Source organism: Perognathus longimembris, chromosome 18 (genome assembly GCF_023159225.1).
Source record: "Perognathus longimembris pacificus isolate PPM17 chromosome 18, ASM2315922v1, whole genome shotgun sequence".
NCBI lineage: Eukaryota > Metazoa > Chordata > Mammalia > Rodentia > Heteromyidae > Perognathus > Perognathus longimembris.
The window spans coordinates 44,276,342-44,348,430 of NC_063178.1; the positions used below are offsets into that span (position 1 = coordinate 44,276,342).

Here is a 72,089-nt window from a genome sequence, read left to right on the forward strand (position 1 = left end):
GTTTTGTATATTTTGTAATATACAATTTATATATTTTATGCTTTTATATATTTTACATATTATATGTTTACAAATTTCATGTTATATTTTTATATATAGTTTTCAATATATACATTTTATTTTATTTCATTTTATTTTCATTTCATCTTACTTTATTGTTTTTTTTACTTTGTTTCATTTTATGGCCTTTTATTTTATATCATTTCACATTATTTCACTTTATTTCATTTCATCTTATTTTATTTTACATTGTTTCATTTTTCATTTCATTTTATTTAGTTCATTTCATTTTATTTTATTTCACATTATTTTATTTCATTTTATTTATTTCATTTAATTTCATTTATTTCACATTACTTCATTTTGTTTCCTTTTATGTCATTTCACTTTTATTTCATTTAATCTTATTTTATTTCACATTATTTTATTTTTTCATATCATTTTATTTGCCTCATTTCATTTCATTTTATTTAGTTCATTTTTTTCACTTTATTTCATCTTATGTCATTTGACTTCATTTCCTTTTATTTCATCTTATTTTATTTCATTTTACTTCACATTATTTCATTTTTTATTTCATTTTATTTAGTTCATTTCATTTCATTTCATTTTACTTTATTTAATTTCATTTCATCTTATTTCATTTTATTTCACATTATTTCTTTTTTTATTTCATTTTATTTAGTTCATTTTATTTTATTTCATTTTATTTTATCTCACATTATTTCCTTCTATTTCATTTCAGTTTATTTCATTTTATGTCATTTCACTTTATTTCATTTCATTTGTTTCATTGTTTCATTTTTTATTTAATTTTATTTTGTTCATTTAATTTAATTTCTTTCTATTTCACATTATTTCACTTTATTTCTTTTTATTTCATTTCATTTCACATTTCATTTCATGTCATTTTACCTTATTTCATTTCATCTTATTTTATTTCATTTTGTCTCACATTATTTCATTTTTTTCATTTCATTTGGTTTAGTTCATTTCATTTCATTTTATTTTATTTTAATGAAATTAGATAAATGACACAAAATACACTGAAATAAAGGAAATGACATCAACCGAGCTGAAATTATAAATTAGGTAAATAAATGCAATAAGACTTCCCTCCTTCCCTCCCTCCCTTCTATCCTTCCCTCCATCCTTCCCTCCTTCCCTCCATCCTTCCCTCCTTCAACTTCCCTCCCCTCCTCCCGCCCCTCCTCCCGCCCCTCCTCCCTCCACCCTTGCATGCATGTGCTATGGTCACTAAGGAACCTCTTCCCACCTGAAGCCCTTCCTGAAGTTTTCAGCTCTGCATATTAAAGGATGCCCTGCTTCCCAGGGGTCCCCAACTTCCCATACCTCTTCCTGGGCTTCCTCCCCCAACCCCTTGTCCCTCCTCTTCCCCCCCTAATCCTGAAGGAAGGAACTTCTCAAACTCCTATCCAGCCTGCCATTGGCCCAAGGCCTGTGCCCCTCCAAAAGCCTTAAGCTGTGAATATCAAGGAATCCCTGCTTCCCACTTCCTGGGCTTCCTCCCACTTCCTTCCCCTGCTTCCTTCCAGAAGCCTGAAGCTGTGGGAAAAAGCTCATGGACACCCTCCTCCGTGGGGGGAAGAGAACAAAACCAGTAAAGAAGAAGAAGAAGCAGCAGCCAAGGCCTAAGGAGGAAGGTGAGGCCTTGATGGGAACAAAGGAGCCTGGGGTGGGTGTGAGGAGGGGTTGGGGGAGGGAAAAGGTCAAGGGGGCAAAATTCAGGAAGAGACTGGGGTCCTAGAGTCAGTTGATTATCATATAATTATCATAGGGTCAGTCAATTATCATATAATTACTATAGATACCATCACAGCCAGTCAATTATCATATAATTATCATAAAGCCAGTCAAATATAGATACCATCAAATAGCCAGACAATTACCATATAATTATCATATATACAATCACAGAGTTGATGAATTATCACATAATTATCATAGTCAGTCACTTATTATATAATTATCACAGATGCCATCATACAGTCAGTCAATTATCATATAATTATCATAGAGTAAGTCAATTACATATACCATCAAATAGTCAATCAATTACCATATAACTATCATAGATACATCACAGAGTCAATTATATAATTATCATTATACCATCACAGAGACAGTCAATTAACACATAATTATCATAGAGTCCATCAATTATCATATAATTATTATAGAGTCAGTCTACCATATCATTATCATAAACCGTAAAATAGTCAATTGCCTTATAATTATCATAGATACCTTCACAGAGTCAATCATTATACATAGCATCATAGAGTCAGTCAGTTACCGTATAATTATCATAGATATCATCATAGAGTTAAATATCATATAATTATCATCTATACCATCAGAAAGTCAATTCTCATTATTCCGTCATAGAGTCAATTATCATATAATATCCCAGATTTCGTCAATAATAGTCAATTATAAAAATCATCAAAAAGTTAATTATCATATAATTATCAAATAGTCATTTATCATAGATACTGTCATAGAGACAGTCAATTATCACATATACCATCAATTATCATATAATTTTCATATATACCATGATAGGATCAATTATCATATAATTATCATAGATACAATCAAATAGTCAATTATCATATAGTTATCAGAGTCAGTCAATTACACAATTATTATACCACCACAGAAACACTCAATTGTCATATAATTATCATAGGTAACATCACAGAGTTTGTCAATTATCTTTTAATTATCATATATAGAGTCACAGAGTCCTCCATTATCATATAATTATCATAGTCATTCAATTATATATAACCTCATAGAGTCAGTCAATTACCATATAATTATCATCTATGCAATCACAGTCAATTATCACATATACCATCAAATAGTAAATTATCATATAATTATCATAGAATCTGTCAGATATCATAGTCAATTATATAATTATCACATCGTTGGTCAATTATCATATAATTATATAGAGTCACTACATTACCATATCATTATAGATACCGACAAATAGTCAATTATCTTATAATTATCATTGAGTCAGTCGATTACCCAATTATTTCCATTTTTATTATGTATTGCTATTATTTATTTGACTATCATTTATTATGCAATCACAAATGTTATTATTTTATTATATTTATAATTAATTTTATTATTGCCTATTATTTCTATTATTCTCTATTGCTGTTATGTATTGCTGCTTAATTTTATTTGTTGCTGTCGTTTTTTATTATTATTTATTTAATTATGATGTACTAAGGGTGGTTTGTTATTATCACTTATCATTATTTATTGCTACGATTTTTATTATTTTCATCAACTAGTTTTATTTATTTCATCATTAATTATTATTTATTGTTATTCCTATCATTGCTTCTTTTTAGTAATTATTTATGGCTATGGTTTATTATTATCCTTTGTTTTTTTACTATTATTTTATTAATTGTTATTGTACTTATTTTTATTAATTATTTATTATCATCTATATTTATTCTTTATTATTTGTTATTGTTATTTACCACTATTGTGATTTTTCTCTTTTTATGACTGTGTTTTAATATTACTTATTGGTATAATTTTCATTATTTATTTCTTGCTATTTATTTTATTCTTAGATATTATTATTTATTGTCTATTGTTATTATTTAGTGTTATTTATTATTGTTATAATTATTTTACATTTTTATTATTTTTAATTATCATTATTTATTGCTATATGACTTTTTATTAATTACTGTTATTATTCTTTATTTCTAATTATTAATTTCATTCTTAGTTATTACTTATTATCATCTATTGCTATTTATTATTATGTACTGTGACTTATTGCCCTTTTTATTATTTATTTTTATTATTATTTATTGATGTGATTTTCATTGCTGATATATTATTATTTATTTCATATTATTTGTTAACAATTATTTATAGTCTACTGTTATTACTTGTTATTTATTTTTATCATTTATTGCTATGATTATTTGTCTTTATTATTCTTTATTATTTGCTGATTAAATATTACTTAATACTTATTTCTTATTACCATTTCCTTTATTATTAATTATTGTTATATACTTCTATTTTCCTTGTTTTTTTTTAACCAAGGTTATTCGTTGCTATTATTTATTATTTTCATTATTTATTATTATTCTTATCGATGTGATTTTATTGTTGAGTATTTATTTATTATTCATTAACTATTATTTTTATGCTCTCCTATATTATGTATGATTATTTATTATTATCATTTATTGTTTATTATTGCTATTATTTATTGTCTCAATATGTAATTGTTGAATATTTATTATTATTATTTCGCTTATTATTGATTATTGTTGTTTATTGTTATTTATCATCATTTATTGTTATTTATTGGTGAGTATTTACTTTCCTTTTTATTTATTTTTTATTATTTATTGCTATGATTTTTATTGATTCTCAGTATTAATTTCTTATGATTGTGTTAGCTATTTATTATTATCCACTGTTACTTATTATTATCATTGACTGTTATTATAATTTACTTTTATTCTTATTTATTCTTTATTGCTCTAATTTTCATGGCTGATTCTTTGATATGTTTAATCATATGTTTCTTTCTATTCATTTTATTATTATTAGTTATGGTTATGTACTGTTGTCATTTATTATCATTATTATTTATTATCATTATGATTATTATTAATTAGTGGTATCATTTTTTATTACTGACCATGCATTACTTGCTAATATTTTTTTCCTATTGGTTTTTATTATACTCTGAATCATTTTTTATCATACACTGTTTTATCATTTATTATTATTATTCCTCATTGATAGGGATTGCTATTATTTATTGCTATTATTATGGTTATTTATTGCTCTAATTTTTATGGTTGATGATTTCTTATGTATCCTTCTTTGCTTCGTATTATTATTGATTTTGTTATTTATTTTATTATCTGTTGTCATTATTTGTTATTGATTATTTATTATTTGTTATTTATTATTTAGTTATGCAGGACGATGAGGGTGAAATTGATGAGGATGAAGATGAGGATGAGGAGGGTGAGGATAAGATGATGAAGATGATGAAGATGAGGATGAGGATGAGGATGAGGATGAGGAAGATGTAGATGAGAATGAGGATGGTGAGGATGAAGATGAGAGTGAGGATGAAGATGAAGATGGTGAGGATGAAGATGATGAAGATGAAGATGAGGAAGGTGAGGATGAGAAAGGATAAAGAAGAAGAGAATGAGGATGAAGATGAGGATCTGGAGGGTGAGGATGAAGATGATGAAGATGAGGATGAGGATGGTGAGCATGGTGAGGAGGAAGATGAGGATGAGGATGAGGATGATGAGGATAAAGATGATGAAGATGAAGATGATGAAGATGGCGGAAGTGGCCATGGGCGGAAGTAAACGGAATGGACAGAGCTGTTTGTGGTTTTCCTTTTCTCTTCCTCCCCTGCCCTTCCTCCTTCCTCTTCCTGTTCTTGTGCTGTTCCCTCTTCCTCTCCCCCCTATTCGTCTTCCTGGTTCCTCTTGTCCTTTCTCTCCTTTGCCTGTCCTGCCTCTTCCTCTCCTTTTCCTTCCTCCCCATCCCCTTCCTCCTTCCTCTTCCTCTCTTTCCACTTCTATGTCCTCTCCTTCCTATTCGTCCTCTCCCTCTTCGCATCCTGCTTCCTCTTCCTCTGCCTCTACATGTTCTTCCTCTTTTCATTTCTTTTTCTCTTTCCTTCCTTCTTCCTCTTCCTTCTTTTCCTCTTCCCCTTCCCCATGTCCTTCCTCTTTCTTGTCTTGTTCTCCATTTCCTCCTGCTTTCTCTACTTCCTCTTTCTCTTCTTCATATTCCTCTTCCAATTTTCCTTTTGAGTCTCCTCCTCCCTGTTCCTATGCTCTTCCTTCCCTCTCCTATCCTTCTCCTTCTTGTTCCTGTTTCCCTCCTTTTGTCTTCCTCTTCTTGCCAACTACTTGCTCTCATCATTCCTTTTCCTCTTCTCCTTTTCCTCCCACTTCAACCTCATCGCCTCCCTCTTCCTCTCCTTTTCCTGCATTTTCCCCTTCCCATTCTCCTTCCACTCCTGTTTCCTCTTCCTCTAATTCCTCTTTCACTTCCCCTTCCTATTCCCCTTCTTCTTCGGCTTCCCCTTGCTCTAAGACCTCCCTATCTTTTTTCTCTTCCTCTTCAACTTCCCCCACTGCTTCCTCTTCTCCTTTTACTCTCTCTTCCCTTCCTCTTGTGTTTTGGCTTCCCCTCTGACTTCTCCTTCCCCTTCCCTTTGTTGTTCTTGTTCCCCTTCTACTTCTCATTCTGCTTCTTATTCCCCTTTCTCTTCCCCTTCTACTCCTGTTCTTCTTCTTCTACTTCTCATTCCCTTCTACTTCTGCTTCCACGTCTACTTCTACTCTTCCACTTATGATTCTGGTTAACCTCCCCCTTCCCCTTTCTCTTCCCCTTCTACTTCTGATTCCCCTTCCGCTTTCTCTACTGCTTCCTCTTCTCTTCCCGCTTACCCTCTCCTTTCTGTTCACCTTCCACTGTCTTGTCCCCTTCCACTTCACATTCCCCTTTTACTTCCACTTCTACACCTACTTCCTTTTCTTTTTCCAATTACCCTTCCACTTCCCCTTCCTATTCCTCTCTATTTTCAATTTCCCTTTCAATTTTTATTCTGCTTCCTCTTCCTTATTCCCCTTCTCCTTCCTCTTCCCTCCCACTTCCTATTCCCATTCTACTTACACATCCACGCAAACTTCCTCTTCCGCTTCTGCCTATCCCTTTACTTCCAGTTCCCATCTACTTCTGCTTCCTCTTTTGGTAATCCTTCCACTTCCACATTCCCTTCAACTTCCTTTTCTACTTCTACTTCCTGTTACCATTCCACTTTCTATTCCCATTCTACTTCCACTTCCATGTCTACTTTCTCTTCCACTTCTGGTTACCCTTCCCATTCCCACTACCCTTCTTCTTCTGCTTCCCCTTCTCCTTTCTGTTAACTTTCCACTTCCTACTCACCTTCCACTTCCTCTTGCCGCCTCGCACAAGTCAGTTCTGCCCGCTCGTAGCCGTAGCCACGGTGCCCAGTGGCCTCCGCGTCATCCGTGGCCTCTCCGTCCCGGCCTCCAGGATGTGGCGCCGGCGCTCTGCCTGCTGCTGCTGCTGCTGCTGCTGGGCTGCATCCCCACTGGCCAAACAGCCCCCCGGCGGCCGGCGACCCTGCTCCTGCTATGCCCAGGCTGAGCTCCACTGCACCTTCCGCAGCCTCTGCACCATGCCCTGCGCCCTGCCCGCCGACCTGGAGAATGTCAACCTTGGGTGAGCGAGCAAGCGGTGGGGGCAAAGCGGGGTGTGCAAGCAGGTGTGCCCACAGGAGTCGTTGTTGGGCTACTAGAATATGGGCATGCATGCAGAGAACGGGTGTGAGTTTGCAAGGAAGGTGTGGCTGTGCAATGTATGTGAGTGTGCAAGGTGCATGTGAGTGTGCATGACAGGCTTGTATACATGAGATGGAAGTGCAAGCCAGACATGGGCGTGAATGTTCAAATTGGTGTGAGTGTGCAAGGAAAGTATGAATGTGCATTGTACACTGGAGTGTGCAATATAGGCGTGTATCCAGGTGATCATCATGCAAAAATGACGTGTGTGCATATAAAAGTATGAGTATATGTGGTAAGCATGAGTGTGTTTGGACACTGTGAGTGTGCATGATGGTTGTAGGTAAGTGTGTGCAACATAGGTGTCCATACACGAGAGAGATGTGCATGTGTGAGATAGATGTGTATGAGCAAGATATATAGGTGTGCATGTGCAAGATATGTGTGCATGGGGAGATAGGTATGCATATGCAAGATAGATAGGTGTACGTGTGCAAGAGATTGGCGTGCATATGTATGATGGGTGTGCATGCACATGATAGACGTTCATGTGTAAGACAAGTGTGTGCAAGACGTGGGCATGCATGTGTAACATGCCTGTGCCCATCTGAGATATGTGTGCACGTGTGTTATGACGAGTTCATGAAGCATCACGTGATGACGTCGCATATGATCCCATACATTGTATCATGTAACATAAACCTACATGCTCATTACACAACATATCATTTTATATGCACGTGACTATGACGTAGAACATAGTATGTGTCACTATTACATTACATTATATACATTATATAATGTATATAAAATTGTATATATTATACATATATCACTATATATGACATATAATTACATATGCATATAATCATATGTAATACACATTATAAACAATTATATATATAATATAATACAAAATATATAATAACATATCTAATATGTGATGTATAAAAACACAATACAGCAAGTAATTTATAATAACATAATATATAATTTCATATAATACATATTATGTAATACCATAACACATCGTATATAATATATATCATATAATACATAATATATCATACATAATATATAACATAATAACATAGAATATATAACATATAGTATATAGTAACATAAAATACATAATATTTAACCTAATACATAATATATAATACATAGAATATCATATAATATATAGCATACATATATATAACATACATAATATATAATATAATATATAACATAACATATAATATATAATGTATAGTAAAATATAATACTTGACATATGTTGTATAATAATATGTAGTACATAATATATGATATAAAAAACGCAATATATAATATAAAATAACACATTAGATATTGTATAATATGTAATATTATATACTAAAAATATAATATATAACATAATACATAATTATAATACATAATATATAATAACATAATACGTAACATACTATTTTCTAAAATATAACATATATAACACTACACACAAGGTGCAATCATGACGTTGTGTGCAATCACCCTATGACGTGTCATGATACACTATAATGTCACATTAGTGGATTCAGATACAGGGCCGCATGTTGCATGTTCGATAGATGAAAGAATGCGTGATTGTATCACACGCAATCATATCATATATGATAAGGTAGTGGCCACTGTCCTCCTCTTATGGTTCCCACATGGCTGCCATGGAAGCAGTAGCATCATCCCATGTACCTGGCTTCCTTGGCAACAACAGTCCTCCAGGCTCAAGAGCATACTTATCAGTTGGTGCCTACTGAGCCCTGATTGGTCCATTCCTCACTGACGTCACTGGTCCCACTTGTGATTGGTCAATTTGATCCCTGATGTCACCAGGCATTGTGAGGTATCCCCAGTAAGGTATATAAGAAGCTGCTCTCCAATTTTGTCAGTTACAGCACTGGGAGCTTTTCTTGGTGATCTGCTGGAATAACTTCGAACTAACGCTTTGTGTTGGGGTTTGGGAGGGAGCTGTGTTGGTGTGGCTTGGGTTTGGTTATTTCTTTTCATTATTCTGGTGTTTGTATTTACTTGTTTGTTTTTTAGTTTAGCTCATTTTGGTTAAAATTACTTGTGTTATCTTCATTTAGAACATTCAAGATAATTATAAGATTGACTACTTGCCATCCCAGTGGAGAGATGTCAAGATACAACAAAGTTTCCTTTAATTCTTCCTCAGAAGGGGAGGAGGAGATAACTATCATCTTACAGTATCGACTGAAGGACACCATCAGCCATGGTAGCTTTGGATATCTGAAGGTGGTCCATCACTGCCTCACAGACAGAAGGCTGGCTGTGAAAGTTCTCCTGAAGAGAGACCTGAAGAGCCATGGCATAGAAAATGAGGTGGACATTGTCAACAGCATACCTCACCCACACATCATCTGGTTTTTATGGTCATGGAGGATAAAGACTGTCTATCTCACGTCATGGAGTTGGCCACATGGGGACACCTCATGGGGTCGATGTGCAAATCCAGCTGAAGCCACATATTCGAGAATAAAACCAGGAGGCTGTTCAAACAGATCATGAGTGCCGTGCACTACCTTCAATAGAATGGAATTGCACACTGGGACCTCCAGCCCAACAACATTCTGTTGGAAGCCAAACACAATGTCAAGGTCAGTGATTTTAGGCTGAGTGTCAGGATGACCACAGGGCAGTTGATAAAGGGAGCTTGTGGAGCCTTGATATTATGACCCCTAGATATGTTCTTACACAAAATGTATGATGCCTACAAGATACACATTTGAAACTTGGGCATCATTTAGTATGTGATGACAGCGATATTTACTCTTTGAGGGGAGGAAGTTTGCTAACATACAGGTCCTAGTCGTAGAGTCCAAGAATAGCCCTCCACTATACCTAAATTCAAAGGGACATGACCTACTTTCCCACTTCTAACTGTGGACTGCAGTCAAAGGCCCAATGTTGAACAAATACTGGAGCACCCTTGGATGATACGGTATGTGGCCTGGGTCCTGATTAGCCAGTACCCAGCAAGCTGGACCCCATTAGGGTGGCAGTCATGTGTGACATGGGGTAGAATGCAGCTGAGACTCAACAGGCAATACAGCACAGCACATTCAGTGAAGCCATGGGCACCCGCATGGTCATCAGAGAAAACTTAAAACAGAATGTTGACCGTGTGGAGTTGAGAACAATGCCTTGGATGGTACCATCATACCCAACTACTGAAGAACATCGCCCCAGCCTTCTTCCTCCATGAAGGAGACCCAGGTTACCCACACAACGTAATAGTTTCAGCATATCCTCAGAATTTCAGTGGGATGATGATGGCACCCAAACACATGTGAAGAGAGTCTGAATTGCTAGTCTGCCTGCCATTCCCTTCTGCTTCCTGCCTAGCTACAGTTCTAGCAGAATCTGGGACCCATTTTCCTTTGACTGGTTGAGCAGACTAGAGAGTTGTGAGGCAGAGGAGAATGCCTTTCCCTCTGGGTAGCCACAAGTGTAGGCCACAGCCTCCAGCTGGAGAACTAGGCAGGGCTGGAGGAGAGTGGCTGCCAGGATAGGCACCATTCTTCCCAGACTCTGCTGCTGTGTGAAGGCCCCAAAATAATGCCTGAAGTGTAAGATCACAGCTATTCCAAGAAGGGTTGCAGAACTCAGAAACTTTCTCTCATTGGGGTGTGGGAAATAAGAGAGATGTACACATAAATGCTGTGGGAGCAAGTCATGCTGGAAGTTCTCACTGCATTAGGCCAGAACACTCATCAGAAGCCTCAGCCCAGGCCAGCCCAGCCCAGCCAGGTCCTGTGGCAAGTACTTGGGGATCCAGCAGCAGGGATTAGGGGAAAGGACAGCTGAAATGGAGTTGACTTTCTAAACTAAAAGGTAATTTGAAAGGTATTTACAGCTGCCTCTACCTTCTGAGCAAAAGCAGTGGCAAGCATTTTTATTAATGTATGCAACATACCCCCAAATACTTTATACATTGTGCTTAAGGGCAGCAAGATTGGTTGAGCAAATAATGTCCATAATGACAAAATGGTGCTGTGTTTGGTTGTAACTTTTTCTGTTTCTTGAAGCATGGGAATAATCAGAGGGGGGTAATCATGACAGGCAGGCAGGCAGGCAGGCAGAGGAAGTGCAGTCAACATCCTGTCATTATCACCCTTCTCTCAGTAATCTCCGGCTACAATAAAAAGAACTTAGGCACTATCCCAACTTTACATCTGGGAAGACAAACCTTTTTAATAATGTATACAACGTGCCACCAAATCCTTTATATATTGTGCTTAAGGGCAGATATACTGATTGAGCAAATAATATAAATTATGACAATAATAGATATGATTTGTTGTAAATTATTTTTTTATTGTAGCCTGGGATTTCTGAAAGAAGGGTGATCATGACAGGCAGGCAGGCAGGGAGGGAAACATTATGAGGTATAGTCAACATCCTGTAATGATCACCCTTCTCTCAGAAATTCTAGTCTACAATAAACAGATCTTCATGCACTGTCAAAACACATCTGGGAAGGCAAGTGTTTTTAACAATTTTTAGAATATGTCCCCAAATCCTTCATGTATTGTGCTTAAGTGCAACCAGAATGGTTGAGAAAAGAATGTACATAATGATTTAATAGTGTTATGTTTTGTTGTCCATTTTTTCTGTTTATTGTAGCCTGTGATTTCTGAGAGAATGTTTATTATGACAGGCACATAGGCTGGCAGGCATTATGAGGCACAGTCAATATCCTGTGATGATCACTTTCTCTCAGAAATCACAGGCTACAATAAACAAAACTTTGTGCACTTTCTCAAACATCTGGGAAGGGAAGAATTTTTAATACTGTATACAACATGCCCCCAAATCCTTTATATTTTGTGCTTAAGGGCAGCTAGATTGTTTCGGCAATTAGTATCCATAATGACATAATAGTAGGTGTGCTTTGTTGTAATTTTTTTTCTGTTTATTGTTGCCATGGAATTTTGAGACAAGGGTGCTCATGACAGGCTGGCAGTCAGGCAGGCAGGCTGGCAGGCAGGCAGACATTTGAGGGTACAGTCAACATCTTGTCATGGACACCTGTCTCTTAGAAATCCCAGGCTACAATAAACAGGACTTGGTTTACTGTCTCAACATATCTGAGAAGGCAAGCATTTTTAACAATGTATACCACATGCCCCCAAATCCTTTATATACTGTGCTTAAGTGAAGTCAGTTTGGTTGATCAGATCAATGTCAATTATGACAATAATAGCTATGATTTGTTGTAACATTTTCTGTTTATGGTAGACTGGTATTTCTCAGAGAAGGATGATCATGACAGGCAGGTAGGCAGGTAGGCAGACAGCAGGCAGGCATCCGGAGGTACTGTCAACATCCTGTCATGATCACCCTTCTCTGAGAAATCCCAAGCTACAATAAACAGAACTTTGTCCACTGTCTCAACACACCTGGGAACGCAAGCATTTTTAATAATGCATACAATATACCCCCAAATTCTTATACATTAGGCTTATGTGCAGACAGATTGTTTGAGCAAATGTCGATAATGTTATAATAGTAGCTAAATTTTGTTGCAATTTTTTGTTTATGGTTGCCTGGTATTTCTGAGAGAAGGGTGAATATGACTGGCATGCAGGCAGGAAGGTAAGCAGGCAGGAAGGCAGGCAGGCATTTTGAGGTATAGTAAACATCCTTTCATTATCTCCCTGCTGTCAGAAATCCCAGTCTACAATAACAGAACATTGTGCACTGTCTCAACACCTCTGGGAATAAAAGGATTTCAAATAATGTAAACACCAGAGCCCCAAATCTTTTATACATTTGCTTAAGGGCAGCCAGATTGGTGGAGCAAATTATGTCCATAATGACATAATAATAGCTATGTTTTGTTATAAATTCTTCGGTTTATTGTAGCATAGGGTTTCTTACAAAAGAATGATCATCATAGGCAGGCAGGCAGGCAGGTAGACATTAGGCAGAATAATCAACATCCTTCATATACACCCTTCTCTCAGAAATCCCGGGATAAAATAAACAGAACTTCGTGCACTGTCTCAATACATCTGGGAAAGAAAGCATTTTTAGTAATGTATGCAACATACTTGGAAAACCTTTTTACATTGTGCATAAGGGAAGCCAGATTGAGCAAATAATGTCAATATTGACATAATAATAGCTAGGTTTCCTTGAAAATATTTCCTCTTTATTGTAGCTAGGGATTTCTGAGAAAAGGGTGATCATTACAGGCACCCAGGCAGTCAGGCAAGCAGGAAGGAAGACAGGCATTAGGGGGTAGAGTCAACATCCTGTGATGGTCACCCTTCTTTCAAAAATTCCAGGCTACAATAAACAGAACTTTGTGCACTGTCTCTACATATCTTGAAAGGCAAGCCTTTAAACGTTGTACACAACATGCCTCCAAATCCTTTATAAATTGTGCTTAAGGGCAATCACATTGGTTGAGGAAATGTCTATTTTGACATATTTGTAGCGATGTTTTGTTGTAAATTTTCCCTGATTATCGTCCGGAGCCAGACAGGTAAGCAGTCATTATGAGGTACAGTAAACATCCGGTCATTATCACCCTTCTTTCAGAAATTCCAGGCTACAATAAACAAAGCTTCGTGCACTATTTCTACATATCTGGGAAAGCAAGCCTTTTAACTGCTGTATACAATGTGCCCCCAAGTCCTTTATACATTGTGCTTAAGGGCAAGAAGTTTGTTTGAGCAAATAATGTACGTGTTGACATAATAGTAGCTTTGTGTTTTGTAAATTATTTTGGTTTATTTTAACCTAGGATTTCTGATAGAAGGTTGAGCATGTATGGCATGCAGGCAGGCAGGCATGCTGGCAGGATCTCAGGCAGGCAGAATGGCAGAAAGGCATTAGGTGGTACAATCAATATTCTGTCATGATCACCCTTCTCACAGAAATCACTAGCTACAATAAATAGGACTTGGTGAACTGTCTGCACACATCTGGAAGGCAAGCATTTTTAATAATGTATACAGCATGCCCCCAAACTCTTTATACATTTTGCTTAAAGATAGACAAATCGGTTGAGCAAATAAGGTCAATCATGACATAATAGTAGCTATGTAGTTTTGCAAATTTTCTCTGTTGATTGTACCATGGGATTTCTGAGAGTAGGGTGATCATGGCAGGCAGGCAAGCAGGCAGGCATTAGGTGGTACAGTCACCATCCTGTCATGATCACTCTTATCTCAGAAATCTAAGACTACTGTAAACAGAACTTCCTAAACTGTCTCAACACATTTGGTACACCAAGCATTTATAATAATGTATACAGCATGCCCCCAAATCCTTTATACATTTTGCTTAACGGCAGTCAGATTGGTTAAGCAAGTAATGTTCATTATGCCATAATAGTAGCTATGTTTTGTTATAAATGTGTTCTGTTTATTGTAGCCTGGGATTACTGAGAGATGGGTGATCATGGCAGGCAGACAGAAAGGCAGGTAGGCAGGCATTTGGTGGTATAGTGAACATCCTGTCATGATCTAGGAAGGCAATCATTTTTAATAATGTATACAACATGGCCCTAAATCCATTATAACTTGGGCTTAAGGGCAGCCAGTTTGGTTCAGAAAGTAATGTCCACAATGACATAAAATAGCTATGTTTTCTTGTAATTTTTTTCTCTTGTGTGTAGGCTAGGATTTCTTAGAGAAGGATGATCATCACAGGCAGGCAGCCAGTCAGATATTAGGAGGTACAGTCAACCTCCTTCGTAAACACCCTTATGAGAAATCCCAGGTTACAATAAACAGAACTTCGTGCACTGTCTCAGCACACATGTGAAGGAAAATATTTTTAATAATGTATACAACATGCCCCCAAATCCTTCATACTTCGGCTTCAGGGCAGCAAGATTGGTTGAGCAAATATTGTCAATCATAGCATAATAGTAGCTATGATTTTCTATATTTTTCCTTTTTATTATATCTTGGTATTTCTGAGAGAAGTTTTATCATGAAAAGGTTGCAGGAAGGCAGGCAGGCATTAGGAGGTACAGTCAATATCCTGTCATGATCACTCTTCCCTCAGAAATCTCAGGCTATATTAGATGAATGTCATTCACTGTCTCAACGCATCTGGGATGGCAAGAATTTTAAATGATATATGCACCATGCCTCCAAATCCTTTATAAATTGTGCTTAAAGGCATTCAGATTGGTTGAGCACATAATGTCCATTATGACATAATACTCACTATGTTTTGTTGTAAAATTTTTCTGTTTATTGTAGCTTGTAATTTCTGAGAGATGGGTGACTGACAGGCAGATGCAGGCAGGCAGGCAGGCAGGGATGCAAGCAGGCAGGAAGGCATTAGGAGGTACAGTTAACATCCTATAATGAACACCCTTCTTTCAGAAATCCCCGGCTACAATAAACACAACTGGCTGAACTGTCTCAACACATCCGGAAAGACAAGTGTTTATAATAATGTATACAACATGCCCCCAAATTTGTTATACATTGTGCTTAAGGGAAGACAGCTTGGTTGAGTGAATAATGTCCACAATGACACAATAGTAGCTATGTTTTGTTGTAATTTTTTTTAATGTACCTTGGATTTCTGAGAGAAGGATGATCATCACAGGAAGGCAGGCAGGCAGAAAGGCAGGCAGGGAGACAAGCAGGCAGGCAGGCATTAGGAGGAACAGTGAACATTCTGCCATGGTCAACATTCTCTCAAAAATCCCAGGCTACAATAAACAGAAATTCATTCACTGTCTCAAAACATCTGGGAATGCAAGCGTTTTTAATAATGTAAACAACAGTCCCCCAAATATTTTATACATTTCTTAAGGGCAGCCAGATTGGTTCAGCAAATAATGTCAATATTGACATAATAATAGCTAGGTTTTCTTGAAAATATTTTCTTTATTGCAGCCAGGGATTTCTGAGAGAATGGTGATCATTTCAAGTACTCAGGCAGTCAGGTAAGCAGGCAGAAAGTCAGGCACTAGGAGGTACAGTCAAAATCTCGTCATGATCACCCTCCTGTCAGAAATCCCAGGCAACAATAAACAGAACTTTGTGCACTGTCTCTACCTATCTGGGTAGCCAAGCCTCTTAAATGCTGTATACAACATGCCTCCAAATCCTTTATATATTGTGCTTAAGGGCAATCAGATTCATTGAGCAAATAATGTACATTGTGATGTAATATTAGCTGTGTTTCTTGTGAAATTTTTCTGTTATTGAAGCCTGAGATTTCTGAGGGAAGGGTGATCATGACAGTCAGGCAGGCTGGCATGCAGGCATCAGGTAGCACATTCAATAATTTGTCATGATCACCCTTCCCTCAAAATTCCCATGCTAAAATAAACAGAAATTTGTGCACTGTCTCAAAACATCTGGAAAAGCAAGCATTTTTAAGAATGTAAACAGCATGCCCCAAATCCTTGATACAGTTTGCTTAAGAATACAACTCTCAGTTACTGGTACCCAGGATAGGTGTTTTTTAATGTAGTATGGCAAGATCCCCCTCCCTTCAGAACCACAACCTTTGCCTGTCTCTGGACAGCTGGGTGTTTTGAGGGTGCCTTCCTTATGAGCCTGATTCATGAGGGCAAAACACTTAACCAAAACTCCCTGTGCCACGCCCCTCTGTACCATGTCGATCCTCAGGAACACAGATTTGGGGCACCAGAAACCCATATGTCAGCCCACCTGTGATACAGTCGATACAGATAGAAAATGCATAGAAGCAGAGATTCATTTCTCAGGTCAGTATGACTAAACTGGGAAAGTCTCACAATTATTGTTGCATTGTAGATCTTCCTGAGATCATCACATCCTCCTTTATCTCTGGTCCTGGATACCAAAATGAAGCTGAAGGTAGTTTTGAAGGTGGCAATATCTTCTGCAATCTGAGACAAGACCTGCTTGGTACCCATAATCCCTCTCTCAAATCTGCACTCCTGCTTCTGGCTTGGTTTTATTTTCTGGCTGCTTCACTTTGACAATTTTATCCTTTTTGTCCCTCCTTTTTTCTTCTCTTTCAACATGAATCAAGGATTTCATAGTGATTCTTCCCTTTTAGAATGGTAGTCAAAAATTCACTGACCCCATGCACACTTTAAAATTTGGCACGGTTTCATAAGGATGACCCACCAGTGAGGGTTTTACCAGGAAATCAAAAATTGCCAGAATAACCAGGAATAAATAGTTATTGCAGAGATTTGCATATTATGGAAGTAGGGTGTAGATGAGTGCACAGCTCTATGGAAAGGATTCTGTCCTGCCTGGGGTTCCTAACATCACTGTCACACAGTGGGACTTAAAGATGGTTAAAAATTAGATTAAATAAATGAACAAATCATAAATTATCTGGGTAGAAAGGAGACTGTGGATGAGCTATAGCCCAGGAGGGAAAAGTGCAATTTGCAGTCAGCTTCCATCACTTCCAAATTCTAAGAAGAGATGACCTCACAAAGAAGATGGCACCCTGCACAATTACACTGGACACACCTCTGACTTGAATGTAGATTCCAGAATGGCAGACAGCTATTGACTCTATTTCAGGAGGGCCAGGAGACCTACTGTGGGCTACACTGGCCCTGGTGACCTCTCCTTCAGATCCTAGTAGCTTCTGTTTCTGTTCTTCAGTCCAAGTCCCATGGAGCTAGAGGTCATTTTTAACAAGGGAATTCTGGGAAATGTAGTTCTGGTTCAGGAAAGAGGGAAAAGCCTAAAACCACATTAGTGCAGACCTCAATGCCTGCCAAAGTTACTGCTGCTCATAATGTCCACAGTTAAGAAACACTTCTCAGCATCTGATTGTAATCTGGCGGAGAAACATGGCTAATTCTGACGATCTAAAGCTGCAAAAGCCCTTCTAGAAATTTCTGTTCTCTTCCTACCACATTAATCACTAATTCCAGCCATGGAATTTCTCCATCCATATCAGAATAAGGATGAGTGAAAGCAAACTCATGAGCTCAGTCAATAAAATCAAAGGGCATGTTCATCTTGGTTTTCATTCAATACATGAAATTGGAATGTGTGAATAAAAATCAGCTTCTCTTGTAGAGTCAGCTGTGTACCAACCAACAGGAAACTTGGCCACATAAAACTACTAAAAGACAAATAGAAGATTATTAGGGGGAAGGGAGGTGGGTGAACCATGAAATTCATTAAATTCACTAGGGAAAAGCAGCATTTCAGTTGCATATCAAAAAAAATATTCAAGATGGCAAGTAATGACTCACAATTATAACCTTAGGTACACAGGACACTAGGATTTGAGGAATGAGGTTCAAAGCCAGCCTGAGCAGAATAGTTCATGAAACTCTTATTTCCAATTAACCACCAAATGCCAGAAGTAGAGCTGTGTCTCACGTGGTAGAGCACCAGCCTTTAGCAGAAAAATCAAATGGCCAGCACCAAGACCCTGAGTTCAGTATTTTGAAAACAGATAATTGGGTGAAAATGGCCAAAAAATGACATACAATGGCCCCGTTCTCTGAGGCCATTGAGGTCTCTGCATAGAATTCTGATCTAATATATTTTGGGTTGTTTTTTTTTTTTTTTTGGCCAGTCCTGGGCCTTGGACTCAGGGCCTGAGCACTGTCCCTGGCTTCTTCCCGCTCAAGGCTAGCACTCTGCCACTTGAGCCACAGCGCCCCTTCTGGCCGTTTTCTGTATATGTGGTGAATCGAACCTAGGGCCTCGTGTATCCGAGGCAGGCACTCTTGCCACTAGGCTATATCCCCAGCCCCTGATCTAATATATTTTGACAAGTGGAAGCATAGAGTTGCTTATCTTGATTAAGGCGTAGGATACAGAATGACATGATTACCTCATATTCTCAGACAAGCACAACATGAAAATAACTTCATCTGTACTAGAAAGTGTAAGGAAAAAATTACCTGTTTGAAGGTGAAAGTTCAGAATGGAATAGTGAGACTCAGTTTTGGTGGTGATTGACTACTGGAGTCAGCAGCACCCTTGCTTCTTTAGGCAATATGAAATGAGTATATTTGCAGAGGCCTCTGCATATGGAATACGTGCAGGAACATGTTTGCATCAACAAGCAATGCTCTGAGGCTCTAAGGAACATAGTGTGTATGATTTGCCCCTATGAGCATGATACCCTCATATCGTTGGTTGTCATCTCATTGGCACAGTAATTTTTTTCTTGCCATTTCATCTGCAGCTGACATGGCATTCTCAGAGGCAATCCAGTGGCATCATCCCAAATGGTGTTCATGCAAATAGATTTGGACACAGATGTGGGATGAAAGCTATCCAAGAAAATTTCTTCCCTGTGGGCTTCACTATCTATCCTCTTGGAGGAAATCATAACACCTGCATGAAGAGGGAGAATCTGCAAACATATTTTCCAACTCAAGTTTTTCTCCTGGATAGAAGGCCACAGATTCACAGCCCCAGGAAATAGTTTTACACATTCTTCCCAGGAGTTTCACAAGAGGCTTAGATGAAAGAACATTAGCTATAGTGTAAATCTCTGCCAATGAAAGGACACATATGCATACATACAGACATATATGAATATACATACCTGGCACTGCAAGCTTTACTTCGAGGCAGAATTTCAGCTTGGCAGATGCTTCAGGGATGTGCCCTTTGATCTTCATACTCATTCTTCTCCAGCTTCCCCTTCTCACGTCCTTGGCAGGCACTCGCTGCTTTTTTTGAATGAAGCACCGAGCCCACATGGATGGAGATGTGCTGATGGATGGATTTTTCCCTCTCTGCACTTTAGGAACAGATGGCAGTAACAGTGATGCTTCCCGGAAAAAAGACAATAAGCCATAAGTAACTTATCATTTTATTTTCATTTCTTGTTTTGTTTTCAGGATTGGCAGTGGCAGAGGGAACTTGTGTGTGCAAAGCAATATCCTCTGTCTTCTCTACCTTGTCCTCCCATCATTAGTGTACCAGAAACAGCTCACTTTCATTATTCTATTTTACAAGTACTCCTGGGTGACTTTCTCCCTATCAGTAGAAGACTCTTGTTTCATGCAGTGTACCTTCTCCTTTCCAGGGTGTAAGTTGTTCACTTTATTCGAACATCCCTGTATCTCTTGCATCCCAGCTATCATGGTTGATAATGAATTGATGTTATTAGAGACAACCTGTGTCATTGGCATGAATTCTGTGCCAAAGGTTACAGAAACCTTTCCTTCCCAACTGGCCAGTGGTCTGAAATTTTTTTCTTTTGTGACATATATTTCGAGGAAATTGATTAAAATTCTTATTGTAGTCTGGTGGCTCCTGATTGTAATCCTATCTAAGCAAAAGGCTGATATCTCAGTGTTGTGGGTTGAAGCCAACCTGGACAGGAACTTCCTTGAGAATTTTATCTCCAATTACCCAGCCAAAAGCTGGAAGTGGGGCTTTGGCTCAAGTAACAGAGTGCTATCCTTGAGCCAAAAAGTTCTATTAGAGTGTCCAGGCTTTGTTTTCAAACCCCAACACACACACATATACTCACAGTCTCTCTCTCTCTCTCTCTCTCTCTCTCTCTCTCTCTCTCTCTCTCTGTCTCTTTTACTGTGGACAAGAGGTTACTAAATGATTATTTCATGTCAGATATGATCCACAATCCAAGTATTACCTCATGTACAATAAGTGCAATGTTTTAACCTATTCCCTGGCAAAAAATAAGCAAGTATTCAATCCATCAAAGTCATAGGTTTTTAATTACTCCTCCTGAATTTCTATGCTCATTATTTAGGTTTAACTTCAAAAACTACCAGTTTGTTTTAGCCTTGGCTTTTGCTATTGAAGGAATCAAAACAAATTCTCATCTTTTACACAACTTGACTTTGTGATTTGATATCTATGATGTGCAATTTGGAGAATGGCTAGCATTTAAAAATCCCTTCATTTGCCTCTTTGGGAACTACAAGAGTCCAAACTACTCCTGTATGAAAGAGAGCAAGTTCATAGCAGTGCTGACAGGACCATCAGGATTAACATCTTCCCAGATTGGAATGTTGCTAGGCCTCTACAGTTTTCCACAGGTGAGGGTGAGAAAGTGAGCAGATATTAAATAAATGTCTAATTTAGTGCCATTTCACGTGAGAGAAAAGAATGATAAGAAGATACTAGATTTATAAGCCTATTGAATTTTGTGTTATCCAAAAAAATAGAGTTCAAAATAATTGGATATTTATAGTCCTATGTGTAGAAAAGAGGACAGAAAAGTTAGAGCAAAAAAAACCCCAAAGTGATTCTTTCTTAAAGCAAGAAATAGGAAATGATTTTAAAGTGTGGAGATATGATGACAAGTGTGCTGGTAGCTCACGCTCTAATCACAGTAACTCAAGAAATGTTTATGTCCATTTAGTCTGCCCAAAGCAGACAGCGAATATGTAGTTCCATTGGTAGAGTGCTAGCCTTGAGAGAAAAAAGTCCAGTTAATGCATGAAGCTCTGAGTTCATTGCACTCTACTGGCTAGCTTGCACATGGAGAGTCCATTCCCCCGCACAGGTAAGGCCTTCTGTTTCTGATGGCACACACCGTCAGAACAGTCAATTTGTACAGCACTTTATCACAACATGAAATTAAATATTTTAGTTATGTTCCCCAGATTAAATTAATTATGTTTCTGTAAAAGTCTGTGAGGTTTTCTGGAGATGTGTTCCTGTGCTCTTAAGGAAAACAGGCCAGTAACAAGCAATAAATTAATTCCACATTTCCATACATTCTTCTACTGATTAATAACCTGAACATTCACACAGATAATGTTTTGATAAGTCATTAGCACCTTTTCCATATGAGAGTCTAAGCAAAACCTGCTGAGCAAAAGTATTTTTATTTTTAATAAGTGACCTAGTTTCATTCTCCTTTAGATATTAAAACTTGAACAAGCTCAAACTATAACTCTAGACACTAATAGAATTCATTGTTGTGGAAAACTCTAACTAGACATCTGAGAATTCCTGAATTTATGATTATGATTTAAATGAAATAGGTTTCTCTTGAAAAGAGGACTTCTAGCATTTTGCTGAGTGACCAGCATTCAGGAAAATTGTTTTTATTCCTGCAAGATTTTCTTCTGCAGTGGTTCATCAGCTGTCTGTGCTTTTCTTGAACTCTGAATCAGAGATTAAAGACACTCAGGAGCTTTTCTTAATTCTTAATTCTAATTTTCTTAATTTCTGTCTGACCACTGGGATGTACTTCACCATAAGACGATGTATCCCTTGTAGCTGCACCCTTTTCTGAAGAACACCTAATTTCAGAATCCTGCTGGAGATCAGGTGATTTTAGATGACAAAAGCAAATTGGAGGCAGGGTATGATATTGTGAACATTTGGAATTTTTCAGAAGGTCTTGATCTTCAGGTGAAAATAGGGAAGTTTTCTCCATTTGCTCTACATGATCATCAACTGTCTTTATCTGAACATATGGTAGAGTTGGCCCTAGGAACTACAGAGGTGGGTTGGATTAATTCTAATGATTTTAAGAACAAATACGTAAGTAAAATTCACACTTAAAATGTATACCTAATTGAATGCCAGCAACTGTCTTCTGTAACACTAGCTACTCAGTTCTGAATATCCTGATTTGAAGTCAGGCCAAGCAGGAACACCTGTGAGAATGTTATCTTCATTTAACCACTACAAAAGAGATCCTGGGTGCTGGCTGATGCTTCTAGTTCTATCTACTTAGGAGATTGACATCCTCAGTTCTCAGATTAAAGCTCATTTTAGAGCCCCACCAGGCAAGAAATCTGTGAGACTCTATGTCATTAAACTAACAAAAACTAAGCTGGAGCTGTTGATCAAGTGGCCCTTTACTCATCTTGAATAAAACAACTCAAAGACATTGCTTAGACATTGAGTTCAAGCTCCAGGATCAGCATCATCCAAGAAAAATTCACTTTGTTTAAAAATGTTAATTGTGAACATTGTCATAAAATACAAATTGCACATTTCTTAGCAGGATTCTAACACCGATAAAGTACCTAAGGATTTGCTTCATGTGTTTGAAAGTTTTATTTGGTTCTGTTCTCTGGTTGCTTCATTGAATGATTTGTTGAGCTGTTACTTAGGTATCTTTCATGAGAGTAATCATTGAATGAGGTAGCATATAACCCTTTTGTGAATCTAAGTTGTTCAAATAATGGAACTTTTGCAATGTTAGGAAAAGTGTAAACAGTTTCTGACACATGTCTGATTTTCCTCAGCCTGTTCATTCTGTCTGCTGTGAGAGCAGTGGTCTTGATTTCAGGAAATCTCCTCAGGAGGGAAAGGCTGACCGCTGCTTTGATTGCACTCCTTGCACAGAGAATGAGATGGCCAATAGGACAGGTAAGTTCACAGTGGAGGGAGAAGTACTTGTTCTCTCCTAGTGCCCCACAAACCAGGCAAAGCACTACAAAAGTTGTGTCTTGGGTTGCAGTCAAAGTCCTCCTTCATTCACTTAGTAGTAATTTAATTGCAACAATGGATGATGCTGCTTCTTTAAAAAAATACTAAAACTAATCATGTGCTCTGAATTGTGTATAGGATTAACTTTTTCTAGTATAATGTATGCATATTTATTTAACTACTCAGTAATGTTAGCAAATTTTCTATCATATAAGGTGCAAAATCCTTTCAAGAATGTGGTCTACAATTTTCTCAAAATTGCTATTACATTATAAAAATAACACAAATCTTTATTTCCTAGTCCTCAGAACTGTTCTTAAAACAGAACAAGTGCTCTGGTTTGGTACAAGTGTTGTGAATGGCATGACTCTGTAACTTCAAAGAATGATTATATTCTCTGTTCCCTTGTCCTTTACAGGTGAGTAGGAGAAGCAAATATCACAATTACAAGGAAGGACCACAGTGCTTCTAGTTACATTACACAGAGACACAGAAAAATGCAAGATCCTCTAGTCATTTTAAATAAGGACATTGAGTTATACACAAGAATCTGAGAATTATAATGGAAGCACGAAGAGATGTATAAAGTCAATTTTAGGACACTAGGAATGTCAAGAAACAATATGAATGGTATTCATTGCATGTAACTGGTTTCAACTAGACTTCTGGAAACAAGTGTAGGAACATGATGAAGTTACCAAAAAAATAATGCTAAACATGTATGGTAATACTTGGTCAAATGAAGATTATGATAGTCATTATTGATGTATAAGAATTTTTTCTAGGGAGGGATTTCCCAATTTCCTTTTAAGTAACTTGTCTTCCTCACCAGATATGGAACAGTGTGTAAACTGTCCAGATCACCAGTATGCCAACACTGAGAGAAACAAGTGCCTCCTAAGACTTGTAAGTGTCCTGGCTTATGGGGAGCCCTTTGGGATGACCTAGGCCTGTGTGGCTCTTGGTTTATCGACACTCACAGCAATTGTTCTTGGGGTTTTGAAACATCACAGCACTCCCATTGTCAAGTCTAATAATCAGGCTCTCAGGTACATCCTGCTAATCTCCCTCATCTTCTGTTTTTTCTGTTCCTGTTATTTATTGGCCATCCCAACACAGTCACCTGCATTCTAAAGCAAACCACATTTGGAGTTGCATTTACTGTAGCTGTTTCTGCTGTCTTGGCCAAAACTGTAACTGTGGTTCTAGCCTTCAAGGTCACTTCTCCATGGAGAAGGATGAGGTGGGTGCTGGTATCAGGGGCTCCTAATTTCATCATTCCCACCTGCACTCTAATCCAGGTGACTTTCTGTGGACTCTGGCTGGGAACCACTCCTTCCTTCATTGACACAGACACATACTTTGAACATGGCCACCTCATCATCCTGTGTAACAAGGGCTCCTCCACTGCTTTCTACTATGTCTTGGGATATCTGGGCTCCCAGGCCCTGGCCAGCTTCACTATGGCTTTCATGGTTAGGAACCTGCCTGACACCTTCAATGAAGCCAAGTTCCTGACCTTCAGCATGATGGTGTTCTGCAGTGTGTGGCTCACCTTCTTACCTGTCTACCACAGTGCCAAGGGCAAGGTCATGGTGGCTGTGGAGGTCTTCTCTATCTTGGCCTCCAGTATAGGGCTCCTGGCCTGCATTTTTGCGCCCAAGGGCTACATCATCTTGTTAAGGACAGACAGAAATTATCTGCATGGCTTCAGGTTTAAAAGACATTGAAGTCAAAATAAGCATTGTTAAGACTAAACTCGTATATTTTATTACTATATACAATTTTTGAACTAAATCTATAGTAATTTTCCAGTCTTATGTTTGTTTATATTATAGAAATGTTAGTTCAATGAATAAGGGTGTGTTGCTTACATTTTTTCTTATGTATTTTTCATTCCTTCTATTTAATATATACTTAATCTTTACTCAAATTTTTGGTGTCTTTTGAGCAAAGTCCAAGGTGAACTGGTAATTTCTCTTCTTCTGCTACATCTATCCCAGAAGGATGTTCAGGCACCCAGAAGTGGAGCAGCAGGATGTTAACAAGATAGCCTCAAGAAATCACAGAGTGGGATGAGGAAGCCCTTCAACTCAGAGGATAAAATTCTGGGTGATGATTCTTGAGAGTAGTTAAACTGTGACTAAAATGAGGGGAAAAGGCAAAAAGAACAGCAGAGAGAAAAGGACATGGGGGAGGGGAATGAAAAAGTGGAGAGTGTGGAGTAGGAGAGAGGGACAGACAAAGATGTCAGAGTCAGAGGGAAATGGGATTCAATGTCTTGTTACTCTGGGTATGCACAGAAGGAAGATTGCTGACAATAAATGTTTAGGAATTTTGTTTTTACTACCCAGATGTTATTTCTTTCATTTTCTTTTTTTGCATTGTTTTATTATTATTGTAAAGGTGATGTACAGAGGAATTACAATTACAAACGTCATAGAAGTATTACAGTTCTTCTTGGACAATGTCACCCCATGCATCTCTCTGTCCCAGTTTTTCATTCCCATCCCCACCCACAATTTTTATCCTTCCTTTTCAACACAGTGTCCAGCGAGTACCAACGCTTCATTTTTTCACCCTCCATTTGGTCTCTCCATTTCTGTGCCCCTACTCACACACCTAAAAACAATAAATGAACGAACAAGACCAAAGGGAATGAAAACAAAACTAACAACCATGAAAAACAAACCGTTGTTTCCCTTTACTTGAATTCGTTACAGTAAATAGCATTTTATATGATAGGATGCACATAGCTATTGTGCCTTTGTCTTCCTCTCCTATGAATATCTTCCATTGGTCTCACTCTGTTGGAATGCCTAGAGACAAAGTGTATAGGGCTCATCCTTTAATGTTTTAGTGTCAATCTTGCAGCTTGAACTCAGCACCTGTTTACTGTCCCTGAGCTTTTTAAAAAAAAATTTCTCATGGCTAATACTCTACTACTTGAGCCAGAAATCCGCTTCAGGCTTCTTGATGATTGACTGGAAATAACAGTGCCACAGACTATTATGACCATTCTGGCTTTGAACCAAAATCCTCAAATCTCAGTCTCCTGAGAGAAGATAGGTTTGGAGGCATGAGTCACTGGGTACCTGGCTATTTCTTACTGTTTTTATCCACATCCCAGAAGATTTTTTGCTTTCTCAAAGTGCTGCTAAATATGATAGATCAGCCATACCTTTTAATTTAGTTCCAGTAGAATATCACACTCTTTTTGCTAGGTGACAGAGAGCTGTCCAATGTCTGCATTTTCAATAGCACAGCTTTTATTTTGTTAAATTTTAAATCTCAGTGAGCTGCCAGTATTGTATGAGTATGAGAAAAGCTTTTCAAACTTTGTATAAATACAATATTTCTTTAATAAATGAATAGAATATTCTTGTTTTATTTTTATTTCCTAAGCAATTAATGACTCAGAGAGAGGGGAGTTTTCTATATATTTTATTCAACTTTTGGGGGGAATTTTGTTTTTAATTATTTCAACTTAAATTTCATTTATGTTGGTGAATTGGAATAAATTAGGGAAATGCAGAGATTTTGATGAAATTGTTTTGTGAATATTGCTCTAGTGGAGACTTTACACAGTATCCCAAATCTCATGTACACATATTACCATGTCCCTGTGTAAAATGAAACATTTTATTTATTCAATGTAAAAGCACAAAATATAATTCCATGCTGTACTTGACAGTCTTGATGTCTCATGATTATTTTGCTACTAGGTCACCTCAAACTTTTCATTTTATGGGTCTCTTGAATCACAAGATCTGATTTACACTTGCTTCTTATAAAAGACCTCTTTTGATTAACGATATATAGCCCCACATCACATGGTAACATCTACTCAGATGCTTTAAAGAAGTATTTTGAGGATAAATCACAAAGCATTATGGTGAACAATATATAGGGGGAAAAGCCAGACTATCCCTTTCAGCCCTTTATTTGGAAATAGCTGATTCTCTCATTAGAATAGAGGAGAGAATGTGGAGCCTCGGACCCAGGGAAGAATACAATCTGGAAGAGATCAAAAAGGAAAATGACAAGTTCAAACATTTCAAAGACAATCCAGTGAGGATGGAAAGCAGTGACTCTTCTTTAGCTTAGAAAAGGAAGTAACTGTACCTGGCTCCTCAGAACATGGCACAATTTCAAAGGTAGATAATTAGCTGTTTTCCTCCTCATTCTCCCTGTCTCTAGAAAAAAAAGTCAAGGAAATAATTGTAATAAAATCACTCCAAATAACTGTTAAAATCGCTGGGCCAAAAGCTGAACTGAGTTAGAAATGTAGGGACGTCCAAGGCACGCTGGCCTCATAGAAAATTATCAGAGGACAGGATTATTTCTATTTGGTTCTGTGTGTGTGTGTGTGTGTGTGTGTGTGTGTGTGTGTGTGTGTGTGTGTCCTTCTCTATCAGTCTATCTACCTATATAGCTATAGTATATATAGTATATAGATGTACATATATTTAGTATATACACATATGTATATATACATGTTTATATGTGTGCATATATATGCACACACACATACACACACACACACACACACATATATATACACACATTTTAGGTCCATCCAGGAATATTGCCCTTTTGTTTTCTCTACATCTATAACCAGACATAGATCCCATCCACTTTATTTTCTCTGCATTCAAGACTGTACCTGATCTTCCATCAGTACCTGTAGCCAAGGTAACAGGTCACCACCCATCTGCATGACAGTGGAGGTCCTCTAGGCTCTGAGATCACTTCCTCCTCCTCTGAGGTCACTCCCTCATTCACTTCAGTCATGCCTCCTTCTTTCCTTCCCTTATGGAATCTCTCTCCATGAGTAGTCAGACAGCTATGTGCTAGGCCCTACTCTAGAGTAGAGCTCAGAAGTTTGGCCCACCCAAATAAACTATTTTCTGCCTGAACCACATGGCTTTCTACTTTCCCCAGCCATAGATAAATATACATACACCTATGCATGTGTGTATATATATACATACATATATTCTCTCTTTCTCTCTCTCTCTCTCTATGCGTGTGTGTGTTTGTTTTGTCACAACTGATCTCTCTATATATAAATACATATGGAGAGAGAGCCCTAGCCTAGTTTGTGTGTGTGTATGTGTGTGTGCATGTGTCTATGCTCAGTGCCTGGAGCAATACCATTACATGCTTATTTGATGTAATGTGTAAGGACAACCAGGTCCTTCCCAGATAATCCTGTGTGGCTAGTCTCTCCTTTCAGAATCGTTGCTCTGTCTATATCTAGGTTAAGGCTGTTCCTTCCAGAAGGAATCTGGTACTCTCTTCAGGAATAAGTCTTCTTTATCTCATGCACATAGCAATTGATCCTTTGTGGTCCTCTTATCTAAAATCCCGTATTGTTTATCATGTTGAAGTGAATTTTTTTGACTTTTACCATCGAGTGTGTTTAATTGTAAATTTACAGGCATATTGTAGTTACAACAAATGAGGAAATCTATGAAACCTGGGATTTACTTGGGTCTGGCTTACTTTGCTTAATATATATTTTTTCAAAGTCTTCCCATTTCCTCCCAAATGGTACAATATATTTCTTTGTGATGGAAGTGTAGAATTCCATTGTGTACATAGGCCACATTTTATTTGTCTATTCATCCACTGAAAGGCTTTTCTCAGAGTCCCGGAAGCAAAGGCTGGCTGCAGAGTCTCTTCTGGTTTATGAGTGAGCTATGTTCCCTCTGGCTGCAAAGATCACATGAGGATGCAGGAGGTCAAGGAATGTACTCATTGAATGGCTCCACTCACAGAGTTTCTTTCTCTGTGATCATACTTGCACCCATCTTCTCCTAAATACTATGTCCAGGAAGGGTTAAGCTGCAAGTGACTTTGGTGTTTTTTTTTACCTTGTTTTATGAGCCCCAAAATATTAAAGAGCTAAAGTTTAAGAAAAAGCACTACAGCACAAAGAACAACAACAATGAAAATTATTATACAGGCAGCAAATAAAAGCAAGAAATGGCAAAGGGGATTATATCAAACTAAAACCTTTGGCACATGAAGCAAAGAGCCAACAGACAATATATGGCCTACAGATTTTGCATATTAAACACATGGTAAGGGATTAATAACCAGAATATGCTGGAAGCACAGAAACCTAAACTCCTAAGGAATAAATTGGACAACTGACTAATTGGAAAATAAACTTAAAGACATATCTCAAAACCAGAAGTAAACATGGCTCACAAAAGTATACAAAAATATACTAAACCTCTTTGGGATAAAGAAAATGCAAAGCCAAATGACACTGAATTTTATCTCACTCTAGTGACAACGACTAGCTTACTATCTAGTAACAAATTCTGCCAAGAATGAAGAGAAAGAGCATACTTACACACGAATCATGGGAATTTAATTTCATCAATTATGGAAATCTGTATGTATTTTCCATAAGAAACTATAAAAATATTTATGGTATTAATCACTGCCTTGTGAGGCTGAGGCCCATTGCATACATACATGTATATATCTCAATAAGACCTCTGTACATATGCTACGAAGAATTTTTAAATTCAGTGATATAATCCTGTATAATGCAATGAATATACAGGTATAATAGACCAGTATCAATCTCATTAGAAAGGTTTGGTTTTTACATCCTTCATTTTAAAATTTCTTGTACTGTTAAGTCCTTCGTGTTTCTGTGATAGCCACAGCATGGTAATGGGCGAGTATAACATAATGTACATCCAACACTGCAGGTATGCACAGAGTGCGTTCACTGCCCTGATGTATCTTCTCCAGGGTGATTAAAGTCTCTCCATGGAATTTGGATTTAATATATTTTGACAAGAGGAAAACATAGAATTAAGAAGAAATTCATCAATTACTCTATGTTCTCAAAGAAGTGTATCAGGAAAGTAACCTTTTCTATGTTAGAAAGTTTAGTAAAAATGACCTGTTGGAAGGTAAAAGTTCAGGATGGAAACAGTCAACTCAATTGTGGCATTGGCCTTGACTTTTTGAAGAGAAATGGCAGCATTGCTGCTTCCTTGGGCAATAGTAACAGGGTGCATTTGTGGAGGCTGTGCACAGAGAATTCTTATTGATACCTGCTTGAATCAACTAGTAATATCTGATGGCTGTAACGGACATTGGGTGTGTGAACTGACCCTGTGGATACAATGTACTAATAACTTTGGTTGATATCTCATTGGCGCAGATTGTATTCTGGCCATTTCCATGCACCATCTGATGCAATCCAGTTGCCTCATCCCAAATAGCTTTCGTGCAAAAACTTTCTGGGCACCGATGTAGAATCAAATATATCAAAAATAACATCATCCCAAGCCTCACTATCTGTGACCTTAGAGGAAATCACTGTACCTGCAATGAAGAAGGAGAATGGCAAGCATGTTTTACAAAAAAAAATTTTTTCTTGGATGCAAGGCCTCAGATGCAGAGCCCCAGGAAAGTACTTTACACATTGTTCCTGGGGATTCACAAGCCGCTACAATGAAAGATGGACAACAGTATATATCTCTCTCAATAAAAAGTACATGTACACCTATACAAATATACGAATATACATACCAGACACTGTGGACCTCACTTCCAGAGAGAATTTCAGGTTGGTAGATGCTTCAGGTATGTGCCCTTTCATTTTCATGGTCCTTCTTCTCCACCTTCTCCTCCTTGTCAGGTCCTTGGCCGGCACTAGGTGCTTTTCCAAGACAAAGCAGCTAGCAGTCATGGTTGGCGATATGATGATTGCTGGGTTTTTCTGTCTCTACACCTTGGGAACAGATCACAGTAACAGTGATGCTTCCTACTACAAAGAGAACATGCTGTAAGTAACACATTGTATTTCCATTTCCTGTTTCGTTCTCAGGCTGGGCAACAGCTGAGGGAACTCTAGATGCACACACGAATGCTGTCTGTCTTCTCTAACCTAACCTCCCTTCCCTAGTGCACCGGAAAGAGCTCAGTTTACTTATTTTATCCTGTAACTGTTGTTGAGTAATTTCCTGTGTGCTAGTCAGATAGGACTCTGGTTTCCTTTCACATAGCTGTTCCTTTCCATGTCTGGTAAGCTCTGTACTTTATGTCCACGTCCCTGAATCTTCACCATCCCAGCTCTCACCATGGATGAAGAAGTGATGTTATGACAAACAACCTGTGTTAGTAGCAAGACTTCAGAACTAAAAGGCTTCAAACCTATTTCCTACCCCACAGCCCACTGGGCTGAAAAAACACATGGAACAACAAAAGAGATAAAATAGGCAAAGCAATTTGAGGCAAAAGAAACAATTACAGATATTATCAAAATAACAAATTTCAAGCTCTACTATAAAGCCATAATAACAAGATAAAAAACACAACTGCCCAACAATAAATGAATTATACCTATGTTCAAGAGATTTTTATACAGCCAACAGAAAGGAGAAAATAATGGCATTCATAGGAAAACGGATGGAACTAGAGCAGTTCATGTTGAGTGAGATAAGCCAAGATCAGAGAGAAAATTGGCACGTGTTGTACCTGAGACGCAGAGTTATATTTAAATTGCAGTGGGATATGACAAAGTATACAGGATTTTAGACACCCATATGCACAAAGACCAAAAGAGGATAGTCTTAGGAGATAACCACCAGGCTGTAACATTCAAGAGCCTCTTCATATTTCTATAAAATAATATACAGAAGAAAATGAAATCCAAAGTTAAGGAAACAAGGGAATTTTTTTAAATTTGTCTTTGTGTTTTCAGAAGACACTGTATCCTTTACCTGATATATGGTGTGTACCGGTGCACTTCTGAGGAAAGCTGATAGGAAGGTACAGAATTAGTGTAAAACAGGTGGAAAAAAGTGCAGCACAGACCACCGGCTGCACTGGAAATTGATGAACGTAAACCAGGCAACGTGTGGGCGGCGATGGGAAGGGGGGTAATGGGAGCACGTGAAGGAACAGATGATACTAAGTCAAAGGAAAGGGAATGTACTTATTATCTGACTCATGTAAAGGTAACCCCACTGAATATCACCTCTAAAACAGCAACAAAGTAATTTAAAAAGAAATAAATGCTTTACAAATAAACTAAGATTTTTTTTACATATTTACCCATACCCTTGTCTTCTCTGGAACAGGTTATGTCAATAGATTTAGATGTCCTTGGCCCCTCTGATGATATACTCATGCCAATTCTCTCAGGGGAAGAGGATAGGTAGAACCCTTGAATCCGATCAAGGAATATTGACCCTCATAAGAGCAGTTTGATTCCATCTGAACCTGACAACTCCAGGACGAAATATAATGAAGATGTCTGCCTTGAGAGGAAAATCATATGTTGATCTTCTGTCCTGTGGACCAAAAATTGACATAGAATCGGAAAGTCAAATTAGAGAGGAACACAACAGGTACATTTATGTTGTTTCTGATGGTTCTCCTTTCTCCAGGTGTTGCAAATCAAACATATTTGCATCTAGTTGTTAATATTTATTTGTGTATATTACATAAAAAAATATTTTACTTGTCAGTGTTTCCTATCTGTAATCCTAGGTACTCGGGAAGTTGACATCAAAGCATATTCAGGCAAAATTGGTTTGAACTCAAAGCATGAACACTGTTCCTGGGCATTTTTGTTCAAGTGTCTATCACTTGACACTACAGTTTTTTTGTGTGTTTTGATTTGTTTTTGTGCTAAACTGAAGGGCGCAATGGGTTTTCCTGCCTGGGGAAAAGTTCTAACTCCTGAAGACACTTTAAGTCTATAAGTTATATTCTTGGAGGTGGTGGGAAGATGACAATAGAGGCACATGGTCAAAATATGAGATTCTTCTCTTTGTTCAACCAGAACCAAGATAAGGTCCTATGAGATCTTGATCAAACTATCAAGAAGTACCAAAAATGATTTTTATCTTTGACACTCTTTAAAACTGAGTTGCATTTGGCATTGGAGCATGTGTCTTTTTTCAATATGGTCATTCTCTTAATTTTTACTTTATGTGCAACTAGGGAGGCTTGAACTCAAGGCCAGGGTATAGTCCTTTATCTTTCTCCACTTAAGGCTGGAAGAACAGGAGGTGTTTGTATTTGTATAGTTTTTAAAGAAATGCTATATCTGAATTCACAATAACCAAGTTGTGGAAACAGCCCAAATGCTCCACAATATCTGCATCAAGGTACATATTCACAATGAAATTTTACATATTCATTACAGAGAATAATAGATCAATTGCAAGAAAAGTGATGGACCTAAAATTTTTCATGTAGTGAGGCAAGCGAGGCTGAGGAAAAAATAGTGCACGTTTGCTCTCAAAAGTGGAAGTCAGATCTAGAATGCAATGAAATATGTTAACAAATACAGGGTTTGATGCATTTACACACAAACTGACTAGAGGTTGTTATACTTGTGGGATGAAACCAAAAGCATATCTCATCTGAAAATCTGAAGTTCAGTTAAACATAATGGATATGTGGAAATGGAAACATGTTGAGGGGCCAGAGGAAGGCAGAGATACGTAGAGTACAAGGGTGAGCAGTTCATTGTATTCAATGTAAACTATGTAACTTGTAGCTAGGGATGGGAGGGGAAAATGTTCATGAATAAAGGAAGGGTGACATTTTTCCAAGAAGCATTGTATTCCCAACACACTTCTGGAATTGTAAACTCTTTCTACAATTACTTAGCAGTTCGAGGTTTTTTTTTTTTTTTTTTTTTTTTTTTTTTGGTAGTCTATTTTTATTTATTTTTTCCTTTATTGTCAAAGTGAAGTACACAGGGGATACAGTTTCATATGTATGGCAGTGAGTACATTTCTTGTTCTTTTTTAAAATATATTTTTATTATCAAACTGAATTACAGAGAGGTTACAGTTTCATACATTAGGCAGTGGATACATTTCTTGTACTGTTACCTCGTCCCTCATTCCCCCCACCCCCTTCCCTCTTCCCCTTTCCTCTCCCCCCCCCCCATGAGTTGTTCAGGTGTTCAGTTCATTTTCATCAAACAGTTTGTAAGTATTGCTTTTGTAGTTGTTTGTCTTTTTTTACCCTGTGTCTCTCAATTTTGGTATTCCCTTCCAATTTCCTGGTTCTAATACCAGTATACACGGTTTCCAATATACTCAGATAAGATACAGAGATGGTGTAGGTACGACCACAGGAAGGTGATACAGGAATATCATCAATAATAGAGGCTACAGTTACATATGGCACGTTGAAAGTATTTACAACTGTGATATAACAATCATTTCCATGACATGGAGTTCATTTCACTTACCATTATTTTATGTGTTCATAAGGGTATAGCTATTGGGCTCCTGTGATCCTCTGCTGTGACTTGCCTAAACCTGTGCTAATTATTCCCTATAAGGGAGACCATATAGTCCATGTTTCTTTGAGTCTGCCTCACTTCACTTAATATAAGTTTTTCCAAGTCCTTCCATTTCCTTACAAATGGGGCAATGTCATTCTTTCTGATAGAGGCATAAAATTCCATTGTGTATATGTACCACATTTTCCTGATCCACTCATCTACTAAGGGGCATCTGGGTTGGTTCCAGATTCTAGCTATGACAAATTGTGCTGCGATGAACATTTTTGTGCTGTGGCTTTAGTGTGATTATGTTTGTGGTCTTTTGGATAGATACCCAAAAGTGGGGCTGCTGGGTCATAGGGGAGCTCTATGTTTAGCCTTCTGAGGAATCTCCATATTGCTTGCCAGAGTGGCTGAACCAGTTTACATTCCCACCAACAATGAAGTAGGGTTCCCATTTGGACACGTCCCCTCCAACAGTTGTTATTGTTAGTTTTCTTGATATAGGACATTCTTACTGCGGTGAGATGAAATCTCAATGTTGTTTTGATTTGCATTTCTTTTATGGCCAGTGAGCAGTTCGAGTTTTTAAAAAGTGAAAAATCTAATGGGAAAAGCTTGAACATTTTATTAACAGTCACATGTAATGTGGAGAACTTTATTTTCCATCACTCTAGTTAACGGATTATTGTTGGAAAATGAGTGGTTCTTTTGAATGCTATGCTTTTCTTTGTCATTAGAATATGTAAACTCCTTTCAATATTTTTGCCATTGTAATTGGTAGACACTAACTCAGAATTAACATCAGGTGTTCAGTTCTAAGTTCTTTCAAGGTTGCTTTCAGAGAAACTGCTTTGATAATACAACTATTATCTCTCATTTAAAAATAGTAAAATTCATTTTTGGGTGCCAGTACAAGTGCTTGCAATTAAGATCTAAATTTTGCACCTTAACATTTTTTGTTAATCCTTCTGGTGCTCTACCTCCTGAGCCACCACTCCACTTCTGGATTTTCGGTGGTTGAAGACTTTTGTGGACTTTCCTTACCCAATATTCCTTGAACTTTTGTCTTTAGTTCTCCCCTTCATGGGTAGCTAGGATTATAAATGCAAATTATGAGCACCTGGCTTGCACACTTCATTCCTAAGAAGCTATAAGAGAGCCAATGCTAGCAAATAGAATGATTCACATTAGGAATATAAATAAGTTGTCATTTCATGCAACATATTCATCATCATTTCCAAAATCACATTTTAATGATTATGGGTTTTGTCTCCAGATTAGTCAAATAGTGTAAAGTAATTACATGCCCCTGGCCTTCATCCTTAAAATGTGATATGGTGGCGATGGGTCTAGATGAATTTTTACCTTGACAAATGTCTGATTCCTTATAAACAGAGGATAAATATCTGTTTTCAGGTCTATATTTCAATATTTTAGAAAAGTTGTGGGATCTGTTCTATTATTAGCCATTTCAGAGGACAGTTATGACTAAAATAAGTAAAGCACCCCACCATTATAACTCCAAATTCAGACTACCATTTCCATTGATGCCATTGTTACAGTTCTTGTTATTCTCCTTTATCTTCCTGATTGTTTGCTTCATTTTCTAACGTTCCCAGAGGTTTTTCCACGTCTTTCATCTTGGCTAGAGGAGAAGGTTTCTTTCTGGCCACTTTCTGTAAAGAGATTATAATGTTGGGTTATGAATACAGTATAGTTTCAGGTAGAATAATTTTATTAAAATAGCCTCACTTGTTACTTCAACTATCTTCAATCTACTGTGATTTCTTTATCATACTGTTATCAGAAAAAGAGTAATATGGAATGACATAGCAGATATTTATATAATTTGAGCTGAGAACACCATGGTGAAGGTATAGAGTGGTTGCTGAAAGCAGCTAAGGGAAGGTAGTAACCATTATGACATCAGCATTCACTGCTTCCCACAACCGCCTCTTAGAACCCTCTTAGGTAACGTCTCCATAGTTAGAAAGTTCTTGTCTCAGAGCAGTTTTGATGTGAATCCTGCATCTGCTTTGACATTTACAACCCTCAAAGTTGGACATCTGGAATGAGCGTGTCAGTCTTCTGTTGATGAGTAGAACTCAAGTCAGAAGTGGGTAAGTACGAAGTGAATACTGCTGGGCTCATCCTCAATACACCATGGACCAGATGAGAGTTGGACCAACCTAAAATGATAACCCAGTCTCCATTCCAACTCCATCTACGATGAGAATATGTGAGTATTCCTTCTGTCTTCCTGCCTAAAATTCTAGAAATGTGTTTTATCTGGAGAAAACATTTCTATTTCAGCTTCCAGAGGTCTTTGAACCCCAGGATCAGAGTAAATTTACAATGCCATATAAATAGGTAAATGTGGAATATAATTAAGAAAACAGTAGTAGAGCTATACATATCCCAAGGATTGGAATTACCAAAACAATGAAATAGCTATTTTAAATAAAGGAAACAATATGAAAATGTGTACAAAATGCAAGTTAATGAAAATAATTTAAGCAGAGAAATGTAATTTGTAGAAAGAACTGTGTAAACTTTCTTGTATATGAAATTCAGGTAATATAAAATGAGCCTAAATTTAAAAGCAGATAAAATAAATACATCAAGTATATCACTGAGAAAAAAATTAAAAGTACAGAGGTTGGACATGGTAATACACATCTTTATTCCCAGATACTCACTAACCTGAAGTGGGACCTGAAATCTGCCTCCACAAGAGAGCTAGATTTCATCTGAAAATAAAACTAAATGCAAAAGTGGTAAGCATATAGCTTGAAGGATTGAGCAATTTCTAGGGACCATGAGGCTCTAAACTCACACCTCAGTGCCACCAAAAATCAGAAGAAAATAATAGATCAAATATCTATTATTTTTTAAATGATCAAATATTTGTGCAATTTGTCTATTGGGGAAGACCAGATGGAGAAAATACAGTATTTGAAAAGATTGTATCTATAAACTGATGAGTATTCCAAAGCGTGCAAAAGATATAAACCACATATTCAAGAATCTCAGTGAGTGTAAATTGAATGAATGTGATGAAAACATATCCTAAGAAAGTAGAACTGAGAGTAAAAATTTAAAGCAATCTTCAAACTTATGAAATAAAGTACATAAAAATGCAAAACTCTGATTCTAGTATGGGTTGAAGACTTCTATCTAATGGGGTTCATGATAATTTTATCCATCCATGATGGAAATCAGTCTGTAAGTCCCTCATAAATCTATAAATATATTTATGATATGAATCAGTGCCACTAATTTGTGAGATTAAGTTCCACTGCATGCATATGCATAATGTGTCTAAATAAACCCTTTGGACAGATATCATGTGCTACTAAGAACTTAAAAAATAAGCAATAAAATCCTGTATAATATAATGAGTATGCAAGTATAATAGATGAGTGGCAACATCATTAGGAAGTTTTTTTTCCCCTCCTGCTATTTTACAGTACATATGCTGTTTAGTCCTTCATTTATACTGTGATGCATAATTTCAGATACCGAGTGCATGATGATCAGTATAGTGTACATCCAACACTGGAGCCTTATGCAGAATACCTTCAGTGCTCTGAATTAGCTCTCTTCTCCAGGGCCTTTGAGATCTGTGCATGGAATTTCGTTCTATATTTTGACAAGCAAAAAACAGAGTTGATTTTGGTGTCCATTGAGCCTTGTGATAGAGAAGTGTTCTCTCCATTACCACATGTTCACAGACCAGTGCATCATGGGGAAACAATCTTGAGCTATGTTAGCATGTTGTGTTGAGTAAAAATGAACATTTTGAAGCTGAAAGATAAGAATGCAAAGGTGCAAATCAACTTCTGCATTGACCTTGACTTATTATTATTATTTTGTTGGACAATGCTGAAGGGATGCATTCGTAGAGGCCTCTGCACTTGAAACCTGCTTGGATCAACCAGTGATGCTCTGTAGCTGTTAAGGGCATTGGGTGTGTGAAGAAATCTTCTGTGTGTGATGTCATAATGACTGGCTGACATCTCACTAACATACATTGTTTACTGGGCATTACTCTGTGGCCCTTGACATGGCATCCTCTGAAGCAATCCAATTTCATCATCCCAAATGGCTTTCAGGCAAATAGTTTCTTAACACAGATATTGGACCAAATATATCCAAGTAACTTCATCTCTGGGGCCTCACTATCTGTCATCTTAGGGAGAATCATGGCACCTGAAATTAAGAAGGAGAGTCTGCAAACATTTTCCAATCCATGTTTTTTCTCCTGGATTCAAAATTTCAGATGAAGAATCCCAGGGAAGAGTGTTACACATTCTTCTTAAGTACTCACAAAAAGCTTCAATGAAAGAAGGAGGCCTATAGTGTACACCTGTGAATAAAAAGACACACATACAAAGACTATATACACCTAACCTATGGGCATATCTTCCAGCGAGAATTTCAGCTTGGCAAATGTTTCAGGGATGTGCCCTTTAACTTTCACACTACTTCTTCTCCAGTTTCCTCTCCCTGGCAGGTGTGGCTGGCACTAGCTGCATTTCCACAGTGAAGCACTGAGCACACATGGATGGAGATGAGATGATTGCTGGGTTTTTCTGTCTCTACACTTTGGGACCTGATCGAAGTAACAGTGATGCTTCTAGGCAACAAGAAAACAAGCTGTAAGTGACTCAGTATTTTATGTTCATGAACTGTTTTTGTTCTCAGGATGGACAATAGCCCAGGGAACTTGGGTGTGCACATCAATATTCTTTGTCTTCTGTACCCTGACTGCCCAACCCTATTGCACCTGAAACAGCTCCATTTCATGATTTTATTTTGCATCAACTGTTGAGTAATTTTCTGCCTGCTCATAAGAGAGGACTTTGGTTTCCTTCCATGTAGCTTCTTCTTTCCAGGGATGCAGTTTGTTCACTTGATTCCAGAATACCTGTATCTTCTTAATCCCAGCTGTACTGCAGAGGATAAAGTGATTACAAACACTTCAGTCAGTAGCATGAGTTTTGTACTAAAAGGCTGCAGGAATATTTCTTTCCCCACAAGCTAGTGCTCTGAGAAGTTTTCTTTGGTAACACTTAAATTTGAGGACACTGATTAAACGTTCTTATTGTAGGCTGGTGGCTCATGATCGTAATCCTAACTACTTGAGAATGATATCTGAGGATAGAGATTTCAAGCCAGCCTGGGCATGAACATCTGTAAGACTTTTATCTCCAATTATCCAGCCAAAAGCTGGAAGTGGAGCTGTGGCTCAAGTTGGCAGAGTGCTGGACTTAAGCAAAAATAGCTAAAGGACAGTATCCATGCTCTGATCTCTCTCTCTCTCACTCTCTCACATCTCCTTCTCTCTCTCTCTCTCTCTCTCTCTCTCTCTCTCTCTCTCTGCTAATATAGACACATTGAGTATTATAGTTTCAGCCAATGGATATTTTTGTTACCTACAGATATGAAGAGAACTATGGTATGGTTAGTAAAATTTTTTGCATGCTACAGACTACAGATAGTAATATTTATCCCCAAAGTCTTTCTTGTAGATAAGTGGGCCACTGCAATTAGAAATCAGAAGGTGAGCCATTTGATGCAACTCTACATCCACTGATGTTACGACAAGGTTTCTTAATTTTTATACAGTACTTAGTGGAGTTTCTGCTTTTGTTTCTCAGATTTGGAGCTGTCCTTGTAGTCATGGTCAAGGTAGCACTGGTGGAGTCACTTAGTTCATAGATAGGAGATGACTGTGATGTTTGTATGTTTGGTTCTCTACAGTTTGAGTGCAGAAAACTGGGACACAATTTAATTCTGAAGCCTTCCTAATATGGGAGTGTGGTTGTTACCCAGATTCCCACTCTCAGAACAACTGAGAAATAGCTAGGTTGTTAAGGCTTGTTTGTAGCTCCTAAATCCTAGCGAAAAGATGAATTCTCTAATCCATGTGTTTCCAGCCAGGTGCTTGGGTGGTCTCTTTGCCATATTCCAAAAATGATGCACTTCTTACTGGGGAAAGAGGTTGCCAGCCAGATGCTGTTCTCTAAGAGGGAGATTTTCTTAGTAGGGTACTCATGATTCCCAGTGTTGCTTCATTATTTCCCATCCTGTGGTGAAGTTTTTCTTCATCTTGTGTTTGAGTCAGCCAGTTGATACAATGTGGCTATAGGGCATCCCAAATAACTAACAAATCTTCAATTTAAGAGCATCTTTGAGAAGCAAAGTGTCATTTGAGGAAATTTTTATAGTAAGGTCTCATCACAGACCCATAACAGGTAACAGTTCTTCCTGCAGAATCAATCAGAACAAGAGTTTAAATATTGTGTAAGGAAATAATATCCTTATTTATGTAGCAAAATCAAAGACATACTTCAGAAGTTAAGGATAAAGAATAAAAGGAAAAAGACATATTCAGACAAGCATAGTAAAGAGAGAGGTCTCCACTGAGCTTATTCTACAAGGAACACTAAAGTAAGTCTTTTAGTCTAAAAGACTATTATAAGAAGGTATAATACTTACAAATAAGAGTAACTTAGCAAGCTGAGACTGTTGTAATATTGTAAAAGTGGTAGCAAAATCATATACATAATTTTTATAAATGGAAAATTATTAATATAAGGATGTCTAGTAATTGCTATTGAACAATGTAAAATTGGAAATACAATATTACAAATGATAGGAGGAATATAATGCCATTGCTGTTTCACTTGTGTTTCAATATTTTCGTTAAAGTTTAAATGAAAAGGTTTAATTAAAAATTAAATGAAGGGGCTGGGGATATAGCCTAGTGGCAAGAGTGCCTGCCTCGGATACACGAGGCCCTAGGTTCGATTCCCCAGCACCACATATACAGAAAACGGCCAGAAGCGGCGCTGTGGCTCAAGTGGCAGAGTGCTAGCCTTGAGTGGGAAGAAGCCAGGGACAGTGCTCAGGCCCTGAGTCCAAGGCCCAGGACTGGCAAAAAAAAAAAAAAAAAAAAATTAAATGAAAATAGTTCATTATAACATTTCTGTACATTTACTTAGGAACTTATTCCATAGCCCTCTATTAATTATATGTGCATTCTCTTCTTTTCATCCTCATCATCATTCCAAAATAGCTCAACGTAACCTATTTTAAGCCTCTGAATTGTCACATAACCTGCCATAGCCAAATGAAATTTTAACCCACAAGTCAAAACACAAGTATAAATTCAGTAACCACTGAAGTCTCTAAGAAGAGAGAGAATGGGAGAAGCTTCAATAAAACTGGAGAACAAGTAACATAATGGCAGTAATTAGTAATTAATCTGTCAGCAATCACATAACGGAAATGCAGGAAATTCTATGAATAAGAGCTAGAATCGCTGAATTAATAAAACACTCAAGGCCCAATGATAGGTTGATTCTGATATGCTCAATTCACCACCAACAGCATTCATTGACTGTAAGAAAGGAGTAGAAGAGAGGAATTGACCCAGAAGATGGCAGAATGAGATCAAGGAACAACCTACACTCTCTCTGACCAAACAGAGATTTAGGGTTCTAGCAGGTAATTCATGTGTACAGAGTCCCACCAACTAAGCTATAATTAAACATAGATATAAACCTAGTAATAAGATTATAAACTGATTGCTGAGCACAGTGGAATTACAAAACCCAAATCTCTAAAACCTCACTGCAATAAACCAGACAGATCCTGTGTGTCACCTGCTACTACTGCAAGGTCCACTTTTCACATCAGCACTTGAAAAAGAGTCCAAATGATAAAGGCAAAGACACTTGCTCATGCAATAAGTATCAAATAGGCTGCTAGAATTTCTTGAAGTTCCTTATAGCCATTTTTCCTTTCTCTTTTCTTTTTTATAGCCATTTATTAATGAGACCCTCTTCTAGAGAACAAATAGCTCTCTGTAACTTATTTTAAGCCTCTGAATTGACTCTTTCTGTGACATGCTCCCTTGCTAAAGACATCCTGCAGCAGCACCTATGTCAAAGCACTGGTGATTTTCACTGTGGTCAGTACCAACATTCCTTTGTTGTCATCATCCCAGCATCTTCCACATCATCTTCTCTAAAGGTAGATCCAAAGCCTTCAACACCTGCAGCTCCCATGTAGTTGCTGTCTCCCTGTTCTTTGGAACAGGATAATTTGTGTATTCAATACAACTTCTCCTGGCTCAATAAATTAGAGAAAAAAGTCTCTTCTTGCTTTATACCACTGTAATTCCCATGATGAACCTTTTTAATCTTCATTTTTATGAACAAAGATGTCAATTCAGTGTTGAGGAAACTGATTTGGAAAGAATTTTTATCAGGAAATATCTCCCTGTGTATGTGGTTACAGAGATAGAGTTTATCTCTTGTTGTTATAGTTGAATTGGAAATACTATTGTTTCTTATTATGCTGATGATGACTTGAATATCCTATAAGATATTTTGTAAATTTAATCAGTACTATGCTTTATTTCACCCATTATATATATATATATATATGTGTGTGTGTGTGTGTGTGTGTGTGTGTGTGTGTGTCTGTGTGTATGTGTGTCTGTGTGATATATATTTACATAATAAATGTAAGATTTTTTTCTTTTTATTTTGGATTTTATTATGAAGTAAAATGATCTTTGCTGTCTATTATCAAATACCTTCTGGATTAAATTGTTTCTTACATTAGGCTTGTTCTATTTTTTCTCATTTCTTATTTCCACTTGGAAAAGCATATGCAATTTATCTTTACTCTTGGCTTTTCACCATCCATTGAAAAAGAATTGACCACATTTAACTACACACACACATATGTGTGAATGTAGCTTAGCTATATATTTCTCCACATTTTCACTAAACATTGGCAGTATATCACTTGAGCCACAGAGCTCCATTTCTCACATTTTGGTGCTTAATTAGACAAAGAGTGTGCAATGAATTTCCCTACTTGAGCTAGCTTTAAACTGTGATTCTGGGATCCCAGTTTCCTGAGTAGCTATGATTAAAATTGTAAGTCACCTACAATGGGTTAACTTTAGTTTTGTAATGAAATGTCCAAGATTAAGTTATAGTACTTTTATTTATTTATTGTCTTCTGAAATACTTTATTATATCTCACTAAATATGAAACATGCAAAAATATTCTGTTGTTAACTATTAATTGTATTTTGTCTAGATAATATGCAAATATCGCTTTGGTTGGCTTTTTAACCTCTCTGTACATTACTTTGATGATAAATAAATCAATTTAAATTAAAAGAAAAGATAAAACAATATTCCTTCTGTTGTAAAAGTGATGGCCTGTTGATTCCAAACAGTTGAGCTATGATTCATTCAAGTAGTATGGAGTTTTAGTTTGTTTGTTTCTGTTTTTGCCAGTCCTGAGGACCTGAGCACTATCCCTGGCTTCCTTTTGCTCAAGGCTAGCACTCGACCACTTGAGGCACAGTGCCACCTCTGGCTGTTTTCTATATATGTGGTACTGATGAATCAAACCAAGGGCTTCATGTATATGAGTCAGGTACTTTGCCACTAGGCCATATTCCCAGCCAGTACGGAGATTCTAAAACAAAAACATTGAAGTGTTTTCAGATGTTTCTAAATCATAGAGTATGATTAGAAGACAAAAGGAGTCTAGCAATATATTAAATATATATGAGTCTATTTTTAAATATATTAAATAATATGTTATAAAATAAAATACTAAACCAGAACAGTAAGATATACAAAGCCAATGAGGTCTCTAATGCTCCATGAAATTATAGAATTTAAGAGCAGTATTTCAATCTCAATTTGTATTTATTTTATGGAGGTATGTAATATACTTTATTGCCATAAAACTGTTTATAAAATCAATATTACATAATGGCCATGCACAAGTAATTTGGGGAGAATAGATAGAACCAAAGGGGGAGACTCATTTTTGGAGAACTAGTATGAGAAACAAAACCCATTTTGGGGAATAAAATAATGAGTGGCCACTGCAATTAAAGTAGGAGTTTAGAAAGAAAAGAGGGAAATTTTCAAGCACAAAACTATGTTTATTTGTGACTAGAAAGACTCTAAAACCATTATTGGGATCACAGGGTCTCATGGACTATCCCAGCATGGGATAAGGCTTAATTTGTGTAGCATTAAATAACTATTCTGAGGGCATGATAGCCTGGGAATAATTAAAGCAAGGCTATTTTCTGAGGTCTTCTAGGTTATTTCTTTTATGGAGCTTTAGATGGTAGATCCTGTTATCTCAGATGAAAGATTAACGAGAATTTGAAAGAAACACTCAGTGTGTGATCCTAGATTGTAGCAATACGTTTTTTAGAAGACTATAGGATATTACCTATCCTTTGAGCGGACAAACAAAGGATTACAACACTGTGTCTTTCAGAGAAAATGACTTTGCACAAATTGCCTAAAATGTGCTTACTATTCCTTTCAGGTGACCCTTTTTTGGTCAGAATACTATATTTGTTTAATTCATTGTTCATGAGATATTCTCATACACTGCCAGTCAAATGGCTAGGTGTTTGCTACTATCAGAGAAGTTGGGAGACTCTGTGGTTTATGTAACAATCCTTAATCATTAAAAACTTATGGAAACAGCCTGTTACTATTTCACTGGCTCTAATCATAGTTTCTAATGCATTTATCTCTGATATAGAATAAAAGATAATCCAATAAAGAGTTTTTAAGAACGTGATTTCTATGAATATTGTTTATGCTTCATGAGAAAACAATTTAAATATTTTACTGTGGTTGTATTAATACCTTACCCAATGCAACTTTATGTGATTCCCACCCTGGAAAAATACTATTTATACAAAATTTTGAGTCTCAAAATTTGCTTTCAGTTTTTCTTTATGTATTTGTACTTATTAACATTACAAAAGAAGCAAGATAACCAAAGAAAATCATATTACGTGAAGTAAGCCAGACCAAAAGAAACACAGGCTTGATGGTTCCCCTCATTTGTAACCATTAGTATATGTCCAGGATAGTCCTATCAGAGGATCACAATAAATCAATAGCTACGTATATAGGACCATATAAAATGATGATAATCAAAATGAACTTCAAGATATGAAAACAAAAGCTCTTTGTTTAATGTGCAGCATGTCATTCTCTTTCTTCTTCCTTTTCCCCCTTTGATTTATCCCCTGTAGTCACTGTTTTTGAATCTGTTGCCCTGTGTCTTATAGAGCTGCATTTATCTGATTTAGGGAAGGGAAATAATAAAATAGTGAAAAAAAGGACAGAGGGTGAACTAATGCAACAGCGATATGCACAAAATCCTATGTTTGAAATGAACTTTAAAATTTGGGGAGCAGGGAGTCAGAAACAAGAGAAAGTGGGAGACAAATGAGGGAAGAGAAAACAGTGTTCAATGAGAAATGTACTCATGGCGGCTGGGAATGTGGCTTAGTGGTAGAGTGCTTGCCTAGCATCTATGAAGTCCTGGGCTCCATTCCTCAGTACCACATAAACAGAAAAAGCCCGAATCCGCGCTGTGGCTCAAGTGGTAGAGTGCTAGCCTTGAGCTAAAGAAAGACTAGAAGGAGATAAGTTTACATTGAAAATATGTTAACTGAAGCAAAGAATACCTCAATGCCATTCTTTTGAAAGCAAAGAGCCATGGGATTTCTGGTCAACTGATTGTCTTGCAGAGGGATTTTCCTAGGGCAGCTTTGACATCTGTGTTCCTCAAGCTGTAGATTAAAGGGTTCATCATAGGAACCACAATGGTGTAAATCACAGAGATCCTCCTCATCCAGAGACGCAGGAGTGGAAGGTTTGAGATACATAAATGCACAGAATCTGAAAAACAGAGGTACAGCAGTTATGTGGGAGCTGCAGGTAGTAAACGCTTTGGATCTACCCTCAGTAGATTTTATCTTGAGGATACTGAAAACAATGAACACATAAGAGATAATGATGATAGTACTGAACAAAATGATGTCTTTCGTCCCTCCAACGAGAATCTCTATTTTGGTGGCATAAGTGCTGGTGCAGGAGAGCTTGAGCATTGCCACAACATCACAGAAAAAGTGATTGATGGTCATAGCATCACAGAAGGTCAAACTTAAGACAAATCCTTTTTTCAAGCAGGGAATCAGTGAACCCCACGAAGTATGAAGAAAATACAAGATAGGTACACACTTTAGGGGACATGGCAGTGTTGTAGAGAAGTGAATGGCAGATGGCCACATAGCAGTCATAACTAAACACTGAGACTGACCATAATCTAGTGATGGTGTATGTGTAAAAGTTGCTTCTATGTGATTCTTAGAAGGCTAATTAGGTCCCCCATGTTACAGCAAAACATGAAACTGTAGAAAAATGCAACTTGTGTCTGCAGAGAGAGGTCTGTTGTTTAAAACCCTGCACTCCTTGCATTTTCTAACTGTGAATTATCTCAATTTTTTTTCTCAGAAGACTCTTCTGCCTGGTTTACTTGAACATTACCATTGCATCAATTGTATTTCTAGTTCTCTTAATTTTTGCAAAAATATTTAAAAAATAGGACTTGAAACAGAAATCAAAAAGCATGACAATGATAAAAGAAACAAGCAAACAAACACTTCATGATTTCTCCTAGATGTGTTAGCTTCAAAAATATCATTCACCAAAGCAAAGCATAAATTATTACCATAAACAGTGAGAGAGAAAGATCTGGTGATTTAATTTTTGCCAAGGCATAAGAGGGTTCAATTTTACACACAGTTATTTAACGCAACTAATAAACACCTCTTAACCATAGTAACCAATACCACATTTTGTAATTGGAAATTGCGGAGGATCCATTTTAAGTTTATCTTCTCACTATATGTGCGCTCACATATTAAAAACACAGGAGTAGGCCTACAAGTGATGGACATATTCATTAGATATTGTATTAGATCATTTTGAACTATTATTTTGGGAAAAATGACAAGTTGTATGACATGTATATTATCTCTGTTAATTATATCTCAAGTTGGTAAATAGACAGATTACTTACTAACAAATAAAATTTTAAAACTTAGCCTCTTTGGAAGAGAAAACGTTTTTTTCTGCTTATAATGGTGATTTATCACTGTGGTCCTGGCTTCTAGGGCAGAACCTGAATCTCAGGTTTTCTTCTTCAGATTCAAAGATGAGGCTGCCTGAACATAAGTATTCATCTATCTGAGCTACTGGTCAGAATTTTTCATGAAAATGTACAAGTTTCTAAACATCTTTGTGATAAAAAATATTTGCAAACTATGGGCCACTAGAATGTTCACATGAGTTTAAAGACTTAGTGAAATTTAGAAGATAACTCAATCCCATCTCAGTGAAAAAACGAGATTTACTAAGACCATAAGGCTATTGCATTTACTGGGTAAAATATAATATATCTTTTGTGCACTAGGGAATCATTATTATGCTGAAGTATTACATTCTCTTACAGGATTGTAAATCCTTTGAACTGGATCAATTATTACATCTCCTTATCATTTTGGTCTCTTAAGGGACATTTTTTAGCTCTTTTACTCTTTGTTTTCCTATCATTAATAGCAATGGTAACAACCAGATTCCCTGACATATTTTAAACATTTTCAACTTCACATAAACTTACTTCACATATTTTTTAACCTGAGACATGTCTGAAATCAATTTTATTGGTTTGCATCACTTCTAAAGCTATATATAAAACACTAAATGTATCCTGAATTTTTTATCCAATCTGTAAATGTTATAAGAGTAAAGGTAGAAAATTTGCAAGTCTTATTAAGAAAGAATGAGGGTTATGGACTTAGGGGATCTATTCTGTGTTGAATATTTTCCTGCATTTCCTGACTCCAATGCTTTGTATATACAATGTAGAATCTCTGTGTCTCCTTATTTTTGTAAACAGGGGTGGTCAAAATAATATTTCATTTTTCAACTCGAATGTTGTTAAATAAAAAATTAAGAATGATGCTTCAAATAGTGTACAATATATGGAAAATAGGCTAATGTGAGTGAGGTACTCAAAATGGAATAGAATATGGAGGTTTTAGAACCACTAATACACTTTTTTAGTCTAAAACAAGAAGGTAAAATACAATAGGAATGTTTTAGTTAGTGCTCCAAGACACAAAATAAACAAACCTAGTAGGGTGTAAAATAAGTGTACTGAGGGGCTGGGAATATGGCCTAGTGATAAAGTGCTTGCCTCATGTACATGAAGCCCTGGATTCAATTCCTCAGCACGACATATATAGAAAAAGCCAGAAGTGGTGCCATGGCTCTAGTGGTAGAGTGATAGTCTTGAGCAAAAAGAAGCCAAGGACAGTGATCAGGACCTGAGTTCAAGCCCCAGGACTGGCAAAAAAAAAAAAAAAAAAAAAAAAAAACTGTACTAAGAGAAAAATTATTTAATGCAACACCTGAACCTTCTCTACATGGGTTTCAGATATTTTCCTACCAATATCCTTGAATATTTGGACTTCTAAAGGTGTAAAGAAGCTAGTATATCTCAAGGTCTTAGGGGTATATCTCACAATTCGAGGAAGCATAATAAGCAAGACAATGGAATCTAAATAATGCTGCTCTATCTATACACTAGTAATAAGAAATGAGTAGTATACTGGGTGCCATGGTCAGTGCAAATGAAAACCCAGGTGCTGTATTCCAAAAGATAAAAAGATGTAATTGTGAAAAATGCTTAATCTTAGTATTTATAGTAGAACATTTGTTATCAATAGTCAAAAATACTTCAATAGTTTACTGTAATTTGCCAGCAGGATACATTTTAAAAATAATCTTACACATACAGACATATTTAAAAAACACATAGAAGATATGTTTGTAGAGTTGATTGAAATGTTAATTAGCTTAATTGTTGGTTCATTTCAGAATGTATGATCCACATTACTAACACAAACACTATGATTTATCCTCACATATATGATTTTTCTGTCAAAGCTATATTAAATGTGCTGCTATATTAAAGGTAAGACATTAATCTTGGCTTTGAAATCGACTCTCCTTTAAAGAAAATAAAAATCTAGGTGCTTCTTTGTCATGGAGATTTATTCCTGTGTCTGGAAGATAAATTAATGCTAGAATCAAGACTTCAATCCCTCTGGTTTCAAAAAGGAGCAGCCTAACCCTAATGTTGCACACTACCTGGAAGTTATTTTGAAGCTATTGACTGTGGTTTGCAGTTCTAACTCCTTATTCTGTAAAGTAGCAATGACAGATAAACTTCATTTTTGTCACAATTGCCACCTGATGAGAAACTTCAACATCTTATGCCTTTAATTATACACAACTACTTGCTTCAAGGAGGGTACAAGCAGGTTTGGTTTCATCCACCCTGCTCCCACAGTATGTGTGTGTGTGTGTGTGTGTGTGTGTCTGTGTGTGTGTTTGTGTGTGTCTGTATCTGTGTGTCTGTGTACTCGGTTTCTCAAAGATTGAAACTATTGAAACTATTTTCTAGGACTACACTAATTATTACCAATGAGGGAAACCATAGAGTTTATGTTTCTTTGGATCTGGCCTCACTTCACTTGCTATCTTTTCCAAGTCTTTCTATTTCCTCAGGAATGGGGAATTGGGGAGGAAGGAAGGTAGGAGAAAAATGAGGGAGGAGGTAACCAGTTTGACAAGAAATGTACTCACTACCTTACATATGTAACTATAACCCCTCTGTACATTATCTTGACAATATTTTTTTTAAACTGCAAAAAATAGAATACTAGGACAAATACACCAAAATTTCCTGCTCTTTAACTATTAGCAGATAATGACACTGCTCAGGATCAATATTTTCTCCTACTCAGAGTTTTCCTCAAGGTAGCTTTAATATCAGTCATCCTCAAATTGTAGATTAAAGGGTTCGTCCAAGGGAAATGATTGATATAAAAAGACATTATTCATTGATATAGCAGAAGTGGTTTTGAGGCTTTGGGACCTGCCCTCAGAGGAGCTGATATGGAAGATGCAGAAGAGGATGAAACCTTAGTAAATAAGGATTGTGACACTGGGTACAAGGATGCTGATGCCAATCATAATGAAAACCTCCATTTCATTGACACATATTCCACAAAAGAGAGCTCCAATGAAGGGAGCGTGTCACACAAGTAGTGTTTGATGGTGTTTGCCTCACAGAAGGTCACACTCAGTAGGGGCCATAGCACTAGAAAATTCCATGAAGAAGGAACCAAATCTAAAAAAGCAACACAGTTTGGGGGACATGGCACTGTTATAGAGAAATAGATTACAGATGTCCATATAGTAAACAGAGGCCATTGCTGTCAGCACATAATGCTAACATATAATAATGTACACTCTGTAAAAGATAGTATTCTAGCCTAGAATAAATATTTTGTTCCCTGCTAGGCCTTCAACATAAGCTTATGAAGATAAGTTTGGTCTTCAAAGACCCCGTCTCTGAGAAAGGAAAGAAATTTAGTGTTCATGTCAGAACTACTGTGATCTCCTTCTAAGTAAAAAGTAGATCACTGATTTCACTTTCCATGTGGGGTTGGAAAATTAGATTGTAAGGTGTATGGGAAGCAGTGTGATACCTCTTACATATTCCACTGAGACCACTAACTACAACCAAAATGACAATGGAATTTATTTCTAATGACACAGGAGAGAAGTATGGGAATACACTATAGGAAACACACTGTATTCACTTGGTCTTTCATAAATTATAAGTACACTAATCTGAGTGCTTCAAACTTTTTTTCTAGTTAGAGTAGAAAGGAAAAGAAATGCTTGCCTTGATGAAAACATTAATGAGACTAGTCACTACTGTGGTCCACTAAACTGTGCCCTGACGTTTTTTACATAAAAATAGATTCAGTTTTGTTTCCAAGCAAGGATCCACTAACAAGGTTGATTAAATTTGCTCTGTCATAATTACAGACAAACTTTTGCTAAAATGTTATCTGTATGATTAGCAGAAATTGTAATGACTTATTATGTTTTCATTTTTATCAGTCACAGCACAGGCATCTAACATTTATGCCCAGGAGACTATAAATCCCTATTGGGAAGTTCACAGCTATTATCATAGAGTAGGAGGTAAACACAGACACTAAGAGGAGCTCTTTGGACTAATTTCTAATTAGGACTAAAAGAATTAGAAGTCTTAAACAAATTCCATTGATGGATGATTTTGTAACTCTGGCAGCAAGTCTGGAAATTTTATTATTCTCCTGTTGGCTGATCTATTATTCAAAGTTTGATTTCTATTTCCTGGTTATTCTCAAGCACCTTAATTGTGAATGTTATATGATGACATTTTTGCCAATCAACGGGGAAGATTCTGTAACTGGATGTGGTCAGCACTAACAATTCCAAAGCCAGTTCATCCTACAGAACAAAGGCAGGTGAGATTCATAAGAGAGAGGAGTACTGATTTACTTGAGTTGTAGCCAGGTGAGTTAATATTATCTCCATTACTTTTGGTCACTGTTGACAATGAAATGAATGAAAAATGAGAATTAGTCTCTGGAATAATAATAATCAATAGTATGGAGCTCTGCTGCCTCACTGCGTCTCCTCTTAAACTCAGTGCATGCCCTCATCTTTTGTTAGATAGCAAGACCAAGAAGAATAGCTCCAAGTGACATGAAGGAAACGGGAGTGTCAGTGGAGGGAAAATTTGTTCTTTTCTTTATATGATCTATGTAGAGAGAATTTGCATGTCATAAAAGTAAAGAAACATCAGTACAAATATCACCTGTACTGATGTCATGTGTTCCTTTCAGATCTCCATGTAAGATCTTTGAAAGAACATTCACCAACCTTACTTCGTTTTCCATGTAGCAAGAAAAACACATAGAAAAGTGAGTAAAAACATTGATGTTTATGATTATAAATATTAAGCTACCACATCTCTCCCCCATACCTGTTATCATTTGGACAGACATCACTGATTTGAGGAAATCCTTTCTAGGAAGTATGTCTGTATGATTTGCTGTTCTACAGCAATTTCCTGTTTTATTTTGATCATCAGAAGGGAACAGAGTAGTGAAAACATGAATAAGGATCAGAATTTAAGATATTTTGAGAGACACATCTCCACAGACTCAGTACATCAGTAGGGAGAGTTTTACTTTAGCCACACCACTTCCTAAATCTCTAGGGAGGACAAGAATAAAGGTTTTTCACAGTCAGCTCATGTAAAAATACAAAACGATAGAGTCATTGGAATGTTGATAAGTAGGATAAGACTCGCCATTCAGACATCATACACAAAAAGGGAAATACTTGAATTGTACCACTTGTCCATAATTGAGAGATTGAAGGCAGGGATTTTGGAACTCTCTTAATGCATTACTCTGTCATTTCAGATTTACAATGATGAGAATACTGGGTGGAAATGACTCCTTGACTGAGTTTATTCTTGCTGGATTAATAGATCAGCCAGAACTCAAACTACCCCTCTTTTACATATTTCTAATAATCTATATTGTCGCCTTAGTGGGTAATCTAGGCTTGATCACTCTTATTGTTCTAAATTTTCACCTCTGCACTCCCATGTACTATTTCATCTTCAACCTCTCCTTTACTGATCTCTGTTATTCTTCTGTTTTCACTCCCAAAATGTTGAATTTCGTCTTAAAGAAGAATGTCATTTCCTACATTGGGTGCAAATTTCAGCTCTTTTTCGTTCTCTTTTTTGTAACATCTAAATGCTACATGTTGACCTCGATGTCCTATGATTGCTATGTGGCCATATGTAATCTATTATTGTATAAGATAACCGTGTCCCAACAGGTCTGTTAAGGGCTGTCTTTTGCTGCCTACACAATGGGCTTTGCTGGAGCCATGGTCCACACGGGCTGCATGCTTAGACTGACCTTTTGCAATGTCAAGGTCATCAACCACTACTAGTGCTTTCTTGTACAAGCACCTATGAGATTATAGTCATCATTGTTGTAGGCATTAACATCACAATCCCCAGTTGTACCATCTTATTTCTTATGTTTTTAACATCAGTACCATTATCCAAGTTAAATCCACTCAAGGAAGAGCAAAAGCCTTCAGTACCTGTACTTCCCACATAATGGCTATTGTTTTTTAATCTGAATCATTCATGTATCTTAAATACTCTTCTGGATCTATGGAGCAGGGACTCTTTTCTTCTGTTTTCTACACTAATGTTGGGCCCATGCTCAATCCTTTGATTTATAGATTGAGGAACAAGGATGTCAAAGTGGGACTGAAAAATGTTCTGGTAAAAATTCAAAGGGGAGACATATTTAGAAGCAATAATGAGGCAACCAGTCACAAATTTTAATCATTTTTTACCCTTTATCTATGAAAAGTTTTTTATTGAGCAACATGTGACTCTACAAACGATGGCATGTGTTGTTTAGTTGGCTTTTTTTTCCAGTGTAGATAGTATTATTTTTCTGTATTTTTAGTATATGTAACATATGCTTCATAGTGAATAACAGATCCCTACAAGAGCATAAGGATTTGATGACTTCCTTATTACCAACCATGAAAAGGCAAATATGGAATCAGATCCTATTTATTTTACATTTAATTCTATTTTTATTAACTTATTTCTTTGCTATATGACAGTTTTGTTTGTTTTTAGAAAGGTGAAATGTGCCCCACATTCTAGTTACTTCTGAAAGTATTATTGAATGTATTATTGAAGGGCATATATGTACTCTTCACCTTTCATTGTCAAAGGCAGCTTTACTGGAAGGTCCAGAAGGAGTACATGTGCATTTTAGATTTCAAGAAGGACCCATATTAGTTACTATTGTAAATCTTGAATTCCTTACTTGCTAGTGTGGCAACCAGTATTCGAAAAGGAATGGATAGTTTTTGTTAAGAATCTTAAAATATTAATTTCCAGCATGGAAACACCAAATATTGAATCATTAGAAATACTTCATACAATTAAGATGTACCCAATAAATTTTACCATGAAAAAAGTATCTTGATCATGTTGAACTCTACTTTTACTTTTTCCATATCAATCTGTACAGTGCTAAAGTCACAAACTATACTTAAAACACAGGCTATTTTACTTAATTTCTTGACTTTACTACTGCTTTTTTCATCTGTATATTTAGAATGCTAGATATATATGAAATTTAAAATATCTTATTGGATAATGTCAAGAATAATTTACCATTATAACTAATATAACACATGACAAGAACATGTTAAAACTAATAACACATTTATTGCTGATAAGGATCATATGAAATGTATTTTCAGTAAAACACTTACCTCTGTTTAAATTGAAGGAAGTTTTGACACCTATGAATAAAATTTCGATGTGTATCTATATGCAAAAATTTTAGACTAATCTTTCTTTCACATTAAAAGTTATTAATAATAAACTATTTGGGCTTGAAAATGGAAATAAATTGCATATCAAAACTTAAAAAATGCATTAACTAGTCAGTGCTCTGGGAAGTGACTATAGTCCTAGTAGAAGTTCACTTGAATCTGAGTTTGAGACCATCCTAGGTCGTATTGAGATTGACAGATCCACTCTGTAGTACCATATTAAGATTAATATCTTTGGTTGAAATTTCATACCTTTTCTTTCAAATGGTTCTCCTTTCCTTCACTTCTCCCATCCCTTCTCTTCCCTTGTAACAAAGGCTTGAGTATCAGACATCAACTTCAATATATGGATTTAGACTCTCTTTCCATTTTATTTTACTTTGACACTAAATACTTTTCCTCTTATAACATTAGCCATATGTTTACATTTTGAAATATATGGCACTTTTCTGAGCATATTTAGCAATTCAGTATCACATTCTCCATTTTACTTATAATATCTGTTAGTTCAGTTCTGTATTTTATGTGTATTCTGTATTTTATTTGAAAATATGGTAATATTTAACTCTTTTGAGTTAAATTACCACTAATTTCTTTAAGGGTAGGTATTTTCATTTTTCAAAAAGTAAAGAAAGATGAAAATACTCCATGATGTGTCTCAATTAAAGGGATGACCATTTGACATACTTTGCTGTAGTTGAATATGACAATTATACAGACAAAGAAAGGAAAGTATTAGAGAATTCTGCAGTGTAAGGACTAGGCTGGGATCTTTCTGTATTCATTCAACGTTTCTCCATAGGTGCATTGATATTATTAGAGGCGTAGCGATGACCTTCATCATAAGCTCTAGCCTAGAATGTAAGCTCTAGCCCTGACACAAGGATCTTCTGAAATATGATTTGACATGTTTTAATTTGGGGACATAACCAATTTTTGTATAACATTAATCAGAGTTCTTCTTAATATTTTCATAGAAGAAACATACTTTAATGAATTGCCAACACTTCCTAGGGTGGTCTAGCCTCCAACTTCCAAACTCAAGCCTTAGGATGGACAGATTAGCTGTGGGAAAATGTCGTAAACTTAACCACTTGCTAAGTCACGAGTAGACAGACAGCTGCTTGACCATTTCAGGACATTATGGAGGAATAACCTTCCATAAAGTATGTATGGAGGTGGTCTATTATGCAGACCTGAGCACAGAAACCCATCCCTTGGGATAGAGATTCACCATTCACACAGACATGTGGGCACCACTACTCCTCAAGAATCCAGTCCTACTCTGGTGCTGCATATCCAACAGGAGGTTGGGGAAATTTTGAGACACCTACAAGAGTGGGTTAATAAGGCTAATTCCTACACACATCCTGTCCAATGTCAAGGATCAGGAGACATTCAGGATGGGAAGCAGACACCAGGATAGGAGCACAGGGTGGATCCATCAGGGGAACCACTTGAAAGATGAGTGGTTGTCGTCCACACTGAAAACTCCCCGAATGGAAGATTTTTGGGGCATAGTCACCCTACTGCTCACTAAATTCATGACTTCACCTCTTCAAAGAAGGGCCATCTTTAACCAAGAACACAAATACACATCCATGCATGCCCCTGATGGGTAGGCAACATATAAGAAATTCCATACAAGACACATTGAGTTTTCACCCACTCTATACTGCCTCAGTCCCCATAATGATGGCCTTTCTATCTCAATCCCTGCAATGTGAGTGGCTTAGGCATGTCATAGGTAGCAGGCTGGTCCAAGGCAGGAAGTGACATGAATGTTGAACCTTAGGCACCCTGAGGACCCATGTGGGCACTCCAAGACCACCATGAGAGAATATGTTGGGGCACCTGGCATTTGTGTGAAAGTATGGGAATCTGCACGCATTAACTCTCTCTGCTTTGGAGCTGACCACACATGGAAGGAGTTGCTATAGAGAATCAAGATCAGAATGTTCTCTTCTGGTGTACAGGTCTGGCTAAATAGACTGATTCTATCTCCAAAAAAGTGTCTTCCCCCACGTGTGTGTGTGTGTGTGTGTGTGTGTGTGTGTGTGTGTGTGTGTGTCACAAACCTAGAGCCTGAAATCAAGGTCTGGGCATAGTGCCTGATCTGTGCTTCAGGATAGCACTCTTCCACTTGAACCTCAGCTCCACCTCTGGATTCCTGTGGATGGACGGGAGATAAGAAACTTTGGCTATCTTATGTCATCCACTGGAATAGCTAAAGTTACCAACATGAGATACCAGCCACAGACTTCAAGACTTTCTTTTCTTTTGTTGCTTCATTGTAAATATCACCAATGAATGAAGGCCTGGATCCAAGTCTCAACACTCAAAAGAGCCTCTTCACCATTCCTAACAATCAGCCCTGATTCACACACCATTCCACAGGGTGTCTTCTAGGTGATTCCCCAGGAGTGGAGAAACTGTCGTACGAAGGACTGACAAGGAGACAATAGGGAAGGTTATGGGGAAGTTGTGGAAGGGAAAAGATGACAGAAGAGTGACCTACAGGGCCAAATTCTCTGCCTAATTATGAATTCAAGGCAAAATTATCCAGTTTACCAAAAATAGATTCTTTTGTGTTTCAAAAAAAAAATCCTGGGACTGTGGGAAAAATAGGTAGAACACCTGTCTAGTCCACCTGAGGTCAGGCCTTAAACTAAAACCCAGAATTGATAATGAAAAATATTTAAAGAAAACATTGATGAGGAATCTAGGGATGAGTTTGTCTATCATACATAAGGAGATGGCAAGTGAATCCATAGCACGTAGGAAACAAAAGCAGGAAAATAAAACAAAAAACTTGCTTATCCTTGAAACACTGCTTGCCTGTAGAGAGAATACACTAGATTACAATGAAGACAATAAATTTTCTGTATCTATCGTCCTTTCAAATGTTTAAAATAGAAATAGGAAGGACAGTTATTGGGCACATTTTCATGTGTCTATTGACCATTTTTGTTTCTTCTTAGAAAATTCCCATTAGCAAACTGGAATATTCATTAATTGGGCTGTTGTGTTTTTGAAGGTTTTTTTTTTTTAGAGTTCTCTGTATATTCTGGATATTAGGCCGTTATCCTATGTACATCTGGCAAATTTTGTGAAGTCAGTCAGGCCCAAAGAGACAAAGGATCCATCTTTACCCTTGTATGTGGAAACTCACTTTAGCCTACAAACTCCTAAGTAACTATGTTGGCTGGTATACAAGTGTATTAACTGAAATATGGTAGATTCAAAGGAGATCTCAAATCGTGATGCTGCCTGGAAAGGCAAAATCAAAATTCGGCAAAAATCAATATTCAGCAAAATAGAAACGCAAGAAGTGGGTACTTGACAGGGATTGGGTGGGGTCAAGTGGTAATGGGTAGACAAAGTAAGCGGAAAAGAGTGAGAAATGTAGACAATAATACAGTGTATAACCTGCAACATTAAGATGAGTGAAGGATGGGGTGAGGAGGGAGGGATGGGTGATGATATTGAAAGGAATGGCATTGATCAAGACACAGTGTATTCATAAACTACTTGTTCATTGACAATTCCTTTGTACAACTACTTATAGATAATAAAATTAAACATTAATAAAATAAAATAAGCTCAACAAAAAGAAACGATCATAAAAGCAGAAAAGAGTGACGTAGATTTCCCTGAAGAGATCCGGTGAGGGAAAGAAGACAGTTTAATATTTGCTCTACATTGAGGAATGGAAAATACACAATGAGAGGGAAACTCTAATATTAGCTCTACCCTGAAGGACGGACAATCCCCAGTGAGAAGGTAAAGCTTGAGAAAACACTGAGAGAAAAAAATTGAGTAAAGAATTCCCTTGGGAATTCTTCATGCTTCTACACGTAGTTGTGAATATAATCCAAAGCTTTCCTATTAAGACTTGGCATCTGTTTGCTGGAAAGAGTTGGAGAAAGCTGTGGTTTGCTTATAACCAAGACTTTCAATTACTTTGAACCTGGGCAAAATCTTCTGTTATCTCTTAAAGTGGCAAAGTGATCAAAAGAATTGATGTTTATTTTTGTCATATCTTAGGGTACAAAATCATTATACACTAGGACCCCGACGACAGATTTCCAGGAAATATAAGATATTAAGTGTGTTTTTCTCTTCAAAGCAAAGGAATCTAATAGTTAGAAGGAGATTCCATGTTTCCATGAGCAAGAGCATGGATACATAACAACTATGAATAAGCACTGTTTTTCTCACTTAAGGAGTGAAAGTTGCAAACCTGTTGATAGCATAATTTCTTTTATATTTAGCACTTTTGGGTCTATATCTGCCATGTAAATTGTTGGATATATTTCTTTGAGGAAATAAGCTTACAGGAGACATATCAGTTGCATGAGATACCCAATTTGATCATCTGATTAACACATAAGTTGCGAAATGACTCCACAACCAAGTTGATTAGCATATTTCATAGCTACAATTATGTATTATTGTGTTTTGGTGTGTATATATTTAGTGACCATATAAAGGAATTAACAAATAGTACAAGAAATGTACCCAAGGCCTAACGTATGAAACTGTAACCTCTCTGTACATCACTTTGACAACAAATAAGAAAAAAAAAAAGAAAAGAAAGGATATTTCCTTTTATTAAATATTTAGTAATAATACAGAAGTCACTTGGTAATGTAAAGCATGATAGATCTCTTAAATCCAATCTTGTTGAATAATTGGAACTTCTGAATCTTTGGCCAATACCATCTGATATTCTCTCCACTGTTCTCAGTACAGTGTTCTCTATTCTATGCTTATGGCAATGTTAACAGGTGAGATCATTCAGTATTTTTATACCAGTAGTTCCTTATTTTGTTTAGCATAATGTGTTCATTTTTTCCAGATAGAGCTAAGTGATGAAAAATATGCTGTTTCCATCCCATGTTCTGCAATCCTACAAGTCAACTGAAATAGGTAGAAAAATATCTTTGGAAAGGGAGCCAACAATGTTCAGAATCAGTTGACATGGGGTCTGCAGTACTTTAAATAGAAAGTTTCATCTCATTGGAGAGGGCTTTTACTGTTCTACATTTACGAATTTTCTTATGACATTGGGCAATAGCACATATTTCTGGGCTCTATTTTTGCTTTGGATTAGAAGGAGTGCTCATGATTCTAAGTTTAATGGTTTAAGCACCAGGGTAATGAGGAATCTGGCTTCGGTTTCAGTAGTCAACAAAAAGTGAAACCTTAAAGAGAGAGGAGAGAAGAATCCTATCGTTTTTCCCTTTGTTTCTCTAAATCCTGTTTGCCTATGACCACACTAGCTTTAGCTATGTAGGCTAAATTGGAGATGGACTTAAATGTATTTAATGTTGATGACACCAGTAAGAGGTGGCAAATGTCATTTAATATCTACAAAGAATGAAAGGCAGATTCTAAGATTTTCAGGAAAATGCATTTAACTGTCTCCCAGCAGAAATTTCAGGCTTGTGGAAGATGAAGAATTTGGAATATCTAAAGCATTCTCTAATGACAAAATATTTCCCTCTGTCTAAAATATTTCCTATAGAATGGGTCCAACAAATGGCTCTTTTGTGACTGAATTCATACTGATGGGACTAACAGACCAGGTGAACTTACAAATACCCCTGGTTCTTCTGTTTCTAATAATGTATGCGGTCACTGCATTGGGAAATTTGGGGATAATTCTCATTGCATTGAATTCACATCTTCACCACACCATGTACTTTTTCCTTTTTAATTTGTCCCTCATCTACCTCTGTTACTCTTCTGTGATTACCCCTAATATGCTGATGAACTTTGTACTGAGCAAGAATATTATCTCTTACATTGGATGCATGAGTCAGCTCTACTTTATTATTTTTTTCATTATTTCTGAATGCTTCATGTTGACAATGATGGCTTATGACTGCTATGTGGCCATCTGCAGTCCACTGCTCTATAACATTTCCATGTCCCCTAATGTGTGTTCCTATCTTATCCTTGTTTCCTACCTGGTGGTATTTTCTGGTTCCATGGTCAATTTTGGATGTGTCCTGAGACTGACCTTCTGTGATAGAAACATCATCAACCACTATTTTTTGTGATGTGCAGCCTTTATTACAGCTGTCCTGCACTAGCACCTATGTCTCTGAGTTGGAGATTTTCATTGCATCAGTCATCAATATCATTGTGCCCAGTTTCACAATCTTAATTTCTTATACTTTTATTCTTTCCAGTATCCTAAACATGAGCTTCTCTGAGGGCAGGTCAAAAGCCTTCAGCAACTGCAGCTCCCACATCATTGCTGTCTCTCTCTTCTTTGGATCAGGGGAATTTATGTGTTTTAAACCCTTATCAGCTGGGTCCCTGGATGAGGGGAAAATCTCCTCTGTGTTTTACACCATTGTGGTTCCCATGATGAATCCTTTTATCTACAGCTTGAGAAACAAGGATCTTAAAACAGCCTTGAGAAAAACTTTACAAAGAAAGAAGATTTGATCTGAAACTAAAACATTTTGCACCTGAAATCATAGTACAGAGAACTTATAATTTTCACATATTACTCGCAGGGTTTTAATCTTATATCATTTTGACTTTCTGGAGAGAAATTTAGGGGGTGCTGTGTTTACACTCATTTTAACAGTAAGTTTTCTGTGATTCCTAGCCATTAGCACAATTTCTATTATTAAAAACTATTTTGCATGTCTAAGATTACCAAGAAAGGGTGTATTTGTTCTTTTATTGTTTTAATAATGGGCTTTATCTTATAAAGCAATTAATGTTTTGACAGTAAAAAAAAATAGCAATTCTGAAGAAATCTCACATATGGTGCTTAAAAGGAAATGTGAGACAGAAGTTCCATTGCTTCTCTGTCTTCCCCTGGGCAAGAATATGAAACAGTCAAATGCCAGTATTTCATTATATATATATAATATATATATTATATATTATATATACAATATATATCATATATATCATTAAATACAATCCAACTGTAAATACTGTATATTAAAGGTTTTTGTTAGAAAATTCGTATTTAATTTGTGAAGTAAAAACAACATGTAATTGTCAATATATATTTATTGTGGTCCATGATATTGAATTGTACTTAAGCCACACTGTTGCTTAAGTACAATTCTTAGAATAAACATATTCTCTTGCTTTCATGTCTACCACTTTCAAGTCTTCTTAATGCCTATGCCATTTTATGCGTTTTACTTAATTAAAGGTGACTTCTATTTTAGAACTAGTGCTTTATTTATAGATGATACTTGAATTTTCCTAAGATTTTTTAGTTACATTTTTGCAGTCCTGGAAAGCCATTTGATAGCTCATTTGTTGGGAAAGAGAAAAACTGTTGAACCAGTGGAGTTGAAAGGTAATTGGTACTGGTTGAGATGTAGTAATTTTGGAAAAATAATATAAAATATTTCCTGATCTTTTGAGACAAGAATAGCTTGCATATAAAATGTAAGCCTTAACTTTTAGAAAGATGAAGAAGGTCCTACACTATACAATTGATAAAATACAACCATTATGTAAAATGCAATTTTTAAAACTATACTCTGTGTGTGTGTGTGTGTTGCATAGAATTTCATTGAAAAGGGTGTGAAAATGGTTTCAATAAAGAAGAGGGTTAAGACAAAAACACTCAGAACATAAGCACCCTTTTTACTTTGCTGTTTACTTATTGCTATTTAAAATGCACACATGATAAAACTTGGTTGCCTTTGGTGCAAAATTTGATTAGTTGTGACAAGTGTGTGGGGTTGGGTACCCACCACCAATTAAAATGCAAAACAATTCCCACAACCCCAGAATTCAGTCTTCGGTTTTTTATTACAAAGCTGAAAATTAGCCAGGTGAATTAGGTTGGTAATCCCTGTTACCTGGGAAGCTGATGTATGCAAGTTCATCATATTCTCAGCAGTTGCTGACATGGCTTCTGAAACCCATCATGATACCTCTCTTGCTAAATGCCTCCTTTCGTGTATGTGTGTGTGTGTGTGTGTATGTGTGTGCATTTTCATGTATACAGATAAATATAAAAATTTTGCCCAAAGAATTTTAATGCTGGACAATGCCTAAAGCACATAGTGGTTTGCAGGTCAGACTTTCCATATTTATGAATTACTGGTGTTAAAGTATAGTCATATTCCTTCTAAATGGAGGATGTAAAGCAAAGAGTAGAAAGAAATTGCTTATTTTTCCAAATGACAATAACAAATTGAAATAAAGTACTGCAAGCCTTTGTAAGAAACAAGTTCATCCTAAAGTTATTTGATTATAAGATCATTTCCTTCAGAATAAAAAGCTACAATGTCAATAAATGAGGGATAAAAATTTTTCTTTATAGATATTTGTTAAATGGGTGAAAAGAAATACACTATAGATAAAAATTGGCAAAACACCTTAAGTGGATATTCAAGTCATCATTACTATAATAAGAAAAAAATGGTATTTCCAATTCAACTGACAAGAAAATAGATTTTATATCTGTAACTGCAGATACTTCCTGATGAAAACTCTTTCCTAATCAGTGTTTTTCTCACCATAACATTGACAACTTGATTTCTGAAAATGTGGGTTAAAATTTTCCTCATATGAATTACAATGGGATAAAAGAAAGAGGAGATTTCCTCACTCATTTGTATAGAGCGTGAGTGACATATACAAATGTACCTGTTCCAGAGAACAGGAAAACAGCAATTATGTAGGCAACACAGGTGTTCAAGATTTAGATCTGAATTTAGAGGAGCTACTGTAGAAGTGGCTGGAAAGAGTGAAGCCCTAATTGATGAGGATGATGAGAATGGACAGAGGAATATTGTCCCCAGCACAATGCATACCATGGAACTTTGACCTAAGTGCTGCTGCAAGACATCTTTAGCAAGAGAGCATGTCACAGAAATAGTCATCGATGGTGTTCGTGTCACAGAAGTTCAGTGTGCACATGGACCCACAAAAACTCAATAACCCCACGAATAAATGGGCTAAAGACTTAGAGAGATTTCTCAGAGGAAGTAAAAACAATGGCCAATAGACACACGAAGTGATGTTAAAAATCTCTGGTCAGAAAGAAATGCAAATCAAAACAACACCGGGATTTCACCTCAATCCAGTTAGAAGGGCCAATATCAATTAAACTAATAATACAAAATGTTGGCAGGGATGTGGCCCAAGGGGAACATTACTACATTGTTGATGGGAAAATAAAGTTATTCAGTTACTTAGGAAAGCAGGATGGAGGTTCATCAAAGAATAAACATAGAGCTTCCCTATTTCCCAGCCATCCCCTTCCTGGAAATACACACCAAAGCCTATAAACAAGGCCACACTAAAGCTACAGCACAATCATATTCATTGTTGCATTATTTACCAGAGCTAAGATATGGAATTAGCCCAGATGTCCATCGGTAGTGGTAAATAAATGATTCAAGAAAATGCGATATATATACAACAATGGAATTCTATGCTTCCAACAGAAATAATGCTATTGCACCATTTATAAGGAAATGGAAAGACTGGGATAAAAGTATATTAAGTGAAGCAAGCCAAACCCAAAGAAACATAGGCTGCGTGATTTCCCTCATTGGTGATAATAGTTCTATAGTTATGTGCATATGAGTATATAACATGATGCTTATTGAAATGCACTCCAAGAAATGGAAGCAACAGGATTATTCTTTTAGTATATTGTTTGTAGCTAATTCTTTCCTTTATTTTGTTCATTTGGTTTATTTTCTGTTGTCACTAATTTCAATTTCTGTATCTTTTGTCTTGTGTATAACTTTCTCTGATTTTGAGAAGTAGACTCACAGAAATGGTGAAACAAAGGATGAAACAATGAACCAACAATACCAGAGTCTATATTGGAAACAAACTTTACAACTTGGGGGTATGGGGGTCATGGAGGGCAGGGGAAATGAGTGTAAATAAGAGAAAGAACTGTTCAAAAAATGACTCATGACCTTACTTATGTATCTATAACCCCTCTGTACATAACCTTTAAAATAAATTTTGTAAGGAAAATAAATTCAATAAAGTAATAACTTAAAACTTGCCAATCTCAAGAGAGAAAAAAACTCACTCTTCAGAGAACCATAAAGAACAGCATCTAAGAAGAAATATACAAGACAAAAGATAAGAGACTGAGGAAGTAACCAGAAGTCTTCCATCAAGGAAAAGCTCAAGATCGAATGGTGTTACAGCTCAATTCTATAAGTCTTTTAAAGACAAAGTAGCACTAATATTTCTCAAGCATTTCCATGAATTGGAAACAGATGGAGCAATTCCAATCCCATTCTATGAAGCCATTACACACATCCCCAAATCAGGTAAGGGCCAAATATAAAAATAACTACAGAATAACTCCTCTGATGAACACATATGCAAAGCTCTCCAATGAGATAATACCCAATAGAACCAGAAACAAATGAAAATAATTTATTATGGCCAAGTAGGCTTCATCCCATTGATGCAAGGCTGGTTTAAGATACATAAATCAATAAATATATTTCATGATACCCACAGAGCCACACACATAAACCATGTGATCCTTTGAATAAGTGTAGAAAAAGACTGAAAAAACACATCAATTTATGTTAAAAGCTTTGGAGAGGCTATAGATAGAAGGAACGTTCCTTAAAATAGTAAAGTTATAAATGACCCATCAACAGCCAATATCATACTGAATGAGGTAAAACTAAAAATATTTCCCCTAAAATCAGGAAGAGGAAAGGATATGAACTCTCTCCACTCCTCTTCAATATAGTTCTGGAATTCCTACTCATAGAAATCAGGAAAGAAAATACACATTAAAAAGATTCTCATAGGGAAAGAAGAAATTTAACTATCCCTATTTGCAAACAACATGATCTTATTCTTCAAAGACCCAAAAAGCTCCATGTTGAAGAGCCAAGAGCTTAGAATTGATCGACCACTTTGGCAAAGAAGCAGAATACAAAATCAACTCACAAAATCAGTAGCCTTTCCATACACTAGCAGTGTACAAGCTGAAAGGGAAATCATGAAAACAAGTCCATTTTGAATGGCTTCAAAAAAAAAAAACAAAAAAACCCAAAAACCTATGAACTAACCCAAACAAAGAGATATAAGAGCTTTATAGTGAAAACTAAAGAAGTCTGAACAAAATCATCACAAATAGCAGAAAATGTAAAGACCTTTCATCCTTTCATGTTCACGGATAGCCCTAAACAATATTGTGAAAATGGCTACTTTGTTGAAAATGACATACAATGGCCTTGTTCTCTGGGGCCAATGAGGTCTCTTCATGAAATTTTGATGTATTGTGATAAGAGTAAATATAGAGTTGTTTTCTGTATTGACCAAGGCTTATGATAGAGAAGAATGAGATATATTACCACATGTTCTCAGACAGGTGCATCATGAAAATAACCTGATTTATATTTGAAAGTTTCGAAAAAAATTTAAACCCGTTTGAAGGTGAAAGTTCAGAATGTAATCGTGAAACTAAGTTTTGGCATTGAATGATTATACACTTCAGCAGCATCATAGCTTCCTTAGGTAATACTAAATGAGTACATTTGTAGAGGCCACTGTATATGGAATACTTGCTGAAACCTGCTTGCATCAGCCAGCAATGCTCTGTGGCTCTAATGGATATTGGGTATGTGAATTGACCCTATGGGTATGGTGCTCTCATGTTTGGTGGACATCTCAATGGCCTAGAAATTTTTCTTGGCATTTCACAGTTCACATGCAAATATTATCCTCTGAGGCAATCTAGTGGCATCTTCCCAAACGGCTTTCATGCAATTACTATCTTGACACAGATGGTGGACCAAATATAACTTTCATCTCTGGGGCTTCAGTATCTGTGGTCTTGGAAACATCATAGCACCTGTGGTTAAAAAGAAAAACAGGAAAACATGTTTTCAATCTTGTTTTTCTCCTGGATGCAAAGCCTCAGATTCAGGGCCTCAGGGAAGAGTTTTACACATTCTTCCCTGGGGATGCACAAGAGGCATCCATGAAAGAACATGGGCTACAGTGTAAACCTCTGCCAATAAAAAGACACATATGCATACATACAAACGTATATGAGTATACATACTTGGCACTGCAACCTTCATTTCCAGGAAGAATTTCAGCTTGGCAGATGCTTCAAGAATGTGCCCTTTGATCTTCATACTCATTCTTCTCCAGCTTCCCCTTCCTGTCAAGTCCTTGGCTGGCAGTGGCTGCTTTTCTACAATGAAGCACCGAGCACACATGGATGGAGATGTGCTGATTGCTGGATTTTTCCCTCTCTACACTTTAGGAACAGATGACAATAACAGTGATGGTTCCAGGAAAGAAGACAGTAATCCGTAAGTAACTTATCATTCTATTTTCATTTACTGCTTTGTTTTCAGGATTGGCAATGGCTGAGGGAACTTGGGTGTGAAAAACAATATCCTTTGTCTTTTCTATTCTGACTGCCATCCCTAGTGTACCTGAAGCAGTTTAGTTTCATTGCTCTATCTTGCACATACTCCTGAGTGACTTTCTGCCTGTCAGTAGAAGACACTTGTGTCATTCAGTGTAGCTTTTCCTTTCCAGGGGGTAAGTTGTTCACTTTATTCCAACATCCCTATATCTCCTGCATTACAGCTATCATGGTTGATAATGAAGTGATGTTATTAGAGACAACCTGAGTCAGCGGCACGAATTCTGTACCAAAAGGTTACAGAAACCTTTCCTTCTCTACTGGCCAGTGGTCTGAAAAAAAATTTTGTGACACATATTTTGAGGAAATTGATTAAAATTCTTATTGTAGTCTGGTGACTCATGACTGTAATCCTCTGTATGCAAAAGACTGATATCTGAGAATTGAGGGTTGAAGCCAGCCTGGACATGAATGTCCTTGAGAATTTTATCACCAACTATCCATCCAAAAGCTGGAAGTGGAGCTTTGGCTCAAGTAACAGAATGCTTCCCTTGAGCAAAAAAGTTCAAGGAAAGTGTCCACGCTTTGATTTCAAGCTCCAGGACACTGACACCTATCCATACACACATTGTATCTCTCTCTCTCCTCTCTCTCTCTTTTTCTCTCTGTCTTTTACTGTAGATAAGAAGTTACTGTATCAAACTAACCACTGTGTCATTATTTCATGTCAGATATGGTCCACTATCCAAGTACTAACTCATTTAAGATAGTGTAATGTTTTAAACTATTCCCTGGCCAAAAAAATAAATAAGCAATATTCAATCCATTAATGTCATATGTTTTGAATTACTCCTCCTAAATTTCTATGCTCATTATTTAGGTTTATCTTCAAAAACTACCAGTTTGTTTTAGCCTTGGCTTTTGCTGTTGAAGGAATCAACAAAAATTCTCATCTTTTACACAACTTGTCTCTGGGATTTGATATCTATGATGTTCAATTTGGAGATTGGCTAGCATTTAAAAATCACTTCACTTGCCTCTTTGGGAAGTACAAGAGTCCAAATTACTCTTGTATGAGAGACATAAAATCAATAGCAGTGATTACGGGACCATCAGGATTAACATCTTCCCAGATTGGAATGTTGCTGAGCCTCTACAGGTATCCACAGGTGAGGGTGGGAAAGTGGGGGTTATTAAATAAATGTCTAATTTTGTGCCATTTTCAAGTGATAGAAAAGAATAATAGGAAGATACTGGATGTGTGAGCCTAATTAACTGTGATATCAAAAAAATGAGTTCCAAATAATTGGATATTTATAGTTCTATGTGAGCAAAGAGGATAAAAAAATTAAGAGCAGACTAAAGGTATTTTTTGAAGCAAGAAATAGGAAATGATTTTAAAGTGTGGAGATATGTTGACCAATCTGCTGCTAGTTCACACCTGTATTCCCAGTTACTCACAAACCTTTTATGTCTAGTTAGCCAGCCAAAAGCAGGAAGTGAATGTGTGGCTCCATTGGCAGAGTGCTAGCCTTGAGGGAAAAAATCAACCTAGTGCATGAGACCCTGAGTTCATTGTACTCTACTAGCTGTCTTGTACACACACACACACACACACACACACACACACACACACTCATGCAAGACATTATGTTGAATGAAGTCAGGTTCAGAAAGAGAGAGGACATGTGTCCTCTCATATATGAAAGTTAGGGCTAAAATATGACTACAAAATATGAAATAAGTCCATACTTTAAAAGTCCATACATAAAAAGCCATGTGTGTATATGCATGATCCATCTGACTAGTTGATTGTTTATATAGGGTGGAATCCCAAGGTGTAATATGGCTGACCAAGTAACAGACAGTATACAAATAAATGAACGATGGAAAGCTGAAACCTATTTTGTTGGAAGGTGATATATATACATATATAATATAATATATTATATATAATTTAATATATAATATATATTTTATATTTAACAGAGCAGAGGAAAGGGGAGTTGAAGAAGTTGGGTAGGAAATGAAACATAATATTCAACATGAAGTTATAAAAATGGACTTAGGAAAGTTGGAATGGGTGTGGATGGTAAAGATAGGAGTTATAGACAGAAATGACAAAGATCAAAGGTATTTTATGAGTACATTGATATATTGCACAACTATTAAAATATTTGAAAACAATTAAAAACGATTAAAAGAAAAACAATTTAAAAAATGGAAAATTTTTGATAAAAAATGACTTTCCATCTAATTTTACTGGTTACTTAGTTAATACACTTCAATACAGAGATTGTGATAGATGGTAATATTCTCATTCATGGGCTGTCTAATTTTCATTCTCTTTAGCTTACCTTTGGGCCTTTTGATCATGCCCTGAATGACCGTAACAAGTTCCCTGCTCTCTATCAGATGGCCCCAAAGGACACATCAATGGCCACTGCCATGGTCTCCTTACTGCTTCACTTCAACTGGAACTGGGTAGGAATGTTCACCTTAGAAGATGAGAATGGTTTGTGGATTCTTCCTGAATTGAAAAAAGAAATGGCCAAGAGCAGAGTTTGTATAGCCTTTGAGCTAGTGATTCCAACCAATGCCATATCATATGCACTCAAAATCATGTCCCTTTATAACCAGATTAATAAATCTTCATCAAACATTCTCATCATATACGGTGATGATGAATCCCTACTAGATTTAATGAAATGGGTTGAACAAGTGTTAATAAAGGGCAAAGTCTGTATATTGAACTCACAGTGGGAGTTAACCCTCAGAAAGAAATATTTCCTGCTAGGATCCTTCCATGTACCTCTGATTTTCTCACATCATCATCCATATGTTTCTGGATTCACAGATTTTGTCAAGGCAGTTAGCCCTTCCAAATACCCAGAAGACTTTTTCCTTGCTCGACTGTGGTTTCTCTCTTTTAATTGTTCCATTTCTGAATCTGACTGTGTAACATGGGAGAACTGTCCTCATGATGCCTCCTTGGATTGGTTACCTAGGCATAATTATGACTTAACTATGTCTGGAAACAGTTACAATATACACAATGCTGTGTATTCTGTGGCCCAGGCTCTCCATGATATGCTTCTTCATCAAACGGAAATGCAAACCATGGGAAACCGAAAAGGGACACTGCCTTCCCCTGCACAGGTAAGGTCTTCACTCTTGGATGGCATACATCATGAGCACAGTCACTCCTTAGAGAGGTTGCTCACTGTATGAAATGCAATGTTTCAAGTATGTTTCAAAAATCCAAGACATTATAGCTGATTAATTATCTGTGATGTGCTCTACATATGTGTTCATATGACCTTACACACAAGCAGGTCAATAAAAAGAAACATATGTATTCTGCTTTTATAAATTCTTAGTTGCAGATAACTTCACCATGATCATAGCTAATGTCCTGAAAACTGTTAATTCATCTTTCCCCTTTTAGTTTCTTAAGAAGTAGCAAAGGATGTTCTGCTGAGCAAAATTATCCATTTTTCAAAAGTGATCTAGGGGGCTGAGGATATAGCCTAGTGGCAAGAGTGCCTGCCTCGGATACACGAGGCCCTAGGTTCGATTCCCCAGCACCACATATACAGAAAACGGCCAGAAGCGGCGCTGTGGCTCAAGTGGCAGAGTGCTAGCCTTGAGCGGGAAGAAGCCAGGGACAGTGCTCAGGCCCTGAGTCCAAGGCCCAGGACTGGCAAAAAAAAAAAAAAAAAGTGATCTAGGATAATTCTACCTTTTGTTTTGAAATTTTAGCAAGCTCAATTGATACACAATCATAAAATTTATGGCTGTGGCAAACTGCAGGTAGGCAACTTAGAATTGTTTCATTCATGACTATATGTAGAATTAGTTTCCCTTAAGAAGAAGCCTTCTAACTCCTTTCTGAGTGACCAAGGTTAAGAAATAATATTTTTATTCCTCCATAGTTTTTCTTATGGGATACCTTATTAGATGTCTGTTGTAAGCCTTAATTCTGAATGTGATATTAAATGCAATGAGGAGTTTTTCTTAGTTCAAGTTTTCTGTCTTAGATCTAGAATAGACCTCACCATAAGATGATGCATCTCTTTTAGCTGCATGCTTTCCTGAAGAATATCCAATTTAACAATGCTGCTGGAGACCAAGTGATTTGGGATGAGAGAAGGAAATTTGAGGCAGAGTATGACATTGTGAACATTTGGAATTTTCCAGAAGGTCTTCAACTTGAGGTGAAAATAGGAACGTTTTCTCCATATGCTCTACATGGCCATCAGCTGTCTTTATCGGAAGATATGGTGCAGTGGGCCATAGGAACTACAGAGGTGAGTTGGATCTAAACATAATGATGGAAAAACGTACAGGTAAGCAAAATTCAACACTAAATTGTTTATCTGGGTTGGTGCTAGCAACATTCTCCTGTAACCATACTTACTGAGATGGCTGAAATGTG

The 72,089-nt window shown here is 36.8% G+C and overlaps 2 protein-coding genes and 1 pseudogene across 2 annotated transcripts in view; all 3 read left to right on the top strand.

Moving 5' to 3' along the window:
- The first annotated feature begins 5,367 nt into the window (after nucleotides 1–5,367).
- LOC125367000 lies at nucleotides 5,368–54,259 on the top strand (annotated as a pseudogene).
- Nucleotides 54,260–60,806: 6,547 nt separating this feature from the next.
- On the top strand, nucleotides 60,807–61,737 carry LOC125367228 (olfactory receptor 8B3-like). The gene is given in 2 exon segments (XM_048367832.1): nucleotides 60,807–61,334; nucleotides 61,336–61,737. Coding segments are annotated over 2 exon segments (930 nt in total).
- Nucleotides 61,738–68,538: 6,801 nt separating this feature from the next.
- LOC125367001 (vomeronasal type-2 receptor 116-like) overlaps nucleotides 68,539–72,089 on the top strand; it is a gene marked incomplete at its 5' end in the record, with an annotated part of 6,665 nt that continues 3,114 nt past the window's right edge. The window contains 3 exons of the mRNA XM_048367653.1: nucleotides 68,539–68,820; nucleotides 70,004–70,810; nucleotides 71,734–71,961. Of these exons, the coding sequence (XP_048223610.1) occupies nucleotides 68,539–68,820; nucleotides 70,004–70,810; nucleotides 71,734–71,961 (1,317 nt within the window). The remainder of the gene's footprint in view (nucleotides 68,821–70,003; nucleotides 70,811–71,733; nucleotides 71,962–72,089) is intronic.